The following is a 60,948-nucleotide window of genomic DNA, read 5'->3' as shown; positions in this document are numbered from 1 at the left end:
GAGGACGGTTTGAGCATTCCGCGGAGGATGGTTTGAGCATCCCGCGGAGGATGGTTTGAGCATCCCGCGGAGGATGGTTTGAGCATCCCGCGGGGCTGGAGGAGCGCAGGGCGGCGGTAAGCACGGGGCAAGGCTGATCTCTAGCGGCGTGCTCCGGCTGCGCCGCTCAAAACTTGCCCAGATTTTTTTTTTTTTTCATTTTTAAGTAACACATCAGAATGTGTTTTCTCCCGCCAAAGCCGTTTCTGTTTTAGCAATGTGTGTATCTCTTGAAGCAGCGCTCCTCTGGAGTACCGGGCTTCTTGACAAAGTTTGTTTGGATAAAAAAGGAAAATGTTGATTTTCGATCTTTCTAGAATTTCTCCAATCGTTGTTCAGACTGATTGTTTCTCTTTACTCTCTGCTGAATACTTGTATTTTATTTATTTCCCTGTCATGTCCAATCTAGCTCCTCCTATGGCTGATGGAAGGAGAAGAGGTGTAGGAAGAAGAAGCAAATTCCAGACTTGACATGTTTTTCTTTTGTTTTAAATGGTTTTCTTCCTAGTTTCAACAAAAATAAGTGGTGGCCCTTTATGCATAATATTTGCAGGGTGGGAGGAAAGTGTGCAGGTCTTGCACAGTGTAGAAGTTCATGCCTTGAGTTGGTCAGAGCTGGGCTGGGCAGGAGCTTCTGGAGGCTTGAGGGCATGGCGTGGTCATATTCATGCCAGCACAAGCTGGGAACACAAACACAAGTAGAGGAATCACTCCATTTTTTTTCCAGTCTCTCCAATTCTATCACCTTTCCTGGACCTCCTTGGTTTGGGTTTTTGTGGGGTACATGCTTCTCCAAACTCCTGCCATGAGGGCACTGTGAAAAGCAAGCATTCAGGGCTCACACCCCAGCATTTCAAAGCAACCCTGAGCACTTTCTGCTGCCTTCAGACCTGTTATTCACCTTTTGCCACTGGCTGTGCCTCTCACAGCCCTGGCAGCCAGTCCTGACAGCATTTTCTGCCCTGTGATGAGGAGCTGTGTGACAGCCAACAGGTAATAATAGTCCTGCAGCAGCAAGCTGCTGTCATCTGTATGGATCCTTAGGCTGATTCATGCCTCTCCCTCTGACACCCCCTGCTCTTCCTGGCATTAAGGAGAAGCCAGTGAAGAGCTTTGCAGCTGGAAGAAGCCACATGTAGAAAATGCCTCTCACTGAGTCCTGCTGGGGAATCCTCCTCACTCAGCTGTGTTCACAGCTCCAGAGGCCAAGGGTCCATCTGGGGGTCTCTCAGCACAGGAGAAGGAAAGAATTGCCCTGCTTCCATTCTCTTTTGGGCTCTTCCACGGGATGAGTGATGGTTCCCATGCAGGGTTTGCTTTTCCCCCTGCAGTTCAGGCAGCACAGGCTGTGCTTCACCTCAAAGGGGGCACCAAAGGGGCTCTTTGTCCTCTGTCCCCCCTCCAGGTAAGGCTCCTGTACTCCCTCATTTGGAGGCCACACTGATGGAAGACGCAATTAAAAGCCTTCCTGCTTATTTATATAAATATTTATATGGCTGCTGCAGGGCACTGAAGTTTTACTTGTTACAGGCCCCTGCTTTTCTAGGTTTTCCTGCCCATATTGAAGTCATAATGTCATAATGCCTGCATATTAAAGTAGGATGTCAGGGAAGTGCAGAATGCAACCTGTAGATGAGTGCATGAAGGTCCCAAGTGTTCTCTGCAGCTCTAGGGGGCAGAGAGAGGGTAGGAGCCACCAGCCCAGCAGAGTGTGGGGCTCATGGATGGCAGAAAATCCACAATTGAAGCGATAATGGATCAAAAACAAGGACCCAGGGATATCTCAGGATGCTGTTAGGGCCACTAGAAAGCTCTAGAAACAGCCTGCACAGGTAGGACTGTCACATACATATGTATATATATGTGTGTGTGTGTGTGTGTGTATATATATTTGTGTGTGTGTTTATACAGATATGTATAGATATGTGTATATATACGCATATGCATGTATATATATATTTATATATGTGTATATATTTTTTTTTTTTTAATATGGTACCTGTTGTCTGCATGCAGCCCGTGCACAGGTGTGTGTGCAGTGTCCAGACACATCTGCACATCTGGATGTTCTGCACACTGGCCACAGCTGTCCTAACTGGGTACCTGGGGCCTGGGCTCATGGCTTGCAATGGCCCTGAAGCAGGAGCTGGTGCAGGCTGTGTCCCTGGTGCTGCCTCCAGCTGTCCAGCAGCTTTGTCCCCTCCTGCAGTGGCTCTTGGAACCCTCACTCACGTTTCTGTTTGTGTCATGCAGAGCAGGAGCAAAGGCTGCTGCTCCCAGCAGTGCTCACAGCCTGAGTGTGTTGAGGGCAAAGCCCTGCTCATGTGCTCACTGTCATTTCTCACAGGGAATGGCTGCTGCTAAATCAGCCCCAAATTGGCTCTCCAAACAGTGCTTAACTGCTTACATGCTTAGAAGTAAACCACGTTTAGCTGCCTTTAATGCTTTTCCATCTTTATTTTTATGCATTAAGATCAATTTCATGAATTTTCCTAGGTAAGATGATTGCCATCGGCAGGAAGAATGTAGTAAATTAATTATAGATGTGTGTTAAATTACTTTCATTACCACTCTGAGTTCTGGGAGGGAGTTGTGTGAGCAGGATGACTGATGAAACAGTGTTTTTACATATTCCCCCAGTAATGGATATTTTTACTTGGCTGCCAGTGCTGTTTCTCAGCTCACAGGAGCTGGAATTACACATTTTAGAAAATGGAGGTTCACTCTAGAATTGATCTCCAAAGATTGCCAGAAAGCTGTGGCCAGGACAGACTGGCTGGAGCACAAGCTGTCTGCTGAGGGCTTGGTGAAGCACAAAGGTGAGCTGAGGGAGGATTCATCCTGTTTACCTCAGACACACCCAAATCCAAGGGAGTCACTTGCATTTGGGGTGCTGTTCCTACATGCTGACAAAGGCATAACAGCCAAGACAAAAGTCAACATGAGTGGAAAGTTATTTTCCATATTCACCTTTTAACAACCTTGGTGCAGGGTATTTTCTAGGGATTGATGGTCAGGCCAGTTTAATAGCTCTCTGCTGAACTTCAGGCTATCAACTTTCCACAGTGTGTCATTAATCCCTGGAAAATATCTGGGTTTATAGCAGATATGAGTGAAAAATAATACACATGTGAAGGTAAGTGCAGTGTTATATATACTGGCATTGGTGAAGGTAAGTGTTTAATCATGTGCTGGCCCTAATTGCTAACTCCAGATGCACTTCAGAATACAAGTAAATGAGGTACAGCTTAGTTACACTGTAATTACAAAGCAGCCTCACTGCACTTCTATTTATATGGTGTATAATTACTGTCTTCTCTGGCTGAAAGCTGAAATCATAATATCATTGTTCCTCATGTGTCATACTGAAATGTGCTACAAAATACTGTATTTTAAAGGATTTCTGTAGCAGGTAAGTCAGAGCACAAATAGCTACTCAGTGAGCTAATTCTATTTATTTCTAGCCACTACACTCACAGTCTTTTTTGATTAAAAAACCCCAAAAGTCCAAATAAATAAGAAATATGAATCAACATACATCATGTCCCAGGTCATGAGGTGTTAACAAATTTTAGTACATGTTTTTTTTCCCTGGAAGAGTGGGAAGTGGAGCCCAGCCATGGAGGGCAACCTGTGTTCCCTTCCCAGTCCCTGTCTGTGGTCTGGGGTGATGCTGAAAAGAGCTCCCTTCTCATTTGCCTTTGCCACCTCTGGGATCAAAAATACACCATCAAAGATGCTTGAGGATCCCTTCTGGTACCAGCTTTGAGTGACTCAGTCCTTTAACACCTCAATCCAGGCATCCCAGAGGAATGCATCCCTGCATGCCAGCCTTCAGCAGGTGGGTTTTCCCTTAGATCTGTCCCAGTGCTGGCTGTGTCTGTGTGCACGTGCACACAAGGGAGGTAGGGCTACCTCAGGAGTCTGAAGCACTTCACAGAGATTTCCCTGCCCACGCTGCCTCTGTAGGAGCAGGGCTGTGGAGGTTTCCATTAGACTTGTAAAAGTGCCAGAAAAACCCCTCCACAGTCTGCTGGGAGAATAATTAGAGTTGGCAAGTTTGCTCAACAAGCACTTCTTATACATGGTATTAATGGTGATAGGTAGAGTCTGTGGTTTTTTCACTTAATAATGCATGGAACCTCCTAGATATTCTAGGGATCTCTCCCTGGAGTCGTGCTTTGTGATCACAGGCATAACTAATGGTCAGGAGTGATTACATACTGATTAAAACTACTTAAGAATCTCATCTGTCCAGGAAGGGAATGCCAGCTCTGCAGCAGGAGAAGGCAAGAGCTTGTCCCTGTTTCATTTCAATCACACCCATCCATCTGAAAGGCTCAGCTTTGCACATCAGACAGGATCCAGGACTCATAGGGATCTGAAGTGTCAGAATTAGACCTTGAAGCTGCCATCTTTGGGGAATTATCTTCCCCTTCTTGGCAGCCAGTGGATTTGACCAGGGAAGTGTAGAAGCACATTCTTGTTTGGTGCCTCTCCCTAACAGCAGGATTCCCACAGGAGGTGGGAGTTGCTTCCTGTGACACATTTTGTTGGATACCTTTGCACCCAGCAGACAGAAGTCTAAAAACCTCTGGAGAGCCTATGGGAAGCCTGTGTTTCTCTGTGTCTCTTTTTTCCATGGATTTAGTCTGAAAAACATGTAGAGAAATGACAAATCCATGGGCTGGGGAGTTGGACCATGGGCTGGACCATTCAGAGATGGTGATGGTGTGAGGGTGGGCAGCACCCACTGAGGTGTTTACACCATTAGACTGTCAGATACTTTATCTGAAGGAGATGCAGATTCTGCAGGACAAAGGCTTGTACAGTGTATAAAAGGGAATTTTGTCACTGGTGATAGCAGGGTCTCGACCACAGTGACACAGAGCATCCCATCTGCCCATGGATGTTCATTTTTTGGTGTCAGGATGTAAATGAGCCTCTTTCCAAACCCAAACTGAAGCACAGCAATACTTTAGTGAGTGTCAGAGAGGACAGCAAATCAAATCTGTGCTCCTGAGCCATGCTGCCATTGTGGGAAGCTTTGCTGACAGTTATGAATGTCACTCATCAAAACACCCTCACACAGTTCTGATAAGTCCAAATAATACTATTTTATAGACAATGTCACTGCCACTGCAGAGGGCACGAAAGTCATCTTTTAAATTCATTTCAGATGTAATCTGAATGCACCTGTGCTGTCTTCGAGGTGTTTTCCGAACACAACCAAATAAATTTGGTGTCAGCTGCCACGGGAACTGTCCTTATGAATAATCTCCTGTGTCTTCTAAAATGATTGCATATTTCAAACACAAGGGTTGGCACTTCATTTGTTTGTTTGTTTGCTTGCTTACTAATTTTTTCTACCAAGTTTCCTCTACTCATTTGTGGTTCCAGACTTCTCAGTCTCCTTGTGTGTTTTGCACTTTCTAGACATGGTTCATTCATTCTCTTTAAATGATTTTTATATGTGGGGCAAAGCAGTGTCTGGCCCAAGGTGTGATGGCAGAAAATGTCCCCTTCTAGTAGCATGACACTCCATCATGTGGCAGAGTCACTGCTCTAACATTCTTTTTAAAAGGGAGGGAGCAATGTGTACAAATTTTGCCACACCAAAGTAGGGAAATATTTGAATTCTATCTCCGTGTCTTTGAATTTGGAAAGCTAAATACAGAGAGGGTAGAAGTGAGGGGAACTGTAAACAAAAAACGAGTACATGGGATAAATCTAAATCCAATCTGTGGCACTTGTCACACCTCCCCATCAAACACCGCTCTGTTGGCTTCTTTTGTGGCTGTTGGGAATGATGGTCCAGCATCCAAATCAGGCTCTTGATGAGGTCTGAGCAGCCCTGGAAACAATGGCAATTACTTCTAATAAGGTCACAAGCTAATGAAATATAAAAGGAAAAGTCTCACCACTACACTCCAAAGAAAGTGTTTGCAATCATCCCTGCACATCTGATATCCCAAATATCCCCCCTGTGCCTAGCACGCATATTTATGGCACAACTCTCACACCTCTTGACTTCCTTTCACAGGTGCTTTCCAAACCTAAGTAAATATGAATTTTGTGTTCAATTTGCCACACAAATCACTAAATTAGATGCGCAGGCAGCTTCTACTGCGTCACGAGAGCTTTTTGTAATGGTTATTTCATACTGCACCAGTTATTTTTAATAACTGAGGACGTTCTTAGGAAGTTTGAGAGCTTTCCAAGAAAGGATTACAGCTTGAGTCTGCAAGGTGTTGAATTCATAGGATTTGAGTCAAGGAAGCATTTCTAGGGCGTATAAGCACAGAATTATTTGGCATGGCTTTGCTGCAGTGATTAGGGGGATGTCATGCTCAGAGGTTTGAGGGCAGGGTGGCAGCAGGAGCGGGCAGCAGGGGAGAGTCAGGCACCCACCAGTGAGCACCAGCCACCACCACCAACATGGCCTTAGAGTAGTCTGGCTTCCTACCTGACAGAAACAGTGCCATAATCTTAAAGGCAGTGTGAGTTTCTTTGACAGGAGAGTGAGTAGGTTAAATGAAATGGCTGCTTTGTGTTAGAAGAATTCTGAAGCCTTAAAGACCTACTTATCTGGTGAAACATTCTTTGCCCTCAGGGGCAGTTTCACAAAAGACTTTTCCAGAGGATTTTCACAGATAGCTGAACAGAACACCTTTTTATCAAAAATCTTAGCTGTGTTAACAAAGTTTTGTGGCCTAAAGAGCTTGCTTGGGGTTTCTGAGAGATGAGGAGCCTGAGTTGCAGCTCCTGCCATAAGGACAGCCGGCGATCTGGGTCATTGCACTGAGGATTAATTGGTACAAGCTGGTGGAAAGGTATGAAAATCATTCTGCACAGCTCATTCTGCACAGCTTTCAGACTCCTGGGTCCACACAACTGGAGGTGTGAGTTGGGCTGGCCCAGACCACCAAGGTTATCAAAGGAATCCAAATCAACAAGAACATGAGGTTGTGACCAAGGGTTCTGTGAGCATGGGCATGGAGGCAGGACTAGAAACCCTCAAAGGACTAACTCCTTTCTGAATCAAGAAGCTGCATTACACACACAGGAAAATGTAAACTAATTTAATTTTTTTAAACAGTTTTATTAAGTATATGACAGAAGGCATATTGGAAAATATTCATGACCTTCTATTAAAGCCTTCTTAAATGAAATATCACAGACATATTTGACAGAAATAAAGGGTATTAAAAACAAGCACTGAAGGCTAATTATTTTGTATAGTTTTTTTTTTTTTCCACAGAAGTTAAAAGTTACAACATAAGGCTAAAATTGAAGTCCTACTGAAGTCAAAGACTACCATTCTTCAAAGAAACAAAAGAATTCACTGAAAAAGTTTTGTACAAGAAGACCAGAATGACCTAATTTTAAGAGTACAGTGTATTTATGAAAGTATTTTTACAAGCCTTTCTTCATACTGTGTACACAAGTGACAGGAAAATACAGTTCTTCAAAGACAAAACCATGAAAAAATATGATCTGACCACATATGAGTACCATTGAAATAGAAAAAGGAGAACTAACTTCTGGACAAGTTTTAGCTTTGGATTTGGGTGATCTGCCTGAAAAGTCCTTGTTTTTATCTAATCAAATCCATGAAATTCCACAGAAGTCTGATAATTCAACTGTGTGATGCCATGCTCAGCATCCACGGCTCCTGGGCATCAGCTGCCTGGTACAAAATACATCAGAGTGCAAATTCTTCCCAGATCAAAATTATCACCACAGGATGAGAGCCTCCCACGTGGTCCCTCTGCATCACTGACCTGTCAAATTTGACTTTGTGAGCAGGGTGGCATGAGGCCAGCAGGTACTGCAGTGCCAGCAGCAGGGAGGTGCCCGCTCCAGCCCAGACAAGGGGGAGGCAGCTGAGTTTGGATTCCCTCCAGGATGGATGTGACTGAAGCAGGTTAAATAAAAGCACGAGGTCCTGGTTCTGAGACAGTGCCCAAAATCACCAATTGTGATTAGTGTGAGTAGTGTGAGGCACACAGGGAGCAGAGTGCACTGTGGTTTAATGCACTGCTATCCATTGTATTCCCTTTTTCTAGCAAGGGGATACCTGTGCTCAGCAGGGCTTTTAGGCAGCTCAGGGCAGTGGATTCCATTTCAGCTCTGGCATGCCTAAGCTTTATTCACCGATGCAATGATGCCCAAAGCTCCCCTGTGCTTCAGTTCTTCATTTGTACAATTAATTAATAGTGGCAACACTGTCTCACCAGGGTGCTGCAAAGAAAAAGCTTACTAGAAGTGGTGAGGCACTCAGAAATTGGATTATAAGCACTTTGTAACCTCCTAGGGAAAAATTATATTTGCACTGTTGGAATGTAGGTCAAGGGTTAAGCTTAAGACTAAATTTCTGCCCTGCACAGACAAAGCACCTGAAGAAGGACTCCTGTCTCATGCCAGCCTTGTCCTGGCCCCCTGCAAAGCATCACATTTCCCTTTTCTCTGGGAAATGGGGGATATCTAAAGGAAAATCTTGCAGGACCTTTGGTAGGCAAGCAGACACTGAAATGTCCCAGCAGTTTATGAGAATCAGGACTTGGCTCTGTTCTAGTCTTCTCCTACAACAAAGGAGAGGATGCACATGGCAGAGAATAGAGTAAAATTTTAAAACCTAGTGTGATTTCAGAGCTGGTGCTCATTTGAGCAACACAGAAGTCATTTCCCATTCAGCCCATGAGAACAGGTTTAAACTTCATTTGTGCCATTCATTTCCTTCTTTAATCCTTCTCCCTTCTCTCTCAAAGGTTCCAGCTCAGGCCCATCCTGTGTGGAGTCTTTGTTCCAGTTATTTTTGCCTTCATTTTCTGTCCTTACAGATTTAGGATCCTCTTCTTTTGCCTTTCTTTCCTTCTCCTCCTTGGCAAGCATACGATAATTATAATAATTCATGATGAACAGGAAGGTTCCTGCCAGGACCATCACAGTTCCACATTTAATGAACATATATTTATAGTCCCCAAAGGTATCAATAAGAATTCCTGTAAAATATATATTAAAAAAAAAAGAAATTTAGAGATGAAGGCAAGGGTATTGTGGTATTGTGTTTTCAGATCCTGTATATCAAGGAACACTCTTGGGGCTTTAGGATAAAATATTCTCTGAACTTCTGATCTCTTCCACAAACACTCTGAGCCCGCAAATGCTGAACATGTGTTGCACTATAGAGCCTGTGGGTGGTTGACATTGGTACAGGTAATGCTCTGATAATTTGCACAGTTCAGCAGGAGGGGACAGAACCTACCCTGCAAAATCTGGACCTTTTCAGCACACCTATTTTTTTCCATGCTCCTCTGATCACAGAGCCTGCAGTCAGCCTTTCCCTAACTCCAGTGATCAATTACAAGGATGTCCACCTGGCTTGGCAGCCAAAAAGCAGCAGCTTTTGGGAAAACTTTAATGAAAAGGCACCTGCCCACTGGGTCTCATCTCAGGCTCTTGGCAAAGACCCTGTGATTTATCCACCACGGGTCACCCACCAGCATTAGAGGGGGCTCAGCTTTTGGTCACAGCTGCCCTTTCTGCAGTGACACTCTTGATCCAAAGAGGAAAGGGCACAGCGTGAAACTGGAGAACATTAGTTCCAGGGAAAGCAAAGATGATGCTGTCAGTGTCAGATAATTTCAATGCCAAGACAAACGTGACAGGTTCCTCTCAAAGGTTAATGCCTCTGCTATGGAGTTACAGAGTAATTGAAGGGAGATGGCTTAATTGAAATGTCACCGTTCTCCATTATGTCAAAATGTAATGCAAATCTTATTGGGATTATGATCCTGAGCGTTAATTCCCATTTACTGGGCAACCCAGACCATTCTCAACATCCCAAATCCTAATTAAAATAAGACCCACTCCTAACCTGGCCTTCACAATACAGACAATCTTCCCTGAAGCTGGCCCGTCATCTCTCAGCTCTCTGACGTTTTGGGATATGTTCTCCTCCCCAGAAAGAGGGACCTTTAATTACATCCCAATTGACCCTTAATGTTGAAAAGCTGATGATTAATTATCCCACTGCATTGCACTAACAAGGGTTTTTATGGTCACCAAATAGATTTCCTGATCACAATAATGATAATTTTTAACTGGTTTTGGTCAGTGGCTTTTCCTGAATCATCCCTGCCTGACTTGGTACACCATTTTCAATGCACTGTGTTTTTCATGCTACTGGTGAAACATCAACCAAACGCTAATTGCAGCAATTTTTCCTTTTCTGCTCATCAGGATGACCTAGAGGTCTCCTAAATAGGCTTCAATGAGAGTTTTAATGAGTAGAGTATTGGAAAATTCAACAGTAGGATAGTCTTGCCTCTTTTCCTTTGAGAATAAGATAAAGTCATAAAACACATTGGGAACAATTTACTTAGTTCATTAAAGCAGAACCCTGCAGTAGGTTATTAAAATGCCAAAGAACCAATAAATTTGCTGCTTAATAAAATGGTGGGGAAAACCCTACAAAACTAATATTACTGATTATTACACAGAACTGTTTTAGCCTCATTAGCAGTCTCTGGTCATTAACTTAATCTCCCACACAGAAAATTACATAATTCAGAAAACAGCCATTTTAAAATTGTATTTTCTTTTGTTTGTCATTAATTAAATAATGAATCTCTAAGACAGCAAGAGGATACAGCTGCTCTTGTCACACTGTATGAGCTACCCAGTCATATGAAGAATTAAGCAGCTCTGCAGGATGTGTCATATGAAGCATTAGCCAGATCTCAGTTTTGAATCCAGGAAAAGGGTTCAAACTGCAAAAGGAGCACGTGCTATAGAGGGAATATTACTGCTGTTAAATCACTGGAGATCACTGCCCTTACTTATCTTTAGATAACTGAAAGTCCTCCTGGAGACTCTGTATTGTCTCTTTGTGGGCTCTGCCTTTTGATATTTCAAACCATGCCATCCAAAATAAATATTTAAAATTATTTTTAGAACAGACTTAAATCTTTCAGCTGCAGTAATATGACTGAAATTCCTAAGTAGCATACTCAGAGCCTTAGAGACAAACAGCAAGGTTTGAGTCAACAAGAGGCTTTCATAGAACTGTTGTGTTTTACTTAAATTTGGTGGACTCCAGCCTTTTGCAAAAGGAGGAATGTCCAGGAGGAGCTGTCTGAAGTGCAAGGTGCTTGGTGCTGTGGGAAGTCTCACTCTGCAAGATCAGTTCAAGCATCTGAAGGGATCCAGGATTAAAAGAGGACTCTCCAAGACTCCCTCCAACAGAAAGGAGGAAAGGGGAAATGCTGGAGGAGACATCAAGGACACCCTTTCCTGTCCAGTTACTAGTGGAAAAATGGTGATTGTGAAGCAGAGAAAACACATCTAGAATATGTTGCTCTGATTTTTTAAGATTTCCTAAGCCTTCTGATATTTACATTCTTGCAGTGAACTTTCTCACTTTTGGTAAATAACTTGTTATTTTGCATTGTTTTATGGAAGAAGAGAAATTTGGTGGACTGTTAAGTTGCCCAGCATCATCGGAGAGGTGACACTGCCACCCTCCAACCCACTGTCTCCTTTAGAAAACTATAAATATTGGAGTCAGAAAATAAACTTCCCTTTTTCTTCACCTTGCGAGCAGCAGCGTGCGCGCTTGCGCTGTTTCGCGTCCTGTAGCGCCAATCCCCCCAAGCTGTGCTTGCAGAAATCTAAACCCAAGTGGCAGCCCAGCGTGGGCAGGGGAGGCAGCACACTCACCTCCGATGGGGAATCCCAGCTTTATTTTATGGAAGAAGAGAAATTTGATGGACTGTTAAGTTGCCCAGCGTCATCGGAGAGGTGACACTGCCACCCTCCAACCCACTGTCTCCTTTAGAAAACTATAAATGTTGGAGTCAGAAAATAAACTTCCCTTTTTCTTCACCTTGTGAGCAGCAGTGTGCGCAGCAGTGTTTCGCGTCCTGTAGCGACAATCCCCCCAAGCTGTGCTTGCAGAAATCTAAACCCAAGTGACAGCCCAGCGTGGGCAGGGGAGGCAGCACACTCACCTCCGATGGGGGGTCCCAGCAGGATGGTGCAGCACTCGGCGATGGTGACGAGCCCGACGGCGCTGGTGAAGCGCGCGGCGCCCACCAGGTCCATCAGCGTCTCGAAGAGCATGGCGCACACCATGCCAAAGGCCAGCCCAAAGAAGCTGGAGTACACCATGAGCCCCGTGTAGCCGGAGGCCAGCGGGCACAGCAGGTGGCAGGCGCCGTTGAAGGCGATGGCGAAGCTGAAGAAGTACTGGATCCTCGGCCTCACCCACCGGCTGTTGGCGATGATGCCGGTGGCGGGGCGAGCAACCATGTCCACAATGGCCAGGATGGAGAGCAGGAAAGCAGCTGAATATTCGTCAATGCCGGTGTGCTTTGCGTAGGGGGCCAGGAAAACGATGGGGGCAAAGAACCCCAGGAACATGAGCACGTTTCCGATCAGGTAAATCAAGAACCCTCTGTGTTTAAAGAGGGAGAAATCGAGGTACTGGTTGACTTTTTCAAAGCAGTCCTTTTCTCCCTCCTCTTCTGTTTTGTTCTCCATGGGGCCATCCTCAGGGATCTTTCCTTTCAGAGCATCCTTCCCTTCCTCAGTCGCCTGGGTTTTGACCAGCGCTGTGCCTGGCCCGATGGGTCTGAAGAGAGCTCCTGCCACACAGCAGTTTAATAAAATTGCCCCGAGAATTAAAAAGCTGCCCCTCCAGCCAAAATTGTCAAAAAGGAATTGGTTGAGAGGTGCCAGGGTGCAAAGCATGACGGGGCTCCCTGCCATAGCAAGGCCATTGGCAATGGGTCTTCTCTTCAAGAAGTATTTCCCTATGATTATCACTGATGGCTGAAGGTTGAGAGCAAGGCCAAATCCTGGAAAACAGTTCAGATAAACAAAGAAGATTTGAGACCCATTTCTCCTCAGCTCATTGTTTAAGGAAATTCACAGTCAATTGGTTCACTGGTGGCTCTTCAACACAACAATCTAGATGAAAATGTTGCCCAGGGTGTCTCTAAGTTCTGGCTGCCAGGTTTGGGTAACCAGACCCCAGAAATACTCTTTCAGTCAGAGAACCCCCTTCCTTCTGCACTGCAAATCTCCTGGGTGGCAAAACTAGCACCAGGAGTTTGCTTCAGAGTGAAACAAAACTATTCCCTCATGAAATGCTGGTGGGCTCTGTCCAGACACAGTGCCCTTGCTGGGGGAGAGGATGGATCTCTCTTTAAAAAATGACAACTACCAGTTTGAGGAAGGTTGTTTTGGCCTGGACAGTCTCAACCACCAAACTGACACAAAATCCAGGGCTGGCCTCCCCTTCCATGGGCACCCAGCTCTGCTGCTGGGCAGCCAGACCTGCACAGAAAATAGCATCATAACCCTCCTCAGCCCCAACTGATTTGGTGCTATGAGCAGTTCAGGTCTGATCCAAAAGATTAAGAGGTCTGCAAGTACACTGCAAAACAGCTACTGAGGATGCTAATTACCCAGGACCCCAGAGCGTGTCTTTTAATTAGAATTTATTTTTATTGCATTTAGATGTATAAATGCCATTATAAATCTGCATTGCTAATTCAATTGGCCAGCTTCTCCTGCACAGGTGGAAACTGCAGGCAGAAATACCAAATGCTGTGATGGTCTCAGTTTTCTGTGGTTCTGTGTGAGAGCACTGCCACATAGAACCACAGCATCACATAATCAGTAAGGCTGGAAAAGACCCCCAAGACCATGGAGTCCAACCTCTGAGCAGTCATCACCTTATGAACTAGACCAGAGCTCTGAGTGCCACCTCCAGCTTTTTCTTGAACACTTCCAAGGATGGTGAATCCACCACCTCCCTGGGCAACCCATTCCAAAGATTAATCACCTTTTCAGTGAAAAATTTCTTCCTGATGTCCAGCAATTCTTCCTGATGCTCAACATCAGTAATCAATAGTTAAACATCAATAATATTTTCAAGCATTTCTTTGACATGCAGCATTTTCACAAAAGTTCATTTTTCAGAACTCCATCAAAATGGCATTTAAAAGTCATGCCACATATTTTCCACTCCATCATCCAGGAAAGAATGAGCCACATTAGAACAAAGCAAAAATGTAATCCTTGAAGTGATTATATCAGAGAACATGAATCCTGAAAATAGGGTCATGCAGATTTTTTCTTGTTCATTAGTCGATATAATTAGTTTGTTTAACTGTGCAGTACATAATTAGGCATATTGCTTTACAGAAGAGAATTTACAAAGGTCAAGGTTCTCAAAATTAATTAAGGAACACTATCATTAGTCACTGGTAGAGTAGAATCCATCTGATGCAGCAGAATCCAGCCAATGCTGGATAGCTTCAGTTTAAATGGGTTTACAAAATTACGATTTTTGCCAAGTCTAAAGTTCTTTTTTTAAAATTACTTTGAAGTTTACAACATTAAAAATAAATTGAAATGGCAACACATTAAAATAATTCTGGATAGAAAATATTCTCAGCATGAACTTTAATTTTAGATAGTCCATACGTTATGCAGGGCACATCTTTGGGAAGTGCCTATAGGGCCAAATTCAGGGTGACCTGGGAAGCACAGAGGAAAACCACAGCCCTGGTTAGAGAACACCCTTGGACAGTGCTGAAATACAGAAATGTATCTTTTTCCACCTGAGAAGATGCAGCACAGCAGGTGAGAGCTTGCATCAACTCCCCATTTCCCAGGCTGGTCAGTAAGGGCAGAAATTAAACCATCATTTCCACAGAGTCATTTTTGGTAGGGACACACCACATGTCTTCCAAAGGAGGAAAATCAGACTGGATGCCAGCTACCCACTTAAACAATAATCATCTCAATTTTTTTTATTATGTGAACATTAATTTGCCAGTCAGACAAATCTAATTTAATATTACCTCATGCTCTTCCCATTAATTAAATTTGGAGAGTTTCAAATTGAATAACTGGAATTTCAATTTACTTTAAGCTTTTGGCTGACTTTAATAGGAAATATTTGTATGCATTTTATTGCAGTTTTCAGAAGCTACAGCAGCTTTTCCATAGCTGGACTTGTTACTCAATAACCACATTTTCTCCCCAGGGATATGACAGAGAGGTCTGTCAGTGGTGTTGCAAGAACAGAAGCAAACCTGTGCCAGAGGGAGTGCCTTTTCCTGGATTAAATACATCTCACTCATATCAGAAGGAAATAAGTGGTGCTACAGGACTCAGCTGTGTAGTTATTGATCTTGTTCTTACTTTATTAGCAGGGAACAATCTGACCAGGTATTTCAGGGCTCAACACTTACAGCCATGGCAAAGGCTCTGCTCTCATTAGTCCACGTGCCTCACCCAAAATCCCATTTTATTTCATGGCAGTCTAATTGGTGCACATTGAACTAAACTCTGACCAGTCACTACCACCTTGCAATTAGCTTTGAAATTTGCTGCTTCTGCCTCAGACTTCAGCAGAGGTTGCATGTTGAAACACCTACTTAATGCATGCAGGCTGGCATCCGTCCAGGTGGACAGCTTGCAAACCCCATTTCTTTTCCTAAGCACTGTAGGGAAACAAATGGGAAGAGGCTGTGGGGTTCCCTGTGCATGCAAAGTGCCTCATGCAGCCCAGAGCCATCAAGGACAGAGCTGCCTCCACCAGCAGAGCCTGGCTCCTGCTCTGCATGCAAATGGAAACAGCCATAATCAAGTCAGCAACTGAGATTGCTGTGTCTAATCCCTCCACTGCAAACAGATACTTCCTGCTCTGCTCCTCTGAAGAGATTTCTATTAATATGCCAAAGGCACAGGGCTGTGGCAGAGACCTCCTTGTACCGAGACCTTGTTTTTACCTCCATCCCTGTGACTTACATGAGGCCAGGCTTTTACATCAGTGTGTTTTCTTTCCAGGCTAGTAGGAAGGAGGCTAGAAAGAGTGTGATGTTTACAGGTTGCTTTACAATTGCTGCAAATCCCCTTTGCAAAAGCCTCTCTCCTCGTGCAGCAGCACTGTCACAGCTGTGTGATGGGCAGGTGGCTTCCTAATTGCCCTTGAATGCTTCCATGCTAGCCCTGACCAGCAAAGATACTTCAAGCTTAATTGGAGGCATCAGGCACGTTAGCAGGCTTACAAGCATCTTCCCTTCTCTGTCAAATTAATATTCCTCCCCAGCACACCCCCGTGCCTGCAGATGATGGGTTATCAGCCAGCACCTCATCCACACAGCTGCCCTTGTGCAGCAGGCAGGAGGAAGAGATGCACACAGTGCTGTGCCCTGCTCAGAGGAATCAGTGCACACAGAGGTGGGTGTTCAGCTCTGCACCTCAGGGCTGGCAGGAGGTCACCTGTGAGCACTGAGCACTGCCCACACTCAGCTCTCTGTGCTGGTGATGGACCAGACTTGCAGACACGTTCAGGCACCAGGAGCAAGGTCTTTATCAGTCCTGGCTCTGTTGGGGCTGTGCAGGGAGTTCCCTCCTGTCACCTTTTTGGCCAAGTGCTTTAGAACAGAGAAGCTGGTGCCTTCCTACAGCCCTGTTCCTTGTCTGAGTCCTTCTGCTCACCAAAGTGCATGGAATATTTTCAGCAAAGGATTTAAGTTTTCCATATGCTAATCCAGCATTAGTCAGCTTAGACTCACAGAATGGTTTGGGTTGGAAGGGCCCTTGAAACTCATCCCATTCCAGCTCCCTTGACCTTCCACTGTCCCAGGTTGCTCCAAGCCCTGTCCAACCCGGCCTTGGACACTTCCATGGATGAGGCAGCCACAGCTTTTCTCTCAGCCAGGTCCTCTCAACCCTCATAATAAAGAATTTCTTCCTAGCATCTAATCTAAACTGCCCTCTGTCAGTTGAAAATCATCCCCCCTTGTCCTGTCCCTTCCCCCTTTGCCTTCCCAGAGGACATTTGTTTAGGAGGAAATGGTGCAAGCTGATGCATTAAGAACATTGGGAGACATTGGTTAATTTTATTTCCCATCACTTTGTTTCTGGAGTGTCTTTCAAGGAATCTGCAAGATTTATTCATCCAATAATAACACATTTTCATTTAATTACAGTGACAGTCCTTAGGAAGAGTAAAGTTTGAGAGAGGGAGTGCTACACAGGGATTTATTCACTACTGTACAGATTTAATAAAAGAATATTGATATAGAAGATCAGGGTGACAAACTTTCTGTCCCAATTTACTTTGCCAGTGGCTGGTTTTATTGATTTTAAATGTTGAGCTCAAATTTTCAGATTCAGAAAGCAGCAACACTTAATGCATCTGCAGAGAGATTGGGACATTCATTAAACCATACACCTGGCAACCTCAGAAGCCAATTTTGAACTCATTGTGTCATGCTTCCAAGCAGATGTCCTAGCTGCACTGGAATAAACTTTGGCAGTACCTTATCCAAAATAATAAAACAGAAAAACTTACAATTTAGCATCTATACCCACACAGGTGGAGAGCTCTAATCCATCTACCTTTAAAAGCAATAACCTGGCACCTGCAGGCTTTAAAGATGCTGGACTGAACCTATGCCTTATTCTACTTGAGTTTCCAATATGGAATTTCATATTTCAATACAGACAATTCAAATTAGAACTTCAAAAAGGAGATACAGGGATTTTTTGGTTTTGTTTTTTTTTTTTCACAGCAGGGATATTTTCAGTCAACTCCAGCAGTTCTCATTTTCAGATAAAGGACCTCCTCACCTCACAAGCTGGAAAAGGGCAAGTCAGCTGAAGCAAACCCCTGAAATCTCATCTCATGTATCTCACAGAGGGAAGATAACACACAGTAAAACAGGAACAAGGGTGCTTTCTTTATAGTCCCACTTGTACCCAGAAGGACTTGCCATGCCCAGGGTAGAGCACAGCCAACCTGGGTTTGCCTCAGGGGGAGCTGAGGGCTCTGGTGGTCCCCATCCCCAGCACATGGCCCAGAGCACTGGGCTGCACAGAGCTCAGCCCTGCCTGCATCCCACACACCAGGAACACAGCACAGGGCACTGCTCTTTGCTGAAGAGCATTGATAAGGAGTGTGGCAGTCATATTTTCTGGAAAAATCCCTTTGCCCAGGATTTCTCTCCTGGGCAGCTGAGAAGCCTCAGAGAAAAAGGAAAACAATATTATCTCATTTGCTTCTCCTGTGTTTTGCTGCTTTGGAATGTGGTTGGAGATTGTTTATCCAGCAGGTGATTGTTTCATTGGTTTCGTGTGAATTGTTTTGATTTAATGACCAATCAGTGCCAAGCTGTGTCGGGGCTGTGGAAGGAGTCACAAGTTTTCATTATCATCTTTTCAGCCTTCTTTAAGTATCCTTTCTGTATTCTTTAGCATATTTTAGTATAGCATTCTTTAATATAATATAGTGTCATAAAATAATAAATTCGCCTTCTGAGAACATGGAGTCAGATTCATCATTCCTTCCTTCATCTGGGAACCCCACAAATACAATAAAGGAGGGTCTTTGTCCCACCAGATTTTATCTGGGAACCCCACAAATACAATAAAGGAGTGTTTTTGTCCCACCAGATTTTATCTCACAAGCTTTTTATCTCCCCAGCTTCCCGTGTGTTTGTGTTTGTGTTGGTGCACACATTGCCCAGGGCTGCCAACCCCAGGCGATCAGAAGGGAGCCTCACTGTGCAGGGGAAGGAGGGGCTGTGTGCTCACCTGTGATGAAGCCCACGCAGATGTAGAGCTGCAGGATGCTGGTGCAGAAGGCAGCTGAGATCATCCCCACTCCGCACAGGAGCCCCCCAAACATCACCACGGGGCGGCTGCCGTAGCGGTTCACCAAAATGCTGCTGATGGGACCTGGGGAAAGAGGGCAAAAAGGGCCTTGAGGTTGTAGCTTCAGGCAAAAAAAGCATGCCCTTCTGTCAGAAGATTTTTACCTGCTTTACAAAGCAGGTAAAGCTCTGCAATACCAATGGGCCTGAGTGCTGCTGACAGCTCCCAGGGTGAGCTCAGGAAGAAAATGGAAAAGCAGAGATCTCCCACATGGAGATGGCATCCGGTGCCATGGGTGTGCAACCAGTGACAGCTCCTGCCCCCTGGACTTCCAGGTGTCACCAGAGAAGGCAAACAGCAATAACAAATCATTGAACACAGGATCCCAGCACAGAAGCTTCTTGATTTATGATGTTAAACTGCACACACGAAGCAGTGGCTCATATTGTGAGGCAGATATCACAAATGCTGCTGCATTTTTAATGCCTCTGTTTAATGCAATTCCAATATTGCTGACCAGGACCGAAGCTTCAGCAGAACAGTTGTTAATTAAATCTTAATAGCAGTCCGTGCAGGTAGGAAATGTTGGGGATGATGGATTAGCCAGAGCTCAAAAGAACCAGTTTGGACTTGCATTTATGCAAAGAGGAGGTTCAGGGCAGTGCAAAATTATGAAAGAAGGAAATGGCTTGACAAAAAAACTGTGCACACTGAAGGAAAGCATTGAAATCTGAGGAAGTGAGACCAGTAAAAATCAGAATCACAGTAAGATAGATATTGGAGGGACTTTGATGGTACCTCAGGACCAACCTCCTGCTCAAAGAAAAGCCATCTCTGAAGTTAGAACAGACTGAGAAGTCAGAAGTAGAAAAGCCAAGCTGAACAGGAAAGAGCAATCCAGAAGTCCAAGCTGTGAGATGCAAAGAAAAGATTCTGTATTAATCAAAAGTCTTGAATCAAAAGGCTTCAAAAGTGATACTGGAAATGAGGAAGGGGAATGCAGGCAGATTCAATATCTGAATTTACCTGGCTGTTTGTGGTGCTACTCATCATGCAGTAATGGTATTTCAGAGCCCAGTGTGCCTGCTTCCCTTCATTCCTGCCACTTCCCACACCACTCACATACAACACTGCAGACTGGTATTTTAAAGGCACAACTGGTATTTTAAAGGCACAGGAATCTCTGAAGAGCTTGGCTGTGGGACCTACCTCACCACAGAGCCATGGTAGAGTATTCACCTTATATAATCCCAGCCAGAAATAGCCCCAGAGCTCTCTCCAGACCCTGCAAACCACAGAACTCCTGATCACAGGAAACCCAGGAACCCCAACCCTCCCTCAGCATGGCTGACAGCATCCAAACAAACTCCCAGGTGTTATAATGTGCAAGAATAGAAAACAGTAGATATGGCTGGATTAATCTGGGGAATGAAGCCCATGGAAATGGTTTCCATTTGATGTCTGAGGTCAAAACACTCATAAATTAAATGCACACAAGTACAGCCTCAGCAACATCTCTGTAACTGTGTGATCTGTGATCTAGCCCCATCAAATGCACCATTCAATTAAAATTTCTGGGTGTCTATAATTACATGGAGAGTTTTTCTGCTAATGCTCTAACTGGATTTACACAGGTGCATCCTTTGGCTGCACAGAGCACTACAGAATTCAGTGAGAAGTTCTGGGAAAAGGGATATATGTTTGAGATCAGCACAGTGAGAAAGACACCCCCTTCTGAAGAGTTTCCCTCGGTAGGGCCTGGACTTGCATCGTGCTTGAGCTGCTCTCAGCACGTCCTGTAATTCAATAGATTGAGCCAGTACTCCTCAGAAAGGCACCAGCATATTCATCTGCAGCCTCAGGGCATGCAACTCTTCCATTTTTCAATTTTCCACATGTCTGCATTTCTGCAGAATCAATCTAATTACTCAGCTAAGGAAATGTGGTTTCCATTACCTTTGCCCACTGGCAGAGGGCTTTCACCCTATAGCATGTGCACCATGGAGCAAAGCATTTAAAGCCCACAGTGTTCCTGCTAGGGCTCCTCTCCTGCTCTGACCTGGGACAGCTAGCATGGAGAGAAGCCCCTGCTGAGAGGGGAAAACCAGGACTGCTCACACATGTCCCACTCTTGCAGCATCCAGCCTAGGAGAAGGGAAATTGGGATCAAAGTCCCTCTCAGTCCATAAATGGTTGTATTGGCTTCACCCATCAGGAAGGATGGGCTTGGACCATGACAGCAGATAATGAGCTAGAAGGGGCTGAGGGTAGGATACATTCTGCCCAGCTGTGGGCTCAGCTGTAGACAGCTGTTATTTTCCTGTTTCAGCTGTAGAGAAGTAGAGAAAAAGAAACGTTTGTATCCCAAATACTGGCTTAAGAAATGAGAGCAGCCTTTCTGTGTCCCTGTCTCATGTGTGCTGCGTCCTCAGCCACATCCCAGCTTCCCAGCAAGCACTTATTGAGACTGAATAAGTGAGACTGAAACTCTTCCCCATTCTGGTCATGTGTGATCTCTCAGCAGTGTTTTGCAGGAGGTCTGCATGACCTTCACCTGCTGCAACCATCGCAGTCGGTTTTACAAGAGGAAAATCAGCCCCATGTCTGCCAGCCTGGGTGGGAGAGCTGAGCTCACAGGGAACTGGGACAAAATTCAGAAGCACAGAAGAGTTCCACATTACAGCCTGGGAGTGTCCAGCCCCTGTGAGCCTGCTTTGTTAAAGAGCCACATCCTGCAGGATGACAGCCCATGCCTGAGGGGCAGCGCCTGGCCAGCCTCACCCACACTGAGCTGGGCATCAGAGACCTCTCAGCCACTGGGTGCATCCAGCCAGAGCACAAAACAGAACATCTGGACTGAACCTTCTCAGCCACAGAGAATCCACAGTAAAAGCCATGGTGGGCACTCAACCTGCAGGAAAAGCTAGACCTAGCAGGAAAACCTACATGAGACACCAAGAAATCCACCTCAAAAAGTTGGGAAATCAAACTTCCTTGAGTTGTTGCTCAAAGGCTGAAGGGTTTATAAAAGTCCTGAGCAGACCTTTCAAATGCATTGAACCAAATGCAAAATCACATCCCCAAAATTACTTCCACTTAAGTCATTTGGACCTACAGAAACATCCACAGGCTTTAGCAGAGCAGCCTTTCGAAATCTGCCCAAAACTGCACGCGCAATCTGTCACATCTGGGAGCTGTGCACACCTCAGCTGCCAGCCCTGCCAGCCTGGGCAGGTGACAGAGACCCCCTCAACCTGCCCAGGTGTCTGCAGCAATCAGCATCACACCCAGCAGGTCTGAGTGTACCCCCCTGCCCCCTGCACTGTGCTTCTTGAGGGGGAAGTTGGTTACACATCAAATATTAGGTAAGTTTAACAGCAGCATTGTGGGGTAGCTTCAGAAAACATTAAATAGCTCAATTTGGGGCAGAGGGCTGAAGAAGAGGGAACACAAAGCCAGCACTGCAGTTGTGGGAAATGTGAAACACAATTACTGCTATGCTTGCAGCTATTGCACAAATTAAAAGCGTGACAGGCCCCGGCAGCACGGTGGAATTGAAAAGCAGGACCTGTCATTTACTGGCATGGAAAGAATAAAGATATTGTATATTAGCACAGAGAAAGCATTTAGGGTAACAGTGTGTGCAGCTTGGATCCCAAGGCCCCTTTAGCTGCTCATACCTGCCTGGTCAATGGGCAGGAACCACAGGCTCCCTGTCCTGGCATCCCAATGAACTCATTGCTCCCTCCTGCAAGCCTGCAGCAGGACAGGCTAAGAGGAGTCAGGGGGATTTTTGCTTCTTAATTTCCAGCATCAGGTGAGAACAGGGCAGGAAAAACAGCTGGCAAAGCTCTGAGAGCTGCCATTGACCTCACAGGAGCAGCCACGGAAGTGCTGTGCCATGGAAAGTCAGAGCGAGGAGCAAAAGCCATCCCAGGAGCAAAAGCCATCCCAGCTGCTGAGAGTGTCCCCATGCACTGAGGCTGCTCAGGGAGCAGAGCTGCCAGGGCTGACCCCACAGCCCCAGCACCAACACAGCACTGCAACTTCTAATGATGAAATTAGAGGTATCATTCAGTGAACCCCTTTCCCCCCAGTCCATTCCAATGACAGGAATGCTGACATTAGGGTGGTGTTTTGGTGCAGGAAGGGATGGCACTGCCTCCCACCCACCCAGCCTCGTGGCAGCCCCTTCCATGACCCAGATTTCCTCCCATCCCACGGACTTCCAGCCATGGCTCTTTTATCATCCACTGCAGGAGGACAACACAGGACAGCAGAGGAGAGAGTGGGGATGCTGAGCCTCATCCTGCTGCTGGCTTCACTCACAGCTGTGCCTGTGGCTCTGCACCTCCCTGGCTCACAGGGACCTGCTCTCCATCATCTCCATCAGCCCATGGTAAGAGCAAGGAATGCCTCTCAAAAGTGCTTCACTTTACACCCCAAGCCCTTGCAGAGCAGGGTGCACACCATGAGGCTTCCACTTCTGCCTGCAGTAAAACTCTGCAGCCTGGAGAGCAGCAGTTTGCAGCAAACAGCCCCAAAAGATGCAGCTGGGATCATGGAGCCCCTGGAAGACTGATGAAATGTAAAGCACTACCTTCAGGCCACATAAATCACACTGCTTTAGTGCCTGTACTGGTTAAAGCCTCTCTTTTCTCATCCCTGTGGCAGATTTCCATTCTTTGTTAGCTGGTACATGAAAGGCTGTGTCAAAGAGGCTGCTCTTGGTGGCAAGAGAAACACAGAGACTGGCCAGTGGGGAATGCAGCAAGGCTCAACTCATTTGTTAGCTTGTCCAATTACTTTTCACCTTGAGTTTTGTGTTTGCACGAGTGAAAAGGACCCTGAAGAGGAGACTTTAAAACCATAAAGAAGAAGCAAAATACCCTGGGCTCTCCTCTCTTCTCCTCCACAAACCCAGGCCACGTTGTCATTCATTCTTCTTGAGTCACTGAACTATGATCCAGAGAGGATCATAATGCAGAGCTGGCACATCACGAGAAATATCAATCCAGACTGGCTTAAACTCTTGCAAGTATGACAGTGCTCAAAAAATAGACACCTGAATTGCCTTCCTGTTTTCCTCAGCAAGCCTTATGAATTTTTTATGAGCTGCAAAACTTCCAGTGCCGGTGTGAAACGCTGATGTATTTCTAATAGGGACTAAAACATTCTCCTCTCCTATACCTCTGACCCTGTGTGTGTGTATATATATATCCCTTATTGTAAAGTCTGCTTTGCCTGGGTTTTTTGGTTTTTTTTTTTTTGACTTAACTAATAGTATTCCTCCTTACTGGTGGAACTTGGCCTGGATGAATTTCTGCTGCAATATTTTTGTGTAGGGCTTTCAGATAAGCAGTGAAGAGCTGAGGCATTGAAAGTCTAACCCAGAGGCTTCCAGCAATGTGGGATTTTTCCAGGTTTCACAACACTGACCTTCTGACAGTGTAAAGTGGCACAGAGCCAGTGCAAATGTTCCAGGTCTGCTGGTCAGACCATTTGATGACCACACAGGTGATAAAACAACAACACTTAAAAATACTTTAATAAAATACTCAACTGCACAGATGATCACTGGAAGATTTGGGGGCACCACTGCCCCCCCCAGCTGGGGCTGCATCATGCAGCTCAGCTTTTCCTGCTTTTCCAGTGACAAGTCACTCTTCCTGCCCAGGGAAATTGGCCAGCACCAAAAGAACTGCCCAGATAGTTAATATTTTCCAAACTATTGTGAAAATACAAATAGGAACTTGGCATGCCATGATGCCATTGACTGTGGGGAGTCACTGGGGACACAAGAAGGAGTGCAGTGTACTCAGAGGAGAGGGAGAGGGGGGAAATCGTTTATACTAATGGAACAAAGTCTATTATTACACCAGTAGTAAAACAACAACAGGAGCAGGCCTGCAATTTCCTCAGTAATAATCTCACTCCCTCCATGGAATAACGACCCTGCCTTTGGCTGGGTAATTTATCCACCAGGGTACCAGCCCACCATAACAGAGCCACCTCCTCATTACCCCTGAATGAAAGCAAGTGCCCCCACGTTATTAATGAGCTGCCAGACCCCCCCAGCCTCTGGAGATGGGGGGATCAGCAGCAGCTCCTGGTAACAATGCACAGCCTGACAGGGAGGCAGCCAGAGAAAACACAGGGCCCAGCTGCCAGCGTGGGGGCAAAGGGATGAGAGGGTCAAAACCTGCAGCCTGTCACTCTTTGTCATGCCAGAAGAGGCTTGGGTGGCTCATGCTTTTAAGTGTTTGTGTCACCAGGGTGTGGAGCCCTGCTCCTGCCTGTTCCAGATCACTGGAGAATAGCTGGTGGTACCTGCTAATCATGAAGACTAATAATTATTAGTCTCAGCTGCTTGATTCAGATGGTTTGGTTTTCACCTGCACGGGCTGAGGAGCCCACAGACCCTTCCTCAGGCAGTGCTGCTGGGGACAGGATGGCCACACACTGGGGACAAGTGGCAGTGAGCACATGCCCCAGCTGACAACCACAGTCTCAAATGTTCCTCTGCCAGACCTGACAGAGCAGCTTCCAAAGACCTGTCCACACCTAAATCTCCCTGATGCCTTCTATTAATGTTCCTTTGCATTGCAAATAATCCATTCTAAATAGGGAGGCTGAAATCCAGCACATGGCACAGCAGCTCCAACAGCTAACCTGGCCCCAAAGATGCTTCATTGCTTCCTCACAGGGGAGGAGAACAGTCAGTTCAGTTAAGGGGGTGATGGCTGCAGCTCCAGCACAATCCCTGTGAGATGATTCAGAAGCCAAGCATGGGAGAAACTGTCTGGACACACATTATTCAGCCATCAAACTGGTCAGTCCTGTGGTGCTGGGCACTGTACTCCCTGTGAGATGATTCAGAAGCCAAGCATGGGAGAAATGAAATTTTCTGGACACACATTATTCAGCCATCAAACTGGTCAGTCCTGTGGTGCTGGGCACTGTACTCCCTGGGCAGGCAGTGAGGGCAGTGATCCACTGCAGAAATCCTCCCTCCCCTGCACCCACCAGGCATGCCCTTGGCAGCACAGGGACCCTGACCTCCCACAGCAGCAACCTGATGTCAAAAAAAAAAAAAAAAAAAGGAAGAAGAAAACCAAAGCAGACAAGACCCAAGCTCCAGAAAGACAAAGCGTTCTCTTCCTTATCCAGCACTCTTATCTGATCAGCTCTGGCATTTCAATTTCCAGCTTACCCGGCTCAGATGCTGCTCCTGCAGTGCAGGAGGAGCCACAGGCCAACAGCTCCCAAACTGGGGCTGTGGCCAAGGTCCTTTGTGTCCCTTTGAGTTCAGGCTATTCAATAACCTCTCCTGCAAAGGGACAGCACTCAGGGGCTCCCCCAGCTGCAGGTTTGGATCTCACCATGCAGCAGATCACAGCTCACCTTCACAAGGTCACGGCATCACCGTGTTTGAGTTGCTCTCCTGTGATTTCTTTAGCTGCCCTTTTGCCTTGGCAGGACCACTGGCTGTGATCCCTTCCATCCCTGGAAGCCCAGCTCCAGGACAGGAGCTCCCTCTGTGGCACTGGGAATATTTCTGTGTCTGCTCTGGGGTGCCCTGACCCCCAGGGGGGCACTGACTCTGACCCTCATTCCTGGAGAAAGTTTCCCAGACTTCAAGATAGACTGGAATGCACAAAAGTGTGAAATAGATTATTAGAGAGCAGTGTAGGTGTGGCACTTGGTGAGAAATTGAGGGTTTGGGATTTTTAGTGTGTTGTGGATGGAAGCAAGATGGAGGGCACAGGGTCTGGTCCTGGGTTTCTTCATCATGCTTCTTCTTCCTCTTCTCCATGGGTTTGGGTGGCATTTTATAATTGGGCAGAAAAGTCCCCATTGCAGCTCTGTGGGATCAGTTATTGGGGTAAAAGGGAAAATAATCCAGGTGTCAGTTCTTAATTGGACAGTTTAGTCTTAAAAGCCCTTGGAACAAGAGATTGTTGGCCATTTTGTGCCTTCTAATGAAAAGCTGCCCAACTCACACAGTGAGACTGTTTTAGTGATAAGAAATAACAAACACCTGAGTGTGAACATGAACTGCTGTCTCCAGTGCCTTCAATCCAGACCCAGAGAAACCCACAGCTGGTACCCCCCCATGGCTGGAGCATCCATTCCTGGAGGTCAGCAGCCCTTGGTTACCACTCTTAACACTGCTCCAAACTTGGCCCCTGCCTGCTGGTGGTCTGCAAAGGGCTTTGCCCACCCTGGGACCCTGCAGGACTTGACAAGAGTTCAGTGACACTGGAGAGCCCATCCTGGGGCAGAAGAGGATGACAGAGGGTCACAGCTCCTGCTTTTCAATTGCACTGCAGTGCTCTGGGACAGCTTGGCATCTGGGGGAAGAAGTTTTACATGTTTGAATTCCACTTATAACTTATTCCTTGGTTTAACACCATTAACAACCCCCCAGCCAAAACTCTTCACTTCCTTCTTCCTAGTTCTTATTAATCTTGGTTTTTATTAAGTCTATCACATCTCTATTACTGCTGCCTGGTGACCTTGATAGCTCCAATGAAGGGCAAAATGATAAAGCTTTGTGACCAAGTCCACGAACACAGAAATATTTCACCTGAACCTACAGTGCTATTATTGCTTTTAAGTAGAACAGAGCTATTTAAAAAAATAAAAAATACAAGCCCATACGTGGTGACCTTGCAGAGCTGGAGTGCTCTCTGAGAGTCAGGAGAAGTATATGAACCTGCAGCACCATTCATTACAGAAATCAAATCATTCCTCATCCAGCTTTCTTATCAAAACCCAGGATTCTAATGGTGCCCCTGCCTGGGGAGGATGTCTTGTTTCCAGAGCCTGGGGGGGCTGATGGGGTGGGAGGATAAGGAAAAGGGTGAATTCCAGCATCAGGCAGCTCCAGGGAGCACCTGGCAGGGCTTGGGCCAGGATGGCAGGGTGCTGGACACCCACAGCTCTGTGAATAAACAGAATAATCCTCCTCCTTTTCTTTCAGCCTCCACAAAATACCCAGGTGGAAAAGCACATCCCTAGGGAAATCCTGGGAAAAGCCCCTCTCAAGAATGAATGTTTGTTGAACCAGCAGTAGAGAGAGCTGACACAGGTGAACACAAACTTGTCCTTGAAGAACCCCACCTCCCTCCCATGCCTCAGTTTCCCCTTGTAGTGCTGTGGTGCTTCACAGCTCTTTGAAGGCAGCTGAGATGGGTGGGGAGCCCTGGGTGGGATTTTCTGGAGGCAGAGGAGGTTTTGATAGAGTCTGGACCAGAGCAGGAGAGAACATTGGCAGTTTTGATTAAGTTAAAAACTGCAGAATCAAACTCATTATTAATATAGCTTTATGCCACTGCATGTTGTAAGGTTCTTTCTAAAGCTGTCACTGCAATTTATCATGCTAGCAGTGTAATAAAATACAGCTATAAAATTTTGGATTAAATGTTCAAGGTCAATGGTGGACTTTCAGCTTCCCTATCTCTTCCTTGCTGTTTTAGCAGATGCTCTATTAAGCACTTACAAGCTCTGGGAGAAAGATTTTTTGGAGGAAAAGATTTAGTTGTGGAGCATTTCCAGAATTAAATCTTCAGGTAATTTGATCTTCACCAAATTACAAACCAATAAATAACAAGACTAATAAACACTGGTTGGTTTCAGGTGGAGGTTTTTTCACCAGAAGCACTCTCATTTTTATTGTGTTTCCAGAATGTGGCTCTCTGATGCTGTCTTTGTAAAATAGAAAGAGATTCCTTAATTTTAATGGGAATTTGGATGTGAGAGAGCAGCACCCTGGAGATTTTGGGGGCAGTTTTACAGCAGGGTATAGCAGAACTGAGACATGACTCCACTGCATTCTGAATAAAAACAATGATGGTGCTGATGCCACGAGCCTGAGCTTTTTATGTATTAAAGGGCAACAGCAGCAGCACATATTTACACCTACAAGCTGTATATAAACATGCACAGCAATCACAAAAGAGTGAAATTCTTCAAAATTACTAAAAACAAGCTCCAATGTCCCCTGGTGCTGTCCCAGCTATTCAAACCAAGCAGCTGAAATGGCTCTGCAGGAGGATCTGCTCTCTGAGCTCCCCTTGGATGATTCCTGTTATTCCATTATAAAGATGGAGGAAGCATTTGGCCACACAGTCACCATTTAAAAATTTTTAAGAAAAGAAAATGCAGATCCTGTCCTAGTATTAAATGAATCTCTCTATTCTGGCACATGTGCCAGGAGGCTGGCTCATTGTTCAAGCTCTAACAGTTTGCCATAATAAAAGATATTACTTCTTCCCACAATCCTTACCTCTCTTGCAGCCTCACAGGAGAACCATAAGAGCTACAAGAACATTACTGCTATTAAATTAGTGGCATCACTATTTCTTATTTTCAGAATGTTTGGCTGTTTCCCCTGGTGCTGAATAAGGCAACTAATTTACTGGCAAATTAATACTGCTTATCTTTTCTTTCCTGAGAGCTCTGCTGCCTCCTGCTTTCCCTGCCTTTCCCCAGGGACATCTCTGTGGCCTAGCCTGAAATGTGTCACTCTTAAAAGTGGGACATGGGCAGCTCAGTTTGGTGAACCTGGCACCACCACATAGCCCAAACCAGGAGGTGCCAAGGCCAAAGGCTTTTGGCTTTGCAACGAAATTGTTTCCTAAACAAAACTCACCCCTCATGTGAGGCAAAACTTTGGGAATCTCTGGTGTTGTTGGCACAGTGCCCAAGAAGGCAGTTTGCAAAAAGAAGCCCTGCAGCTGGCAGCATGATGGGTACCCTGTGTGCTGCACATTTTGGGACATTTGCTGCATCCTCCTCACCCCCAGAGCCTGTTACCTGGGGGCTGAGGTGCAGCTGAGAGCACCTTTAGGAAAGGATGATGCCATGGTCCCTTCCAGAATCAGAGAATCATTAAAAGACCTCTAAGATCACTGATCAGATCCTTTCTCTACGTCAAAGACTCTGTAATACCTTTCTCATTTGGGGTAAGGAATGAGCTCTTCACCCATGACAAGAAAGAAAGGAAAAGTAGAAACATTGTAAAACAAATCCTTCTTTATCAGATTGATAGGGCTTCAGCCTGTGGGATTTGGTGAGAGAAAAGCAATGTTCCCTCCTGCTCTTCACTCTCAAACCTCCCAGCCTGCCCTCTGCAATTGGAAATGTGGAATTGCTGAACAGGAGCTCCAGCAAGAGCTAAAAGTACCCCATCATAAAGTCCAGCTATCCACTTTACTGCACAGTAATCTGTTTTACTGCTTGTATTATAGTGACAGAATTGTTTTCTGCAACCTAGTTGAGATTAAGAAACTGGGGGATAAGACACATTAACTTCTGTAATATATATTGCCAGAGCCCTGGCTGGTATAAAACAGCTTCCTGGGGGAATTCAGCAGAAAGTGAAGGGCAGAAACAGTCCTGGCTGCTGATTTTCACTTTTAGTCTGAAAAACTGGAACTCCTTTGGTGCTACAAGCAAAGCCTCAGGTGGTCACTGTAAATCTGCATCCATGCTGTCAAAATCAACACAGCTTCTCCAGTGGAGATTTGGGCTAGTTCATGTATTTTCAGAAAATAAGCTTCATTTGCATTATTTATGAAATGCAAACGCAAGCTCAGTTACAGTGCAGGCAGCACAGTCCAAAAACGAGTCCTTAGACCAAGGAGAACACCAAGGAAACCAGGCACTGTGTCAACAAAAGCTGTGGCCAGTGAAAACAGCAGCCTCTGCACGCCCTGCCAGGACACCAGGCTGCCCCAGGGCTGCAGGAGCTGGCATGGGGCAGGGATTGCCTTCCACGGCCACACCTGACACCAGCAGAGGCACCCCTGGCCCCTGCAGCCCCTAGGGACATGTCCTTACCCCAGGGACATGTGCCTGCTGCTTCATGTGCTCAGTGCCCCCAGACAGCATCACCTCCACACAGCCTGTGACCCTTCTGCCTCATTTGGGAGAGGAAGGGAAGGGATGGACCTGCTGTGGCAATAATCACCTGCTTTGGTAGCTCTGTTAGCTGCTCAGGAGTATGTTGAAATCTTGGCTTTTTTAGAATTTCTTTTTTTTTGGAAAGATCAGCAAAAATGCTTTCTGTTTTTTCGGCAGAGTAAATGAAGTCTTGCATGCTCACAGTTCCAACAGGCACTGCCACGGAGCAAAACCTTTAATGAGGATTTCCAAATCGCTGGAGTCATGCATAAGCTGCACCCACTGTGGTGTAAAACACCCACCCAGCCAAAGCAGAGTGTCAGACACATTCTTGGGTACCCGTGTTTCATTGCTCCGTGCTCCAGCAGCTCCCACCACGCCTGTCTGCAGCCACAGAGACACCCAGTGCCTCAGCCAGGGGCACAGGGAGGATCCCAAGCACCAGCCTTACTCCAGAGCAGAGCAGGGGAGGGCAGGCTGGTAACTGGACATGGCTCTGAGCAGCTGCAGGCAAGAGATTGTACAAAGAGATTGTCTGGAGGATTTTTCACAAACAGGATGGGACTGCTGGGGTGCATTCCTTGAGCTTTTATTGCAGCATCAGCTTTGCTACGTGGTTGAGACAATAGAAAGATGACAAAAGCTCGCCTACAACCAGCAGCAGCCAAAGATTTCTTTGTTACAGAGCATTTTAAAAACTTTCTGGCCAATAGCACGTTGCTAAAGCTTACAAACAATTGTTCTAGCCAATCACTAAAAGAACACATACACCTGCTGCACACAATTCTTCCTGGTATGCCTTCAATTAACAGAACACAATATGCTATTATTAAGCTTAAAACCTTCTACTCTCTTGCTAAGCATATTTTTCTACAGTCTTAAGGTCTATCTTATCCAAACCTAAAGCACAAGTTATTGTTTCATGTCCTTGCTTGCTGTACTGTTGCAACTTTTTCTACTTTCAGACTTTGCAGCTGCAGCTAGTTCTGTTTCCTGTTCTTTCTGTTTCTAAAACCTACTTTTACAGCTTTCTAGAAATTGTCTTACCTTTGCTATTTCCCTCAACAGTCAGCTGCAATTCAGCTGTATCATCTCCCACATCAGGGAGAGTGAAGTTAAAGCTCCTGCAAAAAGGCAGGAGATGCTCAGTTGATCAGGAAAAAAGTCCACTGCAACATCCCAGGTACAGAGCACACAGCACTACCTGGAACACTTGGAGAGACAGAGAAGAAGATGGGCTGGAAAATGAGCAGCTGGAAGGAGGCAGAGGGGATCACAGCAGCATTTCACCTGCTCCAGCAGCTCTTTGGCCATGAGCTGAACCCCAAGAGGCTCAAGCTCCCCTGTCTAAATCCCTGTGAGCAACTTGAGGCGCTGCCAGGTGCAGGGTGCATGTTCCTCACTTGGTCATGGTCAGGCACAAAGCATCTCTTCCATACCAGGGGAGGGGACAACATTTTTTTATTGGACCAAAAAGCAGAGCTGTCAACAGCTCACAGAGCCATCCAGGGAGCCCCAGCCCACAGGTAAATACTTTGGCACATTTATTGCAGCGTAACGGGATGGGCAATGGGACAACAGCACTGGCACAAGCAGGGGATTTCTCTCTCTAAAGCACTGCTTGGGTTCTGCCCTCCAAGTGCTCCATGTGTGGGTTCTGGTGGAGGAGCTCAGCCTTTGCAGAGCTCATCTCTGTAGGACCAAGTCTGGGTTACAACAGTGGATTATAGTAGGTTCTGACTAAAGCCTCACTTCTACCTTACAAACTTATACAAAGCAACTTTATTTTCATTAGCAACTGGGCCCTTCAAGAAGCACTACAGTGCATTATTAAGAGAAAAATAAAACCACCTTTGTAAAAACTAAAGATTATTCTCAGCATTTCTTTAATAGACAGGATAAATATTGATGAAGCTTCCTGCAATTGCAGAACGTGGTTCCTGTCCACCTCCAGCTGAAGATTTAATCAAGGGCAGCCCATATATTTCATTCAGTCATGAAGGTGATATTGAAATCATAAAAAAGAGCAGAGTTACATGCACTGCTTTACAACTGATAGGAATGACTGGTGATTTCATTGCTGTCATGATCAGCTGCCACAATAAACAAGCAGCTACTTCATTTATTATTCTTCTCCACACTCAGCTCTGGCTGAAACCCAGACCTAGTTATTTCACACCAGCCTATTCTCAGGGCTTTTTCCCCGATGCCCATAGAAAGTTTTCACAGGTAATCTTCTGCTTTCTGGGTAGGAGCCCCTCGGGATGCACATATGACTTGTCTGCCTAAACAAACATTTGGAAACATGATCAGAAAGTAAATCTGTGGATGGTGGCCACACAGATGGACACTTGGTTGCTTTGCTCTGGCCCAGAGTGGAGATTTCTGGCTGCTCTTACAGCCCCATGCCCAGGGGCTGGTGCAGGAGCACTCACCTGCGCCGTACGTCGTGGCCAGCATGATGGAGGAGACCCAGGCGATCTCGCTATAGGACGTGCCAAAGAAATCCTGGATTTCTTTAAAGAAGATGGCCAAGCCTTTGGGGAAGGCGTAGGCGAAGCCGATGGAAATGAAGGCGCCGAAAACAACCACCCAGCCCCAGCCGCCGTCCGGCGGGCCGGGGGCACGCCCTGCCTCAGCGCGGGCCGGCATGGCCGGGGATGGCTCCGCGGAGCCCTGCAACACAGAGGGGCAGGCGTGGGGTCAGTCCCGGGACCCTGCTCCTTTGGACCCTCAGTCCCGGGACCCTGCTGCTTTGGACCCTCAGTCCCGGGATGCTGCTGCTTTAGACCCGCTGTCCTGGGATGCTTGCTGCTCCTTCAGCCCCCAGTCCCGGGATCTTGCTCCCCAAACCTCCCAGTCCTGAGATTCTGCTCCCCTGGACCCCCAGTCCCGGGATGCTGCTCCTGCAGACCCCAGTCCTGAGATTCTGCTCCCCTGGACCCCCAGTCCTGTTCCCCTGGACCCCCAGTCCCAGGATACTGCTCCTCCAGACCCCCGATCCTGAGATTCTGCTCTCCTGAACTCCCAGTCCTGCGACCCTGGACCTGCAGTCCTGGGATGCTGCTCCTTTGGACCCCTTGTGCCAGAATACTGCTCCTCACAGCTGTAGTTCTGAGATTCTGCTCCCCTGGACCCCCAGTCCTGAGACCCTGGACACCCAGTCTCTAGATGCTGTTCCCCTGGACCCCCAGTCCCAGGATACTGCTCCTCCAGACTCCCGATCCTGAGATTCTGCTCCCCTGGAGCCCCAGCCCCGGGATGCTGCTCCCCCTGAGCCCACCTGCCCCGCCGCACACACCTGGCTCAGGTGAGTCCCGTGTGCTGCGCCGCCCGCCCGAGCCCCGTGCGCCGCCGGAGCTGTGCCGGGGCAGCGGGCCGGGGCAGGAATGCCACGTGTACGGGGGAAACCACAAACAGCGGCTCCAACCCGCTGCTCCGCCCCTCCCCGGTGCCTGCCGAGCCCCGGGACACTGGTGGGACACTGGTGGGACGCTGGTGGGACGCGGGAGCCGCGGCCGGACCGGAGCCACCTGCGGAGCGCGGCGCTGGCCGCTCTGCCCGGGCCGCTCCGCTCCGCCCCGGCCGGGACCGGCTCCAAAGCCCCCGGCAGTCACATCCCTCGCTCCAGCACTCTGCCCCCTCGCCTTTCCTCGCCCTCAGCCACCCCGCGGGCGTTAATTAAGCCACCTTCAGTTACTTAAATGAAACTTCTGTTACTTAAGTACTCTTCTTTACTTCCCCCGTGCTTGCACCTGCATCCCTCCTCCGTACTAAATCCCAGCTCTTTTCTCCTCCCTACCAAGTTGTTTGCTGCTCTCCTACCCCTGGACCACATCATCGTTATAAAGAAAAAAGGAGAGTGATTTTTTACACGGGTAGATGCTGATAGGACAAGAGGGAACAGATTTAAGCTGCAAGAGGGGAGATTTAGATTGGATGTTGGGAGAAAATTCTTCGCTGTGGGTGTGCCAGGGCATTGGCACAGGGTGCCCAGAGAAGCTGTGGCTGCCCCATCCCTGGAAGTGTTCAAAGACAGGTTGGACAGGGCTTGGAGGAAGCTGGGAGAGGAGGAGGTAGCAGGGGGGTTAGAATGGCTCTAAGGTCCCTTCCAACCCAATTCAGAATTCTATGGTTCTGCAGATGTCTGCCCCCCGTTCATGCTCACCAATTGGCTGTGGATTCTAGTTTTCACATGGAGCTCTGGTTGGGAAAACATTAAGCAGTGTTTGCTCTTGCTGGGTAGGTGCAGTTTCACCACAGACCTTTTATCTTTCTCAACCTTGCCTCCCCCTGGCTTAGCTAACAGCCCTGTGTGTGTCCCATTTTTCTACTTGCACCATGAAGCAACTGAGAGGGGGAAAAATCAGGGCCTTGCTCTGCAGTTTGCCTGGCACAGTTAATCTGGAGCTTTAAAATGTCCTGACAGCACAACTGTAAGATGTTTTACTACTGCCATTTCTTTCTTCCTGTAAAACTGAGTAAACTCAAAATGACCAGAAACCTTTGCTCCCAGCTGTGGGGTCACTGTGTGATGACTTGGGGAGTTTTATTTTGGTACAGCCCTGACCCATTTCGTGGGCTGTGAGGATACCAGCATTCAGTGGCTTCAGCAGCTGCTTTCTGTGTTCTGTTAAAAATCAAAAATAAGGCCAAAATGGAATAAACACACCTAAGATTGAGCTTGGCACATCCTTAGCAGCAGCGTGGAAGGTGGGAGGACAGATGGAAAGTGCAGGGAGCAGAGTGATGAAGAAGCAGGCACAGCATGGAAGCTGCAACAGTTCTCAGCTGGAAGATGAGAATTTCCTTCTCCAGAGCCACTAAATGGTGTGTCATGCTAAAGAATGGCCCCTCAGCCAACCCCAGCAGGACACCTCTGGGTAAATGTTCACACAAACTCGAGGCAAACTCAGAACTGGAGCAGGACACCAGTTGCAGCAGGTGATATTGGAGGCAAACAAAAGATTTCTGAAGATGTTAAATGTGGTGTTTGCACTGCTGCTGCTGCTCTGAAGAGAAGCTCACAGGCAAAGCAGAGCAGCCCTAGGGCAGAGGGTGGGACTGACGCTGGAAATCCTGGGCTCACTCAGTCAAAAAGGACTTCCTGGCAATTTGGGAGCCTTGGGCTCAGCTCAGAGCAGCTGCCTGTGCCAGTGCTCCCCCTCCATGTCGGGGCCACAGGCTCTCCCTGGAGACCAGGCTCTGCTTTCTCATCCACTGACAGCAGACACTTCCTGGAGGGCAGGTTTTTTAATTTGCTGGCAAGCAGCAACAAAATTGATTAAAATTGCAAAACACCTTTTTAAATTGCTCATTTCCCTATCACAGTATTCCATGTAAATAAGTGCCTGCTATTGTAATTCCCAGGGCTCTGCTCCAGAGCTGCTCAAAGAAGAGGGGCCAGGAGCAAAGCAGAATCTGAAACTCTTCCTCTCCCCTCCCTCTTCCAATCTTCACAAGGCTTTCTGTGACAGTTCCCAGGTCAGGATTTTCTAATCAAATGAACTCACAGCCTTTACTTACTGAAGCCCAGGGTTTGATGGACAATATTTAAAATTATAGAAGTAGAGAATGGCTTGGGAGGACAGGGAGCATCCCTCTGCCATGGCAGGGACACCTTGCAGCAGACCAGGTTGTTCCAAGCCCCATCCAACCTGGCCTTGAACATTCCCAGAGATGGAGCAGCCACAGTTTCCCTGAGCAACCTGTGTCAGGGACACATTTCACTTTACCCATAGAGCGGAGCACTTAAGTTCTCCCAAAAAAAGTGACTAAGGAGGACAACCTGAGTGTTTTTTCTTGTCTTGGAAAAAGAGAAAAAAACAGGGCTAGGGGAAAACCACTGGGCCCCCTCAAGAATCAAAACCATTTCTGTTTATTTTCAGTGAATCACTTTGGTACTTGGAAATAATTTTATTCAATGCCTTTTCTGCAAAGCAGTTTACAGCAGCCAAAGGTAAGAGCTACAACTCTGTGACTTCAACAGAGTTTTTTCTTCATTGAGTCTTTGGAAGTCAATTAAAGACTTTAGAAATTGCTTCCACATTACATAAAAAAATCCATACCTAGCTGTGCTGCTTGGAAACAGCATCTGGCAAATGGCAGAAGAGGTACCTCTGCCTTTCTTTAAAGGGCCTTTCATGGCACACCCCATTTCTTAAACCTGCTCTATTGTCATGTTCCATTTGCTCATAAAATGCAGCAGCACTGAAATCCAATCCACAGCCAGTTAAAATGGAGCTCCTGGATTAATGGATGAGAACACAGACAGCAATTTTCTGCAAAACCAAAGGGCTGGACCCATGTGATACCATCACTGGAAGATGAGAATTCCCTTCTCCAGGAGGGAATGGAACCTAAATTGGGTGTCATTCTAAAGAACATCCCCTGCAGTTGCCTTGTGTGACCTGTACTAGGAGAGAGACATCCCAGTCCTCAAAAAATAGGCCCATTTATTTATGTTCCTAATAAATTTCCTAACTTTTTCCAAGGGCTCAATCCATACAGATACAGAGAAATACTTTAGAGTAGATTTCAAGTCACCAAAATTCTTGGCTCTGGACTCCAACCAGTTGCCACCACAAAATTCCAGCTGGGGGACAAAGCATCATTTCCCTTTGCAGTGAGCACAGAATTACCCTTGTACCATGAGCAGGCTGATAAAACACATTCCTCTGTGCTTAGCCACAAGACTCCAGCACTCAGGGATTTGCCACTCATATTTTCATGCCTGGGTTTTTAATTTAAGGGAACCCAGCTCTGGCTGGTGGCTCCTGGGGCACTGAGCAGCAGGAGGGGTGCAGGCAGCACTCAACCAACACATTCCAAGTGGCAACTGTTGGTCAAGCATGGTCAGTCCACATCCCCTGACATCTCCTTGGCTATTTGGGAGGGGGGGATGATTTAATTTCCATGCAGCCTCTTTGCTGCTGTGTGAGATGTTCTGCTGCAGGGAGAGCCACCAGCCCCTCACCCCTGCACCTGGTGATGGGGTGGCACTGCACAGAGCCAAGTGACATCAGTGCTGGCACCAAGATCACCTGAACCACTGGCAGAGCCTCCTGGCTTTGTTTTTCAGAGTAATATGTGTCACAAGGGGGTCAAGAAGAAGTCGAAATAGAGAGTTATGAAATATCAAACTTGCTTTTTGCTAAACCCCTGTATGAGTAACATGAAGTGCAGACAGCAGAGGGATTCATTACATGAAATAAATTTCTCCAGAGCCAGGAAACCTCTCAGACAGCTCCAGCCCTGTGTCTGTGCCATCAAACCAGCTAGGTGCATGAAGCATCACTGCAGGATGTGCTGGTTTCCTGGAGAAAACTGAATAAACCAAGCAATAACATCACTTCTGTTTTTCCCTTGTTGCAGGAGTTTAATCAGCAGCTCAAACTAAAACATTCTTGTTGGTAAAAAGATGGTGACAATTAATCTAGATCTAATAACTGGAGTGCTTTCACTGGGGAATTAAAACAAATTATTCCTTTGCTATTGCATCTTTGTCTCATTTACATTTTAATCCCAGAAGGATCTTCCTCTGTTATATTTGGAAAATGACTGCATAGAAAGGGAAAAACAACATGGCTGAAGTACTCAGAGATGCATCAAGAATTTAGCAACTAACTTTTATGGCAGAAGTCTGGTTATGCCAAGTCCTAAATGGCTGAAAATGAGGAGAAATACTGGGTTTTTTTCCAAACACTGCTGAATGCATAGCCTGAAGGCATTTAAGATTGTGCACACAAAGACAGGCAAACAAACAGCTGGGGCAGGAGGTTGTGTTGAAGGTGCAATTACACATTAGCCAGAGCAGAGAGGTCACTCTTTCTTTGTACTGAAAATAAAGGGGACTCTGCTGGTGACACTGTGCAGAGGGAAACCTCTGCCTTCCCCACCCTCTGCCTCTCCAGGTCCAGACTCAAGCCTTGTTCTTGCTGTGAGGTTTTACCACAGGATAATGAATCCTTAATTTTTGCTCAAGGTAAACACTTAATGAGTAAAGACTCCTTAGTGTGCCAAAGTAAAACCAGTGTGGTATCCCACCTTATCCCAGTCTGCCTTACCCACTTAGCCTGCCTGTGATTTCTGGTGGAAGTATTTTTGTGAGGATTTCCTTACTCCCTTCAGTGAAAAAGAACCAGGTTAGCAAAGATCTGCAGCTTAGACAGCCAGAACTAATCTGGTGAATTGTGACACATCCAACCCACCATGTCCAAGGCATGGCCCTCAGCAGCTGTGGCACATCTGGCAGCAAAAATCCACTGCTGTCTCCCACCTCCAGCAAAACCCCAAGTAGCTGTCAGCAGGGCAGAAAGAGGATCAGCTGCCTCAAGGCTGCCTGAATAACTCTTCACCAAGCTGAGGAGCTTTAGATCTCTTTAAAGCCTCTTGATGTTTGAGAGAGGAGAGATGTTGCAGGATCACCATGCAGAGTGATCCCCACTCCAGAGCAGCAAAAACCTGGAACTGCTCAATGCTGACTGAGCCTGAATTAGGGTCAGTGACCTGGGGACAGGGGGATGTCACAGCAGTTTCCAAGTAGTCTCTGGAACACCATTGTTTGCAGGTCATAGTACTCCTAGTCTTTAAATAATGCAGGTATTTTCCAAAAAAATTAACCCCACCTCACCCAAGTTTTAAGATGATGGAGGGATAGTCAATTAGAAATACAGAAAAATATCAGAAAGAGGCAGCTGGGGCTTTGGTGTGGGTTTTGGTTCCCCACCAAATAAAATTGTGATTGTAACTTCACAAGGGTGTCTCCTCCTGACATGAGTTTCCCCAAGGCATCCCTCTCTAGGACTGCAGTGTTCTGGGAGCAGGTGCTGCTCAGGTATGTAGGATCTGCTCCAAGGACAGGCACGGTCTGAGCAGGAGCCAGTCTCAGCTGGCACCTCACAGTGCTGCTCACCAGCGAGCTCTGGGCAGTGTAAGAGAGCAGGTGGGAAGCAGGACAACAGGATCAAGCCTGCAGCTCCTTGGAACACAACCAGCTCCTCCTGATAATGTGGAGAAAAGCCAGGAAGTTCCTCATTACCATTCAAATTCAGTAAAATGCTGGGATGTGGAAACAAGAGGCAGAAACAAACCTGGGAGGAGCAGAGTGCAGACATCACGGGGTGCTGAGAGCTGTGTAACATCCCTGTGCCCTTAGCACAGGGTGTGCAGCTCACAGGACTGCTGGGGTGAATTCAGCAGGCTCCTGGCTCTCAGTTCTGCTTTGCCCTTCTGGCTCTCCACTGTCCAGCAGATTGGGCACAGTGCTTTAGCATTAACTTTCAAGGTCTGATACAGAGAGTTCTTAAGGAACTTGCTGAACTTCTGACATTGTGCATCCCTGTTACCCCACAAGGACAAAAACAGGAGATTTTTTGGCCCAAGTGCAGTGTTCACTCAAGCCTGCTGTAACCCCAGCCTTACAGACTGACCTTCCCAAGAGCCCCCTCAGTTCCACAGAAATTACTCCTTGTAAGATGTGCTTCAAAGAGGCACCTGTTACCTGGGTAAGGTTCACAGGGCACTCCATTATTCCCATTACTGAAGACCTTTGGGGAAGCCCCCTTTCTCAAGATGCTGGAGGCTGAAGTTTGGCAGGCTTCTAATGCTCCAGTTCAGCAGGTCAAACTCAGCAGCTGAAAGATGAAATCCTGGCTCCACTAAAGGTGATGGCAAGATGCCTGATGACTTCAGTGCAGCCCAGACTTTACCCAAAAATTATATTCAATGTTTGTTGAAACTTTTTTTTTCTATTTACTCTAGTGCAGATTGTTCTAAACAACTGTTTTATAGACAGGTAGCTGCAGCTTTTCTGAATGCTGTAAAATAAAAGCTGGTGTTTGAAGGGATCCCCTGCATTCCTCCAGCCACTCTGGGCAGGATTTGTTGGCACTTTCCTTCCTCCTCAACCACAGCTTGCAGCTTCACTGGATGCTGCAGAATTGCTGTAGACTTATGCTGCTGTAGCTGAAAGGAAGATCAAACCGAGTATTCAATTACTTATGCACTCAACGGTATTTATTCCCTGAGATGAAAGTCCTAAATCTGTTATTATTGCCATTCCCTCTTCTATTACTATTAGCATGCTGCTGCTTTCAGATCTATGGAGACGTCAACACCAGTTACTGGCAGCAAAACTGAAAGATGAGAACATGACAGGGAAATGTTTAGAATTATGAATCATGCTCAAAAACAGATGAGACACTTGATCTCCCTTAATTCTAGAAGAGTACACAGGGATTTTTCCTCAGATTTATGTTTTTCCATTATCTGTTTCTGATGCTGCAGGGATTTAAAAGATGAGTGAGGTGAAGAGCAGCAGGTACTGGCTGGGAATCAAGTCCCCAGAGAGGAAAGGTGCTCTTGGAGCAGTGAACACAGGGGTTTGTGAAAGGGACAGGACCCCCCTACCAGCATGGAGGTCTTGGCCCAAAGTCTGGGTGAATATAAATGCAATGCTGAAAAGGAAAAGTTTACTTTCTTCACAGCATCTCGTATTTTCCTGCTTGTGCTACACCCTCCTGTTGTTACAGGTGGCATCTGGGAATGGCAGGCATTTGCACACACAGCTCCAGTTTATAATAACAGCTCTGCAGCAAGATGGTGTCAGAAATGTGTATTTAAAGATGGGAAGATCGGTGATGAAAGCCACAAGTCCGATACTGCAATGGTTTCCTCCCCCACCAATACCACAGCCAGCATTCCCCTTGCTCTCCTCTCCTCTTCTCTATTTCCAACCAGACATCAAGGGCCCTCCCTCAGGGAATGTGGAGAGTAAAAAACCAGAAAGCCCAACCACTCTGAGGCATGTGCAGTGTCTGGTGCTCAGTTTCAGACCTCCAGCTTCCAGAGGGCCCTGAGCAGCCACCCTAAGGAAATGATCCCTTTAAATGAATCTCTCTTCAGTCTCTGACTCTGTCAGCCCTTCCCAGCTCCTGACACAAAACCACCAGAGCCAAATAGCAGCCAGAGGATACACAGCCATTGTTTCAAGGGGAAATCAGTGTTCAGTAGAGCTGCTGATTTATTCCCCCTGGAAATGAACCCTTCTGCCCATCTGCAGCAGAGAGCACAAGGAATGAGCCCAGGGAATCTGCCTCACTGACAGTCTGATCCACTCCAGCCACACCTGAAAAGGCTCTTTCTGCCAGCAGCTCATCCCTCCCACCTCCCTGGTCACACACATTTCCTTTCACCTTAATCCATGCCACACCAGCTCCTTTTTTATTGCCATGTAAAACCAGCTCCTAAAGTATGAGCCTTCTGCACCCAGAGTGTACCCCAGATCTTTGCAATGAGTGACCCAAGAAGCCTCCAAAGCACCCTGTCCTGAAGGTGAGAGGGTACCAAGAAAATCCCTCCATGTACAAATTTTTTTGTAATAGTCTTCCCCAAAGAGTGTCCAAGACCCTTTTTTGGGAGAATACAGGTTTGGGTAGGTATGAGGTTACTCACACCTGGGGGACTATTCTTATGTTCTTAAGTATTAATCCTTTTACCTTTCACCCTTGCAAAACCAGCTAAGAACCAGCAGGATCTGCCAAGAGCCCAGGAATGACCCCCAGCTGCACCTCACAGGCGCCAGCAGCCTAAACCAGATGATCTCTACTAACCATTAACAGCAAGATTACCCAGCTGCTCAGATCAAAGTGGCAGACTGATAACCTGGAAACATCCCTCAGGGAACACCCATCTGATGATTTCATTATGAGGACAGTAGATACCTTCCCACAACAGCGACTTTTACAGCCAAGGTACAGTGAATATTTTACTCTGAAGAAGCCAGTGAATGTATTTGTTCTTTTAGAAAGATTCTACAGAGAAAAGTCTAAAATATCATATCTTACTTATCTGAAGCAAGATTTTAGCAACAGATTTAGGGAAAAACATATTTCAATGCTGTCTCAAGGTATCCATGCACATATTCCATGTCTGTACATCAGCGAAAGTTGGGGTTTGAGCTTCTGTGGTTTCTCTGCAATCATGAGTACAAGCAACACATTTTTGTTTCAAAAGGAAAGACAAGAATAGGAAGAGAACAAAAGACTAAGTATTCTGAAATAACTGCCCAGACTCAAATAACTCCAAGCTTCCACTCACCCACACATAGCAGGATTTCTGATGAAATAATAATTGATGGCTTCATGTATGTTGGCAGTAAAAAACTCAGCACTGCTGCTTTTCTCAGTTTTGCCAATACGTATCATCAGAAAACAGAAATCCAGCCTTAGAGTTAGCACTTTCCAGGAAATTTCTCAAAGAAATACATTCTCCCCTTGTTGGTGTAGAGCTCAGATCTTCTCTTTCATAAGGAAGACACAGCCTCGCTTCACTTACCTCCTCCGTAGGTGGTAGCACACATGATGGATGTTGTCCAGGCAAGCTGGCTGTAGGAGATGTTGAAGAAAGCCTGGATCTCTTTAAAGTAGATTGTGAAAGCTTTAGGGAAGGTAAATGCAAACCCAATTGAGATGGAGGCTCCAAACACCACGGCCCAGCCCCATCCACCATCGGGGGGGACGTAGCCCAGGTCTGACAGGACTGGAGGAGACATGGCCAGGGCAGATTCCAGAGGAAACCCTGCTTCCCTGTGTCCTGCAGAGCAGAGGAGATGTGTGTTGTACAGAATGCTCATAACATATGGTCAGGCATCATTTTAAAGCAAATTAGGATGATTTAGAGCTACAGAGAATCACCCACTCTTGGAGCCTCAATCCTTTTGCTGCCTAGAACAGTTCTACTGTTCAATTCTAACACAACCAAGATCCACCCTTCCCTCTGCAATAACCCTGTCCAGCTCTTCCACCTGCATTTTAAATACATACCCTTAAAATACTCCTATGGCCTCCATGTCCAGGAGCAGACCTCAGTCCCAGGTGAAGTCAGTGCCTCCACTTTCTGCTCTCTGCCACATCCAGCCTGTGGCTCTGTGTCCCACCTTGGGAGATGGCTTCTGGAGGTTACTCCTGTCACAGTCCCTCTGGAGAGAACCCAGTGCTGTGGCTGTACCTTTTTTAGGGTGAATTCTTCATTGGGCACTTTTCAGAGATGGGTGGAAGTCCTTATGATTTCGGGGGATTCCTGCTCAAATAATAATCCCCATGATGTAAGCAGCAGGTGAACAGCCCACAGTGGGCCCAGCTCCCCTGTTCTGCAGGGGGACAGGGCTCTTCTGGCTGTTGCTTCCCTCAAACCAACAACCAAACTGAGAAACTGCTTGCAAAGGGGCTGAAGTTCCTTCCTACTTATGGGCAGCAATTCCACTCGTGCCTGATGCCTGCCAGGTTACCAGATTATGCTCAGGAACAGCACAGATCAAAGAGGGCATTCACTCATTTGCATTCTTCCCATTTTCCTGGTCATTAAAATAAAATGAAGATAAAAAGAAAAATAAATAAAACATGCATGTCTTTTCTGTGAATCTTTCAGATACATCAGGGATGAGTTTTGGAATCCCTTTGCAAAATAGTCAGACCTCCATTGAAAACTTTCAGTCCTGTCCTGAAAGATAATCACTGATATTTGTTCTTGTCATAACCTTTCTTCACTGTCTTTTTTGCTACAGACCAGGAAGATTCATCTCCATTTATTTTTAATTGAAGCACATTTATGTAAGCCCATGTCCAGTGCCCTAGAGGCCCTCAAAGGGTGAGAGGTTACGCTGGAAGAGGATCACCACACCCCTGCTCCATCCTCACCCTCACCCCTGGGCATCCTCTCGCATCCTCTGTGGGTGAGCAGCCATGGTCAGAGCCAGTCCAACAGAGACTGACCCACTGAGACCCTCGAGAGCACTCACTGCCATTCACACAGAACCACAGAATGGTTTGGGTTGGAAGGGAGCTTAAAGATCATCCAGCTCCAGCCCCTTTACAAGGATTTCACTGGAACATGAGAGGAACTTGACTGTAACTGGAAAAATTATTAGCCCAAAATGCTAATATTTAATAAATCCACTCTAATTTCTATCTGGATAATATCCAGGATTGCAAGTTGTTGGGTTTCCTGAGATTTCTTTGCTGTATCAAGAGATGACCAATGAAGTCTTCTACAATTAAATGATAAATAATAAAGAAAATGCCCCATTACACTGTGAGGGATGCTATGTTTTAATTTCAGGATCAGCAAGATTGTACTTGCAAAGTTTCTCTTGCTCTGGTATTAGGTAATAAAGTGGTCTGATAGATATTCATGAAACATTTCTTTTCCCTTACAGGTACCCACAGTATATGAAACATTCTGATGCAGAGTCTGTTATACCCCATCATCTAAGCCTTTCCATAAAGGGAAATAATTTTCTTTTAGAGTTACATTAACTCGACTTCATTACTGTGGGGTGAGATTTTAAAAAGAAAACCCAAGTTAAAAAGTAATAGTGGTGATGTTGGAATGCTTGTCTGTTGATGTTTAAGAAATCTTATCACTCATCAAATTGCATTTCACTGCACTGCTTCTTTCATTTATGGTTATTCTACCCAGTTTAAGCCATTGAAATATTAGGGAGAATACCAAACTCCCAAAAATATTGACATACACCAATGGTTCTGAAATTAGGCAAAATAAAACTGATTAAGGGGTGGTTAGAGTGAGAACATGTTTCCTTATTTAACATTTTGTTTGGTATTCACAATCTACCAAAATTTAGGATATGCAAAATTCTCAGGCCCTTCAAATTCAAGTTTTTTTGGTAGTCCTTTAAAAAAGTTGAGCCTGAGCATTATAAATGGGATTTAAAAGGCTATTTTTTATTCCTACCAATTCTAAAACTGTGACTAATTATACACCACCTTTAGAAGTCTTACATGATTAATATATTTGTGCATTTAATTTTATTTTTTTGTTTAATGAGAAATATATTGAGAAGACATTAGCATAAAATCAGACCATGGTATCAGATCATTATCAAGCTTTTCTATATCAAGGCAAATTAATACAGTAAACCAAAGAGAGGAAACAGAAAATGTAGTGTACAGTCAAAAATAAAAATCACACCAGCTGACTCTAACTTCCCCAACTCTAAAATGAGGCTTCCAGAGGAAGATTTAGGGAAATCTAACTTTGAGATTATAAAATTTGGGATTGTTTTTAGAGGGTTTAATAGCCTGAGCAACCAGCAGGCAGTGATGTGGTACAGTCCCAGTCTCCCTTCATTTCTCCTATGACATCCCCTGAGGTTTGTGAGACATCAGCACCAAGGAGGCCCCAGGACCATTCTGCCATGGGCATTACCCCTTCTGTTAACACCCTCTTAACCACAACTTTGTCATTTTAAAGCAAGAGTTGTCTTTGTCTGGCACAAATATACTTGCCAGCCCTCTCACTTTACCCCTATTTCCTTTTTGTGAAGTTAAAAAGTCTGGATATCCCATTTCTCCACTTACCACTCCCTGCAGGCTTCCTGCTGAATTCCTGTTGGTTTATTTAGACTTATTCTTTAGACAGGTGTTCTGGATCTTTTCTCCACTATTCTTCAATCCTCTTCAGGAATCTCTCTGAGGCTTCTAACAACAACTTGGAAATAAAGGAATTCCAGGTCTCTTGCACAATCAAGGCCCTTACATCTCAATCCAGTTGACATTTGCCATCCTCTTTCCTTGATTTATTGAACTGCCATCTTTTGGAACCAATGAATACAATCATAACCTTCATTCTGTAACCCTCTCTATCTGTAACCCACCTATCCCCAGATCAACTGGGGACTGTTCTTGCGCTGTACAATTATTTTTCTACACCGCTCGTTTTATTTGGCTGGGGCTGGGCTTTCTTGCTAGATGAAGCACCTTGAAAAATCAAACCTGAGTCTAATGAAGCTTCACCTGCTGATCCAAGGGCTCCATGGGGCCAAGATTCCCTCATCCCAAGCACAGCACCACTCACAAACACTCACTGACCACCGGGCTGCTCCCTGGCCGGCGAGGCGGCGCCGCTCGGACCTCGTCCCTCGGCGATGCCGGCTGCTGGCTCCTCTGGGAGCAACCTGCTGCCTTTTAAAGCCATCTGCTGACCTTGTCCCCCACCCCAGAGGGGGTCAAAGGTTCTACTCTCACTTGGAACACACTCTGCCACCTGTTAGACCCAAAGGCTGCTGTATCTCACATTAACTCCTCTTGAACGGGGGGGGGCCCTTCACAGCAAACTCTCCGTCTGCTGTGCTTGGAATGCTGGCATGTCTCAGCTCCCTGTGGATGTTGATAAATTATTTGTCAGATATCATTTTTCCTTGTGCATATTAACTTATTCTTTCTTTACAATGTATTTTTGCAGGCTCTGCTCCCACTCTGGTCCAGGGAAATTAGCATATGGAGGTCTTTGCCCATCCTGCTACAGGTGTTTTACCCCTCAGCCTGAAGTTCTCCTGCATGACTTCTGGGTCACCCAAAATCCTCCAAAAGATTGATTTTGATCAGCCAAGAAAGGAAGGAGTTGACAAGCCACACCAACACTTATTGAGGTGTAAATATCACCCTGGAATGAAGGGAAAAGATACAGAAAATTCCTGTTTTTTTTACCAGTAAACAAGCAGTTGACTTAGACTATTAAATGAGCAACGTCCACAAAGTGAGTCCATGCTTTGGAAAGGTTAACGTAACCCAGTTTCAGCAGGAATGTTTCCACCAGACTTATGTTGCAAATCCCCATTTGGGGGATTTAAAACCTTCCCCTGCTGTGTTTATAATCCTGACGTTGCAACACACTACTGAAGCACAAAAGAAAAATAGGAAAAAAACTGATTGTAGGCAGGCCAGGGAAATGTTTTCATCCAATCTGAGTAGAAAATTAATCAGAAAGGTAAATGGAGATAGGAAAATGATACATCCCAGTTAACTTTGGCCGTCAACATCTCCTGTAGCCCATATTTCCTGCCTTGTAGCCACGTGCAATCATCCACACTCTTCCACAGCAGATATATCTTCCTTGCAAGGACACAATTAGTGCCCAAACCCACACACAGGTTCCCAGTTTGCACTAGCACAAAAGGCTGCAAATGGTGTTCTCCCAGCCAGCTCAGACGTTCTTCTCACAACACAGGACACACAATACACATCTCCCATTTAAAAAGATTTTCTACCAGGCAGTTGTAGCAGCTTGATAAAAAAAGTCTCCAGTGGTCAAAAGACAGCAAGATAAATTCTGGGGAGAAATCCATTGAGGGCTATTAAACACAGAGATGTCACCTCTGGCATTGCAGATGGCAAATTGCTGGGGCTTGGGGAGTATTGACAGGCACTCCATGCTTGTCTCCCCAGGCACTCACCATTAGCTCAGAGTCAGGGAACAAATTCCAATTGCACGTTCCTTGGGCTGATCGATCTTGTGGTCCTGCTCTTTCTGCCTCACCAGCCATGGCTCCTACCAGTTATTCTCTCTAAAAATGTTTTACAGCCAGAAGTATAACAAGCATACCTGGTGCTTTTTCTGTCTTCTGAAATGAGTAAATCCTTAAAGGCAGTTGTGGGTGCTGTGGGGATTTGTTGCAGGTTGTTGTAGGTGCAGGTGGTCCTCTGTGCTGCACCCCATGGGAGGGCACCAGGAGCTGCCTGTGGAGGAGAATGCAACCACTCCAGACCTGGAGTTCATGAAAGTCATTTATTCCATTTGCCTTTGTCAGATCTTGTCCCTCCTTCCATCTCTGTGTTAACAGCAACTGCCTAATTTATATAGGTTTTTGCTGATAGTTACTGCCTGTGACCATTTCTAGTGCACTTCAGACACAATAGCAACTCATACTATTGAGACTGCTCTTCAAAATCACTTCAGAAAATCTTGGACACCTCCCTTGTGGTAGCAACAGAAACTCTATTTCATTGGCCTAAGAAAAATTGAACTTGAAGGACTACTCCAATTGCTCTTTCTTCTTAACACTTGCTCTCCATATACTAGTTTTGATACAAAATGTGGTATAACTTCTACTTAAAATTTAAATTTTCAGAATAAAGACAATTTCAGCACTTAATTTATTGGCTGTTGGAGAAGGTTAATTTGATATTCACCAATTATTCCTGCCCCTGAACTTTTCAGAATCTATAAAGAAATCTGTTACTGAAGGAATAAGAACTGAATCAAACTGGAAGGGTTTAAGGTAATTCAGAATTCATCTGCAAATCTTATTCTGCAACTGATGTGTCACATAACATCTTCACATACGATCTTGACTTCAAAAGAATTGATCTAACGGAATTTAGAACTGAGTTTATAGATAATCAAAAAATTAGATATTTATCATTAAACAAAAGGATCAAAAGCTGGCACAAAGTGAGCCTACAGTTCACAGTTCTTACAATTGTGTTGACAGTGAGGGCTGCAAAGCAAAGGTCATGTGCAGATCTAAGGAGACATGGGAACACAAAGGGCATTCTTTAAAATAAATACATTTGGTACCATTTAGGTTGATGTTTTACAGGTACTGTTATCATTGCTAGCACTCAGTGACACTTAAAGGTCTAAATACGCACACAGCATGCGTAACTGGTGGAGCTGATCTGTTAAAAGACAGCAGCCTGAGGTTATTTGGGCACAACCTCCAGTCCTGCTACCCTGGAGTGCCTTTGGGACCAGGCTGTGCCCTGGCTCACAGCCACAGAAAGAGGGAGGGCAGAGGAGAAAGCTGTGACCCACTTGTATGAATTACACAGAGGTCCTTCCATGCTGGCAAGGTCTCCCCATCATCCAGGTGCTGCAAAGAGTAGGGCATAATGCTTTACCTATTTTCCTTTTGTTCCTCTTCAGGGAGATCTAGGCCTTCTCCACACAAAGCTTGTGACATGCAGGAATACAGCATAATCCTTCAAAAACAGTAAAACCCAGCACCTTTGCCATGAGGAAATACAATGTTCAGGGTTCTGTCCATGTGCTCGATCATTCTCACTGTCTGCTCACTGCCCCCCAACTCCTCAGGTGGAAGCTGCTTTAAATTGCACTTTGTAGAGGGCCAAAGCTTGCAAAGATGTAGAGTCTGTACAGGATTTGTGCCCTACTGGTTGGTTAAAAACAAAGAGACCCCACCAGCACCTTCTGAAAGGGAAAGCTGACAAATGCCTTTGTTGTACTTCAGAAATTCTTCTTGGAGAGACGTTAGAAATCAGTTGGTTTTGCTGCTCCTAAACTTGATCACGTAATCTTTGTAAAAGTTAATAAATACTTGCCTCTTGGAGTAGATATTTTTATCATTTGCATAAAACAAAAAAACCAGCAGTGAGGCATGGGGGCCTTAGTGAGATATTAAGAAATGAGGGAGGTTCCACCTTTGCTGGTCTCACTCTTCCATCTCCGAGAAGCCCAGAAGGGAGAACATGTGCAGAGAGATAAGGAGAAAGCAACAGCTGGATGGTTACTTCCCCACCTCTTGGCTGCACACGAGTGCCAAGCTGGGAGACACTCCCCTGCATGCAGCATGCACTGTACAGCTCTGGGGCACAAACACAGTGGAGAAGTTCATTTAATTACTGCTGTTTTGCTTTAGGAGGTGTGCAGGGGTTTGTGTGTTCCTACCCTTCAGCAGAAGCTTCCAAAATAACATGACTCACTTCCAAAAGGAAGTCTGAAAGGAAAAAAATGCCCACAAATAATTCCATCCCCAGCCTGCAGATAGGAAGAATCTCTCAAGGGCTCAGCTACTTCTCTCTTCAAAAATACATCAGATTTAGCATCCAAAGAAGGAAAATCCTTATTGACCCTTAGAAAAGTGTAATCATCTGCAAACCTGTGGCTCCCCAGCTCCCTCGGTTAGCTGCTCACCCTCTTTGCACCTGAGCAGGTTGACCTGACCCTGCCAAGTCATCTTCTTCTGTTACAGCATTGGCATTGTAACGCAGGCCAGCATTGAAAGGATTTCACAAGAGCTCCACAGGAACTTGGGGCACCGGGGGACAACCCATCTATCTGTTCTTTGCCATGACAGCAGAAGAGAAATTAGGGAATCAAAAAGTATGGTTGAAACACTCCTGTCCCTCTCTTGTTCTGACCCTGCTTCCATCTCCTGTGTATTTCCTGCTTATGCAAGAACTGAATTCCTTTTTTACTCACACAAGTGTCTTGCCCCTTTTACCCAATTTCTTGTTCATCAGGTTGCATCATTTTAGACCCTGAAGGAAGTGATCCTTTAATATCAACCAGCTCTCTTAGAGCCCTGTTCCCTGCAGGGCCTGTTCCCATGGGATTGCTCCAAGATCTCTGAAGAGGCAGCCTGGAGAAAGCCTCATGCTCCCATGCTCACGTGGCCTGTGGCAAACACCCACAGCAGGTTACCCTGACCAGACTGCCCTGAGCAGAGCCCCTAAGTCTTGACTCACTCATCACCCACCCCAAGACACACTTTGATACATCCCAAGTGCTGCCACCAGATCCCTGGCCTGTCTTCCTCAGAGTGCAGCCCTCCCCAGCAACATCCCAGTCACAGGAGCCAGCCCAGCACAGCTCTGCAGTCAGAGCAGGAACAGAGCCCCTGACTGCACACAAACACTGCCTGCAGAACCTGACAACGTCAGCAGAAGAGAATCAGCACAACATCCCCAACAAGAGAATTCCATGGTGTTTTCCCAGGCTGCCATGACTTGGCATCTGCACTGGTCATGAGAGCCTCTGGAAGGGAACAAAGGCTCTCAACTGACCAGTATCATGTGCAAGCAGTTCTGCTAAGCACCATCACTGCAGCAGTTTTGCTTTGCTTTAATAGCCAGAGGCCTCTACTTTGCATCAAGGGTGCTGGGAAATTCAGTGTAAAGGGGGTTGAGGGTTTTCCAATACACAGTGTTCTCAGGCTGGAAAGCCCCACTTGACACTCCTGCTTGGATGCCAACTGCAAAGGCATGGAGAAAGGGAAGGGAAAGACCATGTTGCCTGAGTGTAAACCAACCAGAAGTTACACCTGAACAGCCAAAAGGAATGAGACAAAAGAACAAAACACCTTCCACATTAAAAAAAAAGTGACATTACACACAGGTGAGGCAGAAGTGCAGAAATAGAAGAACTGAACAAACATCAAAAATACATCAGATTCATTTTCAGAAATTTACTAAAATGCACACAGATTTGCCACAAAAACAGTTAAACTCCACTGTATTTCAACAATAGGTTTATTTTAAGAAACATAACATGACATTAAGTAAAAATGCAAAATTGTGCAATTATGGCAAAATGTTTAAAAATCCACACATTTGCCCTCATAGGACTACAGTACTTCTTACTAACATACCTGAGCACTGAATGTTGGATGCCACTTCTCAACAGCCTCGCAAACAGGGAGCTCTTGGATCTCTTGTAGAACATACACACGCTGCATGTCTGGTGCACCAAAACTGCTTTGAGTTATTCTAAATTTCATTGATGGAAGCAAGTGGAAATTACAAAATGTTTCCTTCTAAAGTAACTAATAATTTTGGAAGAGATTTACACTCACCTAAGTTCTTACAACACTAGAAATTCATTTCATAAAGGGAAATAAACAAATGCAAAAAAAAAATTCCAAATGAGCAAAACGTACAGATCACTGTTCAAATATTATCAGTACCTTTGGTGCAATTATTTTTTTTGTGCTGTGCAAGTTTACTTAAGCCTGACTCTAAAGCAAAACTTTACCAGCAATCTGACTTTCAGCATAACGTAGAAGCATTTAAGAATTGGCAAAATGTCACAGCTACATTACTGTCTCAACAAACTCCTCATGCAAAAGATTTAGTATATTCTACTCCCACAGCAATTTCCAGGATTTAGCTTTCAAACACATGAGACTTGGATCACACCCTCAGTTTGAATGGTTAAACAGAATGGAGATCTTCGTACTTTAGTGCAGATAAACAAAATTAACAAACCTACTGCAGAATTAACCACAGCATATTGTACTTCTATACATCACATGACCAGTCAACTGCTAACTCAATTCTATTCATAGTTTCAAGTAATATATTGAAATTTGTTCTACTAAATAAATATAGATTGTCAAAAAGCAGCAAGAAATCTTGTAGTCAACCAAGCTAAAAAAAAAAAAAAAAAGAAACACAAACAAGGAAACAAGGAAAAAGTTACATAACACTTTGCAAAAAAAAAATGATCTTACACACAAATGCAACACTGTTAGGGAGGGTGCTTCAGAAAGCTTGCAGCTAGAGGCCTACAACAGCGCAAAGAGAGCTAGCCAAGGACTAAGGATCATTAGTTAAACATTAAATTAGTTGTACTTTTCAGAAAACCCCTTATTCCTGGCTATGCATATAGATAAAACTATCCAGAAGAAGAAAACTAAACAAAGAAACAATACACCTCAACACTGTTGGAAAATGCAGTCTTAGCGAGAATTGCCAAATTCAGGAAAAAAACCAAAATGCAGGTGCTCGCATTGGAAGAAGAGTTTGGTGAATATCTGGAAGATGAGGTATGTAATGCAAAGAGGCATTTTTATTTTGCTTTTCATTTCACAGTTTTTTGTTTGTTTTTGCCTCTCAAACATTTTGTGCAAGAATTAATAAATAGAACCAGGCGAGTATTTTCATGTATTAGGAAGATTCCATTTGGGAACAGGAAGACCACATAGTAAACAAACATTACCCAAATCCTCAGCCATGCCAGGGGGATAAACAATGAGCTAAATATTTGGATGACTGAAATATCAGCTGCTAAGCCAGATAATGGTAAGCACTTTCAGGCAGTGACGGCCAGTGCCATGTCAAGTTAACTGGTTTACTTAGGTCAAAAGTAAGACAATTTAAAGCTCTGCAAAAAGTAGAGCTGTAAGAAACCTGGTAAATTACAGCTGATGCAAGTTTTAGGAGTCCTCTTTTCCCTTTTAAATCCAATTTTCACTACTGAAGTAGAGGCTGAAGGTCAAACTTATTTTCCTTTTAAAAATAAGTTAAATGTTAAATACATAAAGACAAATGTTGCAATATATTCCTTATTCTGTATTTTCCCTAAGATTATTTAAGCCATGGATGCTTATTGTCAATTTTGCTTTAATACAGTGGAAAACGCTGACAGCTCAGTAGTGCAATTTTTCACATTATAGATCAGAAGGAAGTTGGGGGTTTGACTGCAAAGAGAAAAGAAAAACAACTTGCAAAGTTAAACCACACTTTTCCAAATCACCAGAGCACATGCCAACTCTGCACATAGCACTGTACTGTAGTGGAGACAGAATGAACACTCCACACAAAGAGAAAAAATAAAAGAGAATCAGTATTATTAAGGCCATATCCTGTCACCATTCTGTGCAAGAACACCACTGCAGTAAAAATGTTATGTTAGAAAAGAATCTGATGACAGGACAGGGCCTGAAGACAGACACACACTCCATGGAAAATAACAGGCTGTCTTAAACAGTAGCAGAAGGCTGGCCCAGTTCAGACAAACAAGTATTAAAAATGTACTAGCACCATCAACTTTTGGGTTAAAGCCCTTAACGGGGTGAAAAAAAAGGTTTTAATCAGTGTTAAAAAAAAAAAAAGTTTTTACAGCACTACACCTATGTGGCAAAAAACAGGTTTTGGGGCTTTTTCCCCACTATCATTAAGCTCAATCTCAACAAAAATCCACAGACAGGAACTGGTACAACAATATGAACAGGCCTCCATCCGGGGCAAAGGTACTCCACAATCCAATTCTGACTTGAGTATTTCTCCCAAATTGCAGTGCACAAACAACATCACAAACATCTTAGCAGACTTCAAAAACAGTACAAAAAGAAGAGATCATTATGAATCAGGATCTACCATTCCTCTTTATGTACTTTCAATCTAAATTAAAAAAAAAAAAAAGCAACAAAACTTAGTGATATTGCCTCAAATTTTACCCGTATTAAAAAAAAAAGAGAAAAAGAAGAAAAGTCACTTCAACACATCTTGGACATCCTTAACTATTAATGCTAGATTTTCTTTCACTGTAGTGCATAGTTATCCTGGCTCTTCCACTTAATTTGCTTTTACCACAAAAAAAAACTTTAGTATGACATGATTAAGTGTTTACCAGAAAAAAAATGCTGATAATTGCACTTTGTAACCTCCTTCTCATTTCCCAGGAAAATATCAGTAAATATGAAACTGAATCAACAAGTCCCTCCCGGACTGCAACCTTTAAAGAGCACCCATCCCCATATACAAAAAACTGTCTGTTTCATCTTACAATAAATACTGACAGAATTTCTTTGTTTTCTTTTAAGACATGTTTCCTCTAGCATCAAATTACCACTGAAATCACTAAGGCCTGTTACTGAAAAAAAAAAAAACAAAAAAAAAAAGAATTTAAATAACTTTCTGAAGACACTGCGGATACAATTTAGCAACAACACATTCAAAATGCCGGCCTAAATCCCAGAGCCTGTCTGGAGTCTCGTAGACTTTCTGCCACTGGTCAGTGACCTCATCGTACTGGTAGAGTGAATTCTTCCTGCTGGTTCTGAAAACGTGTTCTTCAACAGTGACTTGAGTAGCTCTGACAAAGAGATGGAGTTTGTTTTTGAGGAGAACAAGTTTGATGTATGGATTGATGGACTGGTCGCAGGGGAAGTCTTTCTTTCGAGTCCACTTGTTCTGCTCGATGTCGTAGGCCTCGACGGTGAACATGCGCTGATGGTTCCCGCAGGTGCCAGCGATGTAGTAGATGGAGTCGTTGTACACTGTTGCCAAGCCTTGGATTCTAGGCACAGTCATTGGGGTCAGAAATCCCCAGTAATCCTTCTGAGGATCATAGCAAAGGAAGAACTCCCCTGAAGAGAGAGGGAAAATAAAACATAACTCATGCTTTGTTTCCAGACTAACAGTTCTGCAGTAACTGAGCTCTCAGGTTTGTTCTTCCACAGACAGAAACACTCCAAATTGTGTAAAGCTTGGATCCCAAAACAAACACCCCAGCATCCTCAACTGCTTTCCTTTTAGTACTTTACAAAAACATTAATAGCATGACTAAAACCTACTTTGAGTTTCTGATTCAGCCGAAGCAGAGAGAATTTGAAACAAATTTTACACAGAAATATGTGTAAACACATATTACAGACTTTACACAGTTTCTAGGTATCCTAGAAAGAAACATATTTTACACAGTTTCTAGGTATCCTTTATTACTTCTAAACCATGCTTTTTAATTTGGGACAAAACCTTTCAAGCTTCCAGTCTTGAAATATCTCAAGTACATTTGTTTCACTCTTTAACATCTTCACAATGTGTCATCTGCAGATAGGGAGTCTCACAATTATTTGCTCAGGTTTAGCAGCTTTCAAACTCTGAATTCTGTCTTATACTACACTCAGATTTTGAAGCTACTGGTATCAGGTGGCTGGGTTACACATTTAGGCTGTTTTGCTGAAAAGGAGGCCAGGTGAGAACCTGCATGAAGCTACTGATTCATGGTTAGGTTTGTAGTTAGGTTATAAAACACCTCTGCTGCTCAGTGCACAAAGCAGCAGCTACAGACTGCAGACAAAGGAAGTTCAGATGACCAAAAACTCATGCTCTGTACATTTCATGAAAAGAACGTGGATAAAAACCACCTTTACTTTTGTAAAGTCCAGTGGGAGAAAGGCCTTACATCTGACAAATACTAGCAGAATTTAAATCATACATGATTTCATGTGTCTATCTCAAGAATTTTAAGCAAGCTGTTGTGTGACCAAACACCCCAAGTATAACAAAGAATGCAGAAGTGAGACAGTAAAATTGGTGGAACAGACTTTAAGTCTTACAGATAACACTAATTTTGATTATTCAGTTTTGTTCCACAGTGCAATCTCCTGTGATTTACACTAGCATTCCATAGGAATTTTCACACTCTCATCAATTCTTATTGACTACTTCTAACATAGGAGTTTTCCCTAGAAAAATTACTAAAAGCTGACCTCTTTGTACCACAGCACAGCTCAATCAAGGTTTTTTCTAGCCACCCATAACACTACTCTTTAGAATTTGCTGGTTAGCATAGGAAGTAGCTTATTTGTATGAGCAGTCAGTTGTCACTTAAAGCACTGAAGCACAGAATCAGAGCAGCTAAAATTTGTGAACAAGGTGCACTCTTATTCTATAGGTTATAATAATATCATCCACCTTTTATCAATTCTAAGAAACACTAAAAGAACAAATACTAAGTTCAGTATTCTTCAGCATTCCTTTCTAAACACCTAAAGCAGACATCTGACCCAAGAGAGATTTAAAGAACTTTTTAGCACAACAGAACTACTTAAGGCCACAACCAACAAGAGTAGAACATGACACAGAAACAACGGAAGAAAACTGCAAGTCACATGGAAGATCATGACTGCAAAGTCAAGAAATAATGTTGACTTCTTCTGCTAAATAATAAGGATCTTAGAGTATTGCCCATCCTGTTTCTTCTCTGTGGTCTAGATTTGTATGGAAGTGACCCTCTCACCACAGCCTCAGAACAGCCTCAGCACTTTTCAGTGTGCACTGAATGTAAAGGCAGTGCTGTAATTACTGACCAAATAAACAGAATTAACAAAGAGAGATGCTTTATCTCCTTCTAGTTTCTAAGATGACTTCAGAAAGTAGGGTAGAGCAGGAAATGAAGGCTTAGAAGTCGTTAATCAACTTTTACAAGTCACCAAGAATAAGACACCAGGAATTTTCTCAGCTTTATCCAAGTAAAATGCAAAGCGCTTTTTCATAGGACAGGATCTTTGCTTCAACATTGGTGCATTTCACCCAGGTAAAGATTTAACGAAGAATTTTCAGAGTTAATTTTAAAACTGTATTGTTGACTCAGAATACCAGCAAAAATGCCATCTTTGCAATAACTCAGCACTACACCTTAATGACACATTCCCAGGGCATGAGAATTCAAGCAGCAATCTCCCTCTTCGTAGTTCCCCCCCTCTTCCCTCCCACCCCATTGCCCAAGGGGCTTTTCCAAATTGCTTAAGAAAACACATAGTCAGAATGAACAATCCCCACTTCCAATAAAACACCACAGAGGCAGTCAAACCACCTTACCCTGTAAAACATAGATGTTATCCTTATACTCCACAGCACTGTGGAACTCCATTGCCACGGGCATGGGGCACACAGCTGTCCAGCAGTTCTCCCGACTGTCGTAGCACTCCACAGACTTGAGGGAGTTGCGCCCATCTCCTTCATAAACTCTGCCCCCGATGGCGTAGAGCTTCCCACAGCAGTGAACCAGCTTGCAGCCTATTCTGGCCCGCAGCAAGGGAGCCTTGGGAATCCACCTATTGCCAGAGTGATCGTACATCCAAAAGTCACTCTCGGCTCGGTGGTCGATGGAGACCTCGCTGCTGCTGGGCCTGTACCCACCCGCAATGTAAATGTCGTTATCAGGAGACACCAGAATTCCCACCTCCCTCAAGTCATTTGGTGGCTTGCATAGTTTAAACACTCTCCCTGTGACCGAATCTAAACAAGGCACTGTTTGCTTCTTTCCTGAGTGTTTGTGGGCAGCATCGAAGCATATGATCATTTCGGAAGCGGTCATTCCAAGCCGTTGTGTGTAGCCATTGGCACTGGGTTGTCCCTTTTGTACACAGCTTTTGGCCATCGCCTGTGCAAACACAGGAGGGATTTTCTCTAAAAATGTCTCATCCAACAGAGGCATACGGATGCATTTGGCAAATATTTCTGGAAGGTGCACTTCTCTCTTATTTTGTTCATGCTCAAACCACCTTATAATGCTTTCATAAACATGTTCTTCTTTATCTACATTTAAATCATCACTGTTGAGGATACTTATCAGTTGGTCTTTTCTCAACTGAAGAAACTCTTGCTCTTTGGTGACACTCAGAAACTTCTTGCGAATGTAGTCTTGTGACCTGTCTTTGAGTTCCTGATGACCATAGTGATCAGCAAAGATGAACACCCCAATGGAGTTCTGTGGGTCCAAGTGACTGATCATGTATTTAGCACACTGGTCTTGTATGGAAGGGATCTGGAAGATACTGGCTGCAGTGAACAAAGCTTGAACGTTGGCCTCTGTCAGCACTACTCTGGAGGTATATGCATAGTTCAACACTAAATGCATCGACTCTGCCTCGACTCCAACGATCCGAACTTCCTTCTGCGTGCTCTCGGTAAGGCCGCTCGTGAACATCGATCTGCAAAGCAGAAACACCCAGCAGTTTGTCTGCAATTACCTCTAGCTACAGGCATAAAATTAAATACATTGTACAGCCAGTCCCAATGTGTTTGCTCCTCTGTCAGCACAAACACATTCATCACAGGTGTTACGCTTTCCTGTTGGGGTACCTAAATGTAAGATCATTTTGGCACTTACATGGAAATTCTTGCTTAATTATCTCACTAACCCCTTGTTAAAATTCACTGAGTTTACAAGCAAAGGTCTTGACATATCCAAATCTTTGCATTCAACCTTCAACAAGTTATTTCATATGTATAATCTAGCATGCTAAAATATGTAACTTGAGAACAAAACAAATAGTTTCAATATGTTCTTACTGTATCTCTGATACTCTCAGTACAGGGGGCAGTTTTGCTTGGTTTAAAATTGTGACATTGTCTCCAGTGAAACTTTCCTTTGAGAAACAGACACTGTTAATTCATTAACCTTAAGAGAACAATAATCTTTACTTGCTGGGTGAACTATATTATCTATAAATACACAGAACTTATTTTCATTAAATGAAAATCTAAAAAAAAAAAATCATACCTATACTAATATTCTATCTATTTTGATCTCCACTAGAACAAGGGATGGTTGTACCTGAAATAAGGACTGATTGCAGCAAGAACATTCCTATGACAGGAGAATGTTTTCCCATGATCCACTTCCACCACAATATCTGTCAGCTGTCCTTCATCATACATGGTCTTCAGCTGTTGGAGAATACTACAGGCATGGAAGGGGTCCATTCCACTGGTGACTTGGTTTGAGGGAGGGACTCCGTTCAGTGTTTGTGAAAACTGACTTGGTTCTACAAAGCAAAATTGAAACTTTAACAGCAAACAACCAATAACAACAAAAAGCCTCCAAAAAAGATTCATACACCAGCCAAAAACCCATGCATGACCAGGAATTAGCACAAATTGATATTCCATACTTCCTCAGCATCATCATCCTTCGACAGCAAGGCAAACACTGTCAAGGGTGAGTAAATACATAAACTGACCTCAATACTTTTTTTTTTCCTTTTCACAGTGTCAGTTACCATTCAACTATAAAGTTCTGTTCTATACCCCCATTAAGGTAAACAATACAAATACTTCATACAATCGGGAAGGGAAAATCAAGTCAAGAAACACAACACTTATTGACCTTTAAAACAAAAAGGGACACAGAGGAATAAGATAAGTCCCCAAACTATCCCATCATTACACAAGCCTGTATGTAAATATTTAACTTCACATTGAAACAGGAACTGGCTCCTGCCTTACACAAGTAATGGTTGGAGCAGAGGCTCATGAAGAAACAACCCTACAAAAAGCCTTAAGTTAAACTCCCATAAATTTGTAGATAGTTACATGCTTTCTCTACAAATAAAACAGAATTATAATTTGTAATTTCTCAGGTGTGAAGGAGCTCATATATCACCGTGGAAACATATTTAGCAGAGCATATGCTACTAAATAACATGTGATAAGCCTAATGAAGTAAATCCCAAAGTGAAAATTGAGCAATAGCTCGAGCACAAAAATCTGTTTCGTAATAGCACCAAAATTTTTACGCAACAAAAACAACAAAGGAGAGCTCAAAAGAAAAACATTAGGTGGCCAGAGCTGCAAATCAGGTAAAGCTGCTGACTGCAACAGAGTGCTTCCAACAAAATTCAGGCAACACAAAGGGGCAAAGAGGAGAGAGAGCACACCCATTTTCATAGAAGCCTTTCATCAACCCCACTCCCCTGTCCCAGCTGCGCCCCCCTCACACAGCAGGGGGGTCCCTCCCTCACGGGACAGCCTCACACAGCACACTGCCCCGCACAGCCCCTCTCCGGCGCCCTCTCCCCTCACGCCATCGCCTCCCACAGCCGAGCACCGCTGCCCTCCAGGGACCCCTCGCAGCCCGGGCACCCTCGAACCCCTCACACGGTGCTCCCCCCCAGCACAGGCCCGAACCCCCTCATCGCCACTCCCCCCCCACCAGACACCCCTCAGCACACAGGCTGCGGTACCCTTCACCAGGACCCCCCCCTTTCGCCCCGGGCGCTCCCCCGTCGCCCCGCACCGACCTCCCAGCGCTGCCATCCTGGGCCCCGCTCGGGCAGCGGCTCCGGGGGCGGCCCGGCAGGAAATGTCACCGCGCCGCTTCCCCCGCTCACCGCCGGCCGCGCACCCCGCAGCATCAACAACACCGATTGGTCAGCGCCCCCACTGCCTGCCGGGATATGTAGTGCGGGCCGGCACGCCTTCG

At 45.1% G+C, this 60,948-nt stretch overlaps 2 protein-coding genes across 3 annotated transcripts; both read right to left on the bottom strand.

The window, feature by feature from the left end:
* Positions 1-8,751: 8,751 nt before the first annotated feature.
* On the bottom strand, positions 8,752-43,186 carry LOC311158847 (monocarboxylate transporter 2-like; the record flags this gene model as incomplete). Its single annotated transcript, XM_084214500.1, has 4 exons — positions 8,752-9,044; positions 12,054-12,902; positions 18,664-18,807; positions 42,970-43,186. The coding sequence occupies 4 exons, from the start codon at positions 43,184-43,186 to the stop codon at positions 8,752-8,754; spliced, it is 1,503 nt and encodes a 500-aa protein (XP_084070626.1).
* Positions 43,187-51,708: 8,522 nt separating this feature from the next.
* Positions 51,709-60,810, bottom strand: KBTBD8 (kelch repeat and BTB domain containing 8). 2 transcript variants are annotated; one of them, XM_084214756.1, is made up of 4 exons: positions 60,767-60,810; positions 59,302-59,512; positions 57,561-58,675; positions 51,709-55,324 (listed from the first exon to the last, which is right to left on the bottom strand). In XM_084214756.1, the coding sequence occupies exons 1-4, from the start codon at positions 60,780-60,782 to the stop codon at positions 54,861-54,863; spliced, it is 1,806 nt and encodes a 601-aa protein (XP_084070882.1). In that variant the 5' UTR covers positions 60,783-60,810; the 3' UTR covers positions 51,709-54,860. The 2 variants fall into 2 exon arrangements, with proteins under 2 accessions (XP_084070882.1, XP_084070881.1); XM_084214755.1 differs by lacking the exon at positions 60,767-60,810 and having other exon boundaries at positions 59,302-59,628.
* Between the last annotated feature and the right edge of the window lie 138 nt (positions 60,811-60,948).

The sequence above is a fragment of the Fringilla coelebs genome (assembly GCF_963513975.1).
Source record: "Fringilla coelebs genome assembly, chromosome: 13".
NCBI lineage: Eukaryota > Metazoa > Chordata > Aves > Passeriformes > Fringillidae > Fringilla > Fringilla coelebs.
The sequence above is the reverse complement of the archived record's forward strand: the minus strand, read 5'-3'. Positions and strand labels throughout refer to the sequence as shown.

Coding starts and splice junctions, on each gene's coding strand:
- KBTBD8 (XM_084214755.1), bottom strand. CDS start 59,582: ATGAATCTTTTTTGGAGGCTTTTTGTTGTTATTGGTTGTTTGCTGTTA. Junction 58,676..59,301: donor GCAATCAGTCCTTATTTCAG/GTACAACCATCC, acceptor TCTGCTTTGCAG/ATCGATGTTCACGAGCGGCC. Junction 55,325..57,560: donor TAACATCTATGTTTTACAGG/GTAAGGTGGTTT, acceptor CTCTCTCTTCAG/GGGAGTTCTTCCTTTGCTAT.